Source organism: Mesocricetus auratus, unplaced genomic scaffold (assembly GCF_017639785.1).
Source record: "Mesocricetus auratus isolate SY011 unplaced genomic scaffold, BCM_Maur_2.0 Super-Scaffold_100011, whole genome shotgun sequence".
In the NCBI taxonomy this organism is placed as follows: domain Eukaryota; kingdom Metazoa; phylum Chordata; class Mammalia; order Rodentia; family Cricetidae; genus Mesocricetus; species Mesocricetus auratus.
The window spans coordinates 51,704,456-51,776,544 of NW_024429195.1; the positions used below are offsets into that span (position 1 = coordinate 51,704,456).

The 72,089-nt window shown below is 42.3% G+C and overlaps 1 protein-coding gene across 1 annotated transcript; it reads left to right on the forward strand.

The window, feature by feature from the left end:
- The first annotated feature begins 7,573 nt into the window (after positions 1–7,573).
- Positions 7,574–38,465, forward strand: Cand1 (cullin associated and neddylation dissociated 1). Its single transcript, XM_040754821.1, has 15 exons — positions 7,574–7,706; positions 16,723–16,866; positions 20,049–20,203; positions 21,498–21,621; positions 23,025–23,281; positions 23,565–23,670; positions 25,392–25,537; positions 27,683–27,975; positions 29,585–29,726; positions 29,937–31,430; positions 31,872–31,967; positions 33,430–33,599; positions 33,679–33,843; positions 35,192–35,299; positions 37,421–38,465. Exons 1-15 carry the CDS (start codon positions 7,639–7,641, stop codon positions 37,643–37,645), a joined length of 3,693 nt encoding a protein of 1,230 aa, XP_040610755.1. The 5' UTR covers positions 7,574–7,638; the 3' UTR covers positions 37,646–38,465.
- The last annotated feature ends 33,624 nt before the right edge of the window (positions 38,466–72,089 follow it).

The following is a 72,089-nucleotide window of genomic DNA, read 5'->3' on the forward strand; positions in this document are numbered from 1 at the left end:
TGACAAGAGGTCAAATCTGTTGGATTTTGGTTCTGGTGTTTCATCACAGCAACAGAAAACTCTAAGACATACAGTAAAAGCACAGCTTATATGATCAGAAGTTTTTCCTAGAATGTATATTTTTACTTAACCTGTTAGTATAAGTAGTAATTATGTACTGATATTACTTCATAATGCCCCAAACTATCTCACTATTTCTCTTTTCCTTCCTTCCTTCCTTCCTTCCTTCCTTCCTTCCTTCCTTCCTTCCTTCCTTCCTTCCTTCCTTCCTGCCTGCCTGCCTGCCTGCCTGCCTGCCTGCCTGCCTGCCTGGGCCCTCCCTCCCTCCCTCCCTCCCTCCCTCCCTCCCTTCCTTCCTTCCTTCCTTGCTTGTTCTTCTTTTAGAAAAATGGTTTTATTTTGGCTCACAGTTCAGAAATCCAGTTGGGAGAAGCTGTAAAAACAGGAGCTTGACACAACTAGTTACATTTCATCTGCAATCAGAAAGCAGCCAGAGATGGACACTCCATTTCTTTTACATTTATTTTGATTAAACTACTATTTTCCAGCCTTGCTTTAATTTTAAAAATTTCTTGTCTGCATGTTCATGATTTTTCTTTAAGTACCCATTAATACTTTTCCTCAAAAGTCAAAACTTATATTTGGTAGTAAGAACAATTTATTTTTAAACAATAGTACGAGGATCATCAACACAATATATTTAAGGAAACCCCTAGTGTTTGCTGAATTCTAGCACTTTTTTATGCTTCCTTATGCCCAAAACCATGGCAAGTTTGACACTGAATGCAATCATAATTGCATTTGCCACAAAAGTCCTGGAAAACTCTCTTATCAATTTATGTCAGAAAAATATGATGTTTCTTTTATTGCCAATACTGCTATAAAAGTCAGACACAAAACTGAAATGGGAAGCATTCCAATGAGGCACCTCAGTGACGTAAATAATCTCTGTAATTTTCACTAATATGCTGCACATGTATTTCTAACTCTAAGAGAATAATTCCTTCACAGAATAGCAATTACATTTGATTTAGAGGACCGCTAAAAATTAACCAAGTGCTGCTAGCAGTTGTTTAGTAGAGAATAGATCATAAGAAAAACTAGCTGTTGGGTTGTTTCTCATCAGTTTGAAATACATCAGGAGATTAGTCTCACATGCATTTTCTTCCTGTGGCATCTAAGTTGAAGTCGGTATTGATAAATGATCCATAACAGGAAGCATTTGTGTCTATTTGAGTGTGAAGCCGTCTGCTCCCAAACACAAATCAGAACTGCCCTTTTCCTACTCTCTTAACAAACCCCCTTGACAATCAAACAGATGCCCTCATATATTGGACATGGATAACTAGTTTAATAAATAGAACTCTTTTTTAAAAACTCAACTCACAACAAATGTAGGAATTGATTATAGCCAAATTTACTTGGTAGAAGATTAATTTTAAAATAGATTTTGAATTAGTTTTCTCCTAAGGATAGCCTATCCGTCATAATTCAGCATTCAATTTAGAGAAAAATATCAAGAAAGCAATGGTTTCCAACTGAGTTTCAAATGTTTTCATTCCATGAGAAGGTAAATAGTTACAACTGGAAACTCTGTGTCCAAGTGTGTGCGTGCAGCGCCTGGCATCTAGGTGCTTTTTATCCCTGTTTCGGACTTGGGATACATGTTTGTATACCAAACGTTCTGAAACACTCCATGGATAAGAAAATAGTTTTCTAAGCTTAAAAAAATAGCCCACGAGTGTCACCTATGTATATAAAGATCAGAGGACAACTTGCAGGAGTCTGCTCTTACCTTCCAACACCTGGGTCACAGAGACAGAACTCCCAGCCCAACTTCTTTGCCCACTGAGCCGTCTTGTCAGTTCAATTCTTTCACTTTTAACCACTGTTTTGCTAACACTGACAGCTATATTCCAAGATAAAATGTGGTTTTTGTTTGCTCGTCCAGCGTTGGAGAATGAACCCAGACCCAAGAGAATTAGTAGTATTAACATTTTATGAAATGCGTTCACTATAGTTCCATTTGGGAAATGAAACAGACCCTCCACATGGACTCTTCTCATTGTCTCCTGCCATATTAGGGATGCTTTAGTGAAAAACTTGTGGGCTTTAATTAGATGTAATGTAATTTTACTTTCCTTGTTTCTATCTGTGGTACTAGTGAACAATCAAACAGCTGGTGGGGAAGATAAGCAAATGAAATTATTTGGAAGTTGGATCATAGGTAGTTCTAGTACTTTTCTTAAAATCATTGTTGATATCAAATGTCAATATACTGTCATATCCCATACTTCCTTCACACATGTATAAAATGAAGCAAATTCTGTTGTTTTAAAAGTCCCAGTACTAGCCAGGCATGGTGGGGCACTCTTTTAATTTCAGCTGTGGGAGACAGAGGCAGGTGGGTCTCTGAGTTAGAGGCCAGCCTGGTCTATAGCAAGTTTCAGGACAGCCAGGGCTACACAGAGAAACCCTGTCTCAAAGAAGAAAACAAAACAGAAAACAAAAACAAAACAAAAGTCTCAGGGTTGAAAATATAACATGTACTTTATCTTCATATTTCTAAAACCAGTCTAGTCAAACATTTTGCCTCCCACCAACGCACTGCAGTCCTCAAAGCTTTCCCGTGGAGAGTGAATGCTAGAAGAAACAGGGGAACTACTGAGGGGCAGAAAGTGTTTGGTCTTTCTCCCCCTGCTTACTACATAAACAGCAATAATGTCCATAACATAACACACAGTACAGGAAATGAAAGTCTGGTCAAGAAGGGAAGATTCAATAGAGATTCCTGGTCAGCCCAGATGTCATCAGGGGTGATGAAAAAAATGGACATTGTGGTTGCAATGGTGATGGGGAAAACGAAACAACAAAGAAAGCATTTGTGTTGGTGAGCATTGCTGCTTCCTTATTCTTTGCTTGACCACGTTAGTGTATATTTAAGGAAAGCAGAAGAGACATACAGAGACATGGTGGGGTGGAGAGGAGCTGACTATGCAGTGCTCTGCGCTCCTTTCATGGCATGTAGCAAAGGCCCATGGGTTTGTTCAGGCGTGAACACATCTTCTGAAATAAGCCGGGCTTCAGTGTTATGACGATTCCCATCTAGGAGTGCTGTTGCCACCTGGAGGCCTACAAATGTTCTCAGACCTTTTCCACCATGGAAAGCATGCAGGGCGGTGATCTCTAAGACAATGAAAACAACTCACAACCTCAGGCCTCACAAGAACAGTGCTAACTGCAAAGATAGACTTACAGTACATGGACAAAGAATAGTTATGTTCTTTGTCTTCTCTTCTTTTGCAGTCTACCTTCAGCCCTACAGGATCTAGAAGCAGAAGGCAATGTCCGTATGACCATTGGAGTAAATCTGTATATTGGTTGGTTTTTCTGCTGCTCTAACACAATACTACAGACTGGGCAAATTATAAGCCGTACGAGTCTGTTTAGCTTGTGGTTCAGGAAGATAGGAATTCGTACACTGTGGCCTCAGCATCTGGAGAGGACTTTGTATCATAATATGGTGGAAAGGCCAGTGAAAATATGTGATACAAAAAACACATCTGTTTGTGAACTCATCTCTTTTAATCAGGATCTCACTCCCAGAATAATGGCACCAACCCATTACCCATTCGTGAAGACAGAGGACATGTGACATAATAATTTCTTAAAGATCCCATCCACGGGCTGGGGATGTAGCTCAGGGTTAGAGTGATTACTTTGCATGTCCAAGGCCATGACAGCACACAGATATGCACACACACACACACACACACACTCACACACACACACTTGCATGCACATGCACACACACACATGTACACACATACATGCAGGAATGCACACACACATAGGGTAGAGGATGGAACACAAGCACTTCTACCTTTTACAATTATTGGTGATAATAAAATTCAACAGAGTTTTGAACAGGATGTTAAATCACTGCATTTAAATTGGATGTTTTTAAAAATTTTAAATAGCTTGTTTCACATGTCAATCCCAGTTCCCTCCCTCTCCCTCCCCTCCTCCCCATCCCCCAGCCTCCCACCCTATCGCCACTTCCTTCCACATAGGGGATATCTAGAATCTAGAGTCTGTCATTTCACTGAGGGCAGGGTCCAGGCACTCCCCCTAAGAGTCCAGGCTGAGAGAGCCTCCCTCTTTGTGCTATAGACACACGAAGTCTGTTTGTATGCCAGGGATAAACACTGATCCACTGCTCAGGGCCCCATAGGTTGCCCAGGCCTCCTCACTGACTCTCACACTCAGGGGGTCTGGATCAGTCCCATGCTGGCCTCCCAGCTGTCAGTCTGGGGTCCAAGAGTCTGGGTTCCAATAAGCTGTCTCTGCTGGTTTTGCCAACCCATTCTTTGCCAATTTGCTCATCGATTTAATGCCTCCAAAAGTCTGGAAATCTATGGTCTGCTCAGGAGGTCATTAAACATCATTGAAAATATTTTGCACATGTGTTTGTAATAATGTAACAGGTAATGCTGATACATCAGCTACTCAGTTAATGAATTACACATTTCCATATTTGTCCCCCTTGTCATTCATCTTTTAAAGCTCCTCCCATCCCTATCATATTTAAACATATAAAAGGCAGTGTTAAGTTCTACTCCCCCCTTTTAAACACATACTAGAACTCTATCTTGATTCTATTCTCATGTTGAGACCCTAGTCTAAATTTTGCTATTATGTCAGAAATGTGTATGTGTATACATGTGCTTGAGTGTATGCATTTGTGTGGGGGCAGTTAGTCACAGGTGTGCACCTAAATGTGGAGGCCAGAGGTTGGCATCTGGTTTCCTAACTTAATTGTTTCTGTCTTTTTTTAAGATGTATGTATTTATGTATATAGGTGTTTTGTCTGTACATTTGCACAACGGAAGAGGACACCTGAATTCATGAGATTAGAGTTATAGACAGTTATGGACTACCATGTAGGTACTGGGAATTGAACTCAGTACGTCTGGAATAGCAGCCAGTGGTCTTAATGATTGAGCCATCTATCCAGCCCATTGATTCTTTTTTTTTTTTTTTTTTTTTTTTTTTGGTTTTACAAGACAAGGTTTCTCTGTATTGTTTTGGAGGCTGTCGGTCCAGCCTAGCCTTGAACTCACAGAGATCCACCTGCCTCTGCCTCCCGAGTGCTGGGATTAAAGGCGTGCACCACCACCGCCAGGCCAGCCCATTGATTCTTAATTCTTAAGACAAACTCTCTCACCAACCTTGTGCTGTGACAAAACTTTTCCTGGGAGCAACACACACACACACACACACACACACACACACACACACACACACACACATGTCTGACTCTAATTTAAGTTTTAACTCTCTGAAGGCAATACTCGGAAGGCCATCATTTTCCTCATGAAGAAATTGAGGCTTGGAAAGGTTAAAATGAATTGCCTAAGATACATAGTAAGTGGCAGGAAACATGGTCTATATCCCTGGTGCCTGGCTGCAAATAATGTAGTCTGCTAGGGACTGATAAAAGAGTTGCCCACCAAAAAACAAACCATTATTTGATGTCTTCCTGGATATGCATTAAAGAAAGACTATTCCAAATAACCGAGGTTTCCATTTTTCAGATTTACACAAGGAAAGTGACCTGCTTGTGTGTGTTGGGGGTTTATATTAAATCTCGTGTGAAAGTTGCTAACAGATGAAGAAAATTGGAGCTGAAATGGTAAAGTTTGATGAAAAAAGTGCCCTAGAGTGGTAGAGTTATACAAAATGAGTGTATGGCATTAATGCAAAAACAAAAACCAAAACAAAACAAAACAAAAAAACAAAACCTACACCGACAAAAGCAGCACGAGGAAATGGAGACCCGCACTGAATCCAAACCATATTAGAACTAATAGTTAAGTTTTGTAACAGTTCACTCGGTACTATTATTTGATGACCGTATTAAAAAGAAAACAAAATCAGGCAGCTTGGCTGGGATTTGAAAAATTTGGAAGCAATGAGCTATTGTTTGAGTACTGAAATAAATCTGATCCTTCCAATTCTTCACATGTCTGCTAGTTAGTTCTCCCAACAGATTTTTAGCTGTTGATCACTAACTGGCAAACTTGTGAAAACTCTCAGATACTGAACAGGCAAGGAAACGGTTGGCTGCTACTTCACCTCTGATCTCTGATGGTTGTGTTAGTCTCTCCGAGGAGACAGGAAGATGCAGTCACAGGATCACAAGTGCACAAGCCGACCACTGAATGATGTAGAACCTGAGTACAGCCTGTAACGAGTTTTGTTTTGAGACGGGGTTGTACTACACCGCCCTGACTGGCCTGGGACTCGCTTTGTAGACCATGCTGGTGTGGCATACACCCTCTCTTGCACCTGCCTCTGGAGACCAGGGATTAGAGACGTGCACCACCCCCACAGGCGGCCCCGATAGGGTATTTTACTAGAACTAAATGGAGTCAGGAAGCTGGCTCTAGGATAAATGAAGGGAGCCTGTTCCTCCACAAGTGTCCTGATGCCCTTTAGTTAGGCGACATTAGTGCTAAGAAGGCTCGACGAGGAACCTGCAAAACACCAAATGATGCAATGCGCTTGATCAAAATAGCAGCAGAACAAGAGGGCGGCGGAGATAAGGGGGTGTTCTTAGGTAAATAAACACTCAAGATAGAAACAGGGAGCGAACCGACAGAAAGGTGTTAATTAGCATAACCGTGTCGTCCGCCTGCAAATCCCAGCATTCTCTCCGACCCTGGGACCCAAAGAGCAAGCTCCAGGTCAAGCAGCCAATCCCGTCCTTCGCGTGTCACCGGTTGAATTGTGGGAATTGTGGTTTTCACGTGGCAGCCACACAGCATGGTTGCCAGGGCGCAGTGTCGGCCACGCGTACCGTCTGGAAGGCAAGCTCATTTCACAGCGCTCCCGCTGGCCTCCGGGTCGGCTGTGAGCACCGTCGCTCACGAGCCTCGCCCGCTTTAAAACGCACAAATCCCTGTCTCTTTTCCTCTTTAATGTCCTACGGAGCAAAGCACCCAAGCCATTTCAGAAGGACTCCGGCCTGCTGCGCTCACGGCCCGTCCTTCAACCGTCGCTTTAAGGTCTCGCGAGACAAGGCCCTTGCGGCGTTGTCATTCCGCTTGGAAGGCGGGCCGCGCGGAGACAGACATTGGGCGCAGCCAACGGGAGCGGCTCTTCCAGCGGCGCCTGCGCGGAGCGCTCGGGACGGCCTCGGTGAACTCCGACCCCGCCTCCCCGCAGCGCCCTGCGTCGGCCGCCCCCGCCCTCCCTGCGAAGGAGGCGGGCTTTGGCCTCTTGCCCTGGGGAGCGAGTGCGGAGGGAGTGCGAGCGAGACGGCCCGAGCGAGCGTAAGTGTCTGGCTTCCCGGCGAGGCCCAGCCGTCCGTCCCGCCGCCCATGAGCTCGTTGCTCCGCGAGCAGCTCCGTCGTTAGGCCGTCCCCGTCACTCTCTCTTCGTTCTCCCCGCTCCCTCCCCCCTGGACAGGCGCCCACCCTGTCTGGCCGGGGACCGGACATCGTGTCGAAGCGCCTTCCCCAGTCCGTGTCGCGCTGCGACCCTGGAAGCGGGCGCTGCCGCCAACGAGAGGAGGAGCCCCGGCCGCGGGCCCCAGCAGCCACCGAGCCAGCAGGCGGGATCGAGGCCGGCAACATGGCGAGCGCTTCGTACCACATTTCCAACTTGCTGGAAAAAATGACATCCAGCGACAAGGACTTTAGGTGAGACTGAAACCCGACCCTCAGCCCCACCTCGGGGAGGGGGGGACGGACGGACGGGGACAGCCGCCCGGGCCTCGCGGCGGGCCCTGCCCCACCCCTCAGTCCGGCGGGTCTCCAGCCACCCCCTCCCCCATCTTTCCTCTAGGCCGTTGTCCGCTGTGGCCACCGGGTCCCTTCTGCGCCCCGGCGTCCCGATCGCATCCTTTGTCCACCCGTAGGGACACGATGATGGCGTCCCAGGTGACGCCAGGGGCCGAAGGCACCCTCTGCGGTGGGGAAGGTGTCTTTCCCGGCCGGGAGGCGAACGGCCGGGCCTAGTCCCCGGCCCTAGTTCCCGAGACACCAGGCCGTCCTGGCGCTGGCTAGCCACACACAAGCTGCTGCTCACCAGCCACGCAGCAGCCGCCTGCTCTCCCGCGGATGGGAACGGGTGCAACGATCAACTTTTATTTGGAGGCCTCCTCTGATTGGATTATATACTTTTTTCCCCCCTCCGATAATTCTTGTTCGCGAAGGTGGAAAGGAACCCGGGGTGGGGGGGGGGGACTTGGCCTGCGGGTTTTTTCCCGCCAGCATCGCTGTCACTTCACCAGGTCAGGTGAAACCCCACGCAGGATCTCCGGGTTTCAGTCTCTCTCAGATCCCTAAGCAAAATCATGGCCAGAGGGCTGAATTGTTGAGCCTTTTGCCAAGCACATCAATCTTGGAAAGAGGGGCTGGTGAGCCGTGAAGCTTAATCATACATAGAGTTGTGTTCTGGGAGACCTGGACTTTTGGCTCTCCTTTCCGTGCACATTGAAGGAGTTGTATTTTCACGAATTAGGTTAATATGCGCCCCCCCCCCCCCCTCGGCAACACTGATTGTTAAATCCTTCCTGACTCTCAAAACAAGAAAACAGCTATTACTTTGATACGTAGGTTTTGTTCCATAATGCTTTGGGAGATAGTTTTGTGTACATCTAAAAAGAACAAATAGTCTCTTTGGTTGAACTAGCTTAGGACCTTGGGTTTTGCTGTGTGAACTGTTTTAACACCTGAAAATTTGTTCAACTCGTATCAGAAGCAATTTTCCGATCTGTGAAAGGAGGACCCTGGGGAAAATAATGCCTTTGTTCCTAGATAAAGTAATTAAAGTGGTCAGTGAAATACAGGGTCGTTTCTGTTACTCAAAACCACTAACACCTTAATTTTTTCTTTTCTACTTAGAGATCTTCTAAGTCTTAAATTTACATTAGAAAAAAATAAAAAGTAGTTTTCCCTACGAGTTCAGTGTTGGAAAGTGGGAAAAGAAAGAGCCATATGTTTGTTAGAAGCATTTTGAAGTTTAGATTTGTTTGCTTCTAGGACCCAAATCAGATTGAAGGGATTGTTTTTAGATTGTTGAGGGTTAGATTGGGTTTAATTTCTTCTGGATGTTGGCTTGTTCACAGTTGAAGTCTTGAGATTGAAATGAATGAATGAAACACACGGGTAAACTCAACTACATGAGGGTGTGTGTGGTGTGTGTGTAATTCCCTCCTCACTATGTCCAGTAGCTCTACTCCCTGTAGAAGTACTAAGTTTGACTGATTCTCTTTGCTTAAAGGCAGCAGATCACATAGTTTTGTTAATTACAAACTCCTGGATGGAGGTATTTTGAAAGACTACAATAGTGTGATACAGTGCATGCAGCTATCAGTTGAAGTAATTTCTTGTAAAAGAATGTGTGCATACTTGGATTTTTTTCTAAGAAAATACTGCTAAGAAAGAAATAATGCCTTGATGCGAAGCTACACCCATTTTCTACCTTTAGGTTGGAGTGAATCAAGACATTGACAAAACTATTGGCCACAGTTCTAGAATTTGGGGAATGTTACCGTTAGTAACAGCAACTTATTTTCTAACATTATTACATTTTTAATAACTTGAGGGAGGTGGCATTTGAGACAAGGTTTCTCTGTGTAAAACAGCCCTGGCTGTCCTGGAACTCATAGAGATCTACCTGGCTCCCAAGTGCTGGGACTAAAGGTGTGTGCTAATACTGCCCAGCTGTTAACTGTTTTTTGTTTGTTTGTTTGTTTGTTTTTACGAGACAGGGTTTATCTGTATTGTTTTGGAGGCTGTCGGTCCAGCCCGGCCTCCAACTCACAGAGATCCACCTGCCTCTGCCTCCCGAGTGCTGGGATTAAAGGTGTGTGCCACCACCGCCCAGTGGCTGTTAACTGTTTTAAGGACTTTTTTTTTTAACTAAATTTTAACTATTTACTTAACAAATGTTTGGGAGCAAGTCACTCTATATGTTAAATATTAAATGTTTTTGATGATCAATTAACACATTTGAGCTTGTCTTTTAAAGAGTTTTTTTATATTTTCTTTATATAGATGCATCATTTTTTTTTAAAGTCATGATTGCTTCTTAGAAGTTTAGTTGTTTTGGTATTTTTAAATACTTAATTGCCAGAAGATTGGAAGTCAGGCTGAGCAGCATTATGTAATGTCTGACTTGTGTAAAGGACTCTGGGCAATGCTGGAGTTCAGAGTAGCTGTGAGTTTTGGCCCTACACAGAATTGTGAGGTAAGAGATTTTGCAGGTTTTGAGGTTTTATATATATATATATATCTTGTGGGACTCTCTAGGATGAACAATGTCATGCCACAGTGTCCAAAGTTTGAACATGCTCATAAGGAAGGAAGACAGGGTTTCTGGAAGGAAGAAAGAACTACATTCTGGTGTGAAGTACAGAGGGTTAGGCCTAATTAGCAGGCCTGTGTTCTCATGTGTGAGATTCAAGGCTTCATTGCGTGCTTACAAAGTCTCCTGGATAGGACAGCTCTTTTTAGGCAGCAGTGCAGTCCATTTGGCAGAAAGGTAAACAGCCTGAGAATAAACGCATTTAAATTGTAGGCCCATTTTATTTTAAAAATCACCTATTTTAGTGTTTTGAAGATTGGTACTGGTGTTGTGGATAAAGGGAACATGAGGAGGTGAAATAGGAATTTGGAAGCTAATGACGGGACATTTGTGTGGAAGGATAGTGCCTACTTGCTTTGATTTGGGGAAAGAAGATTTTCAAAATGTTTAATTCAAGTAACCCTTTAGAAGAAAATGAAAAGACATCATTTGTTGTCGGTGTTTCTTAGAGCAGTTCTCAATATTTTTTGCCCACCCCTCCCCAAAAATCAATATAAACTAGTTACTTGGGTCCATAGACCTTCGGAGGTGTGTTCAGGAACCAAAGAGTACAAATGAACTGGTACAGTTAACAGTCAGCGGAATCTATAGATAACAGTGAAAGCTTTAGTATAGGTGAACTCTTGAGTATTCCATTTATGAATATTAATAGTAAATACTAAGTGAATTTTGATAATTTATTTACAAGCTTTGTCCACCTGATTTTATTTATCCTTATCTCTGGTAAAGTGAATAATAATAACCTCTATTATATTTCAGTAACAGATTGGGTAAGAGTTTGCCAGAAGTCAGACAGTAGAGCTGGGATTTCTCTTTCACGAATGCCTGGTTCTGTGTTAGTTCTCAGGATTTTGGCTTATGGACATTCTGAGTCAGGTTTTAAATTTCAGTTGCCTCTAAAATCAGGGGGCTGGGGAGATAGCTCATCAATTAAGAGCATTGACTGCTCTTCCAGAGGACCTAGGTTCAGTTCCCAGCAATCACATAGCAGTTTACAATTGTCTATAACTTCAGTTCTAGGGGACCCAACACCCTCACACAGACATATATGTAGGCAAAACACCAATGCTCATAAAATAAAAATAAATTAACTTTTAAAAAATGAGATTGATGAAATGTTTTGTTCTGGAAGATAGTTTAATTCCTTTAGCAGAACTTTGAGAAGTTTGGGCTCTACTGCTGATCCCCAGTAAATCTGTTTGTTGAATGGTTAGCACCTTACTGTAGAGGTGTGTAGTCACCATTAGTTGTCTGGTAGTGACAGAAGGTTAAAGCATAGAGATGTCCTGTCTATGCTGATCTTTTCTTGGTAGAGACAAGTATGAAAACACATGGCACAAAACGTGTTTAGGGGAAAGGGAGAGATGTGTGTGCCTGGTGTCCTCAGGTCAGAAAAGGACATTGGACAGGGAGCTGGAGTTAGGAATGTTTGTGAGCCACTATGAAGGTGCGGGGATTACAACTGAGTTCTAAGAGCAACAAGTACTCTTTAACCTCGGAGCAGTCTGGCTCTTCAGTGTGGGGACCCGGTCTTACTTGACTACTCATCGGACAGCTGGCTTCCATGAGAGCCTGCGGTACTTGAATTGCATTTTAGTTCCAAGGTAAAAGAAGGAAAAATCATGCAAGAAAGAAATATCTTCAAGAAACCATTGTAAAACAATTCCATGCTGCTTGATACAACGTTGAGATAATTTATGATGTTGGGAGTGGTTTGTTACAAAATGTGTTTAGTTGTTTTGAAAACTAGAAAATGTTTCCTTTAGAAACTTTAAGGTTAGTAAAAATCTAAGCCTGTAAAGAAGTCAGGAGTCTTTGGAGAGTTTGTTGCATAGCTGAAAGTGTGTTTTCACATTGACATAAAAGGAAGTGTGAGTGTCACCATCTTGATTGCCTTTTCTTGAAGAGCAGGAGAGTAAAAGGTGACTTGGGATACTTTGTATGCACTCAAAGGCGGGTGATGGTTACAGCTTGCTTGGCCTTCCTGGATTTGCAGACAGATCTGCTTGATGAAAGTTCAGTACTGGAAGGGGGTAGAAAGGAATGTCATAGAGGGAACTTATCTATATAGATTTTTCCAGGCTTATTTATAGCTCTAGTAAATGCATGAGGAAAAGGTGGTATGTGTATAAAGTCTAGATAATTGCTGGATGATGCATTTTGACCAAGTCACCTAGATTTCTGCTGTAGTTAAGAGTAAAGTTGTATTTATGTATGAAGGGGAGGTCGGGAGAGTTACTCATTTGTCATGGTGGTATAAGATGCCTGCTTAAGCATCTGATGTTAGCAGTGGCTGCTCCATAACACTGAGACAGCCTCTCACTGAGATGCACCACAGTGCTGGTTCCTCCTCCCTGACATCAGGGTGCCTGCATAATCAGCTCTCATTCAAGCCTTAAGTCTCTTCTCAACATTTGTCTTCTAGCTCTGCCCTGTACATAAGCCCTGTCTTTATTTACTCTGTGTCCCTGTGTGTAATCCATTCTGAAGAGAACTATCAATTTTATCCCTTTAATTCAAATGCAAGGAGTTGGCCCTTACTGTTTGTAGTGGCATGTTCTGGAAAATTGCCTCAAATCTGAACTAGCAGATAGTGAACCTGGAATGATTATTTTTAAGGAGATTATGAAGTTTGGTTTCTGTGAGTCCCTGATTCCTGCATTTTTATTAGTTGATAGGTTAGTAATTTCATTTTATGTCTATTTTAATTTAGACACTTTATTTAATATGGTTGATTAAACCTTGAGCTCACAGTCAATAGCACTTTAACACATGCATGAATGAAGCTTATTGAATACACTTTTTTCCAGAAAGCACATCATAGCCCTTTTGTGTATGGGAATGCTAGACAGTGCAAAAGAGTATGTGTGGGCGCCATGTTAAGCAACAAAACCATCAGCAAAAAGTACAGACATGGACCACGAAGCTCGAAATAATCCAGGAGAGGATTAGTTGTCTTGTGGTATGAAAGTTGAAACCAGGATGCAGAGCCCCACTGCAATGAAGAGTGTGTGTTGGATGACTCAAATTTGTCATCACTTTGCAGCTGTCTGCAGGTGTTTACAAAGTGGGGCAGATTCGTGCAGGGCTTACTAATTTTTTAACAAGTTAATTCACAGGTGTAAGCCTTGAGATTGACTGTTTACCCCTGCCTCTTTCTGTTAGTCATTTGGTGTGCATTATCTTTATGCTGTAGTAGTATTCCTAACCCTGTCTCCAGTTCAGCTAACTGATGGTTGACTGTAATGGCAGGCAGTTCCAATCATTTCTCTTCCCAGCTCTGTTCCGTGTGTCTGGTTTTTGGTAGCTTCACAGTGCTATTAATCTAAAGCCTAAAGTCCTGGTGTATTCTACGGATCTCTTTAATAATTCCCAGCCCTTGCTTTCCTGGCATCAGTTTTTTCCCTTTTGCAGAATAATTATGTCTGCTCATCACATCTCAGTTTTCCTTGAGAGAGAGCCTGTTCTTGTTTGCTGGGCGATTCATCAGGATGCTGTGCTTTCTTTTAAATTTTCTTAATTTTATTTTTCTGAATGGATTCCATCAATTCTGTTTGAGAGGATGTGTGTTAGCTTCTGTCTGGAAAGAAAGGCTGAAAGAAAATCAGATCCCTTGGAGCTAGAGTTAACAGTGGTGAGTTGTCTAATGTGAGTGCAGGGATCCAAACTCTGGTCCTTAGGACTCAGAATTCTTAGCCACTTAACCATCCTCCTTGATGAGACTTGGCTTTGTAGTATTTCTCTCAGTTCATAATTGTGCAAGTACTTGTTCATAAATGAAGTATTCCCCTTACTGGGTTGAAATATAAATTCTAAACCAGCAGGGACTTGGGGCTGTTTTGACTCTCCTGTGTAACCACCTGGTATGTTGGTTTCTCGGTACTTGATTAGTGAGTACTGGGACCATTTGCAGCTTCACTTCAGCCTACATTTCCATTATCTTGTGATTAAATTTCTCCAGACACTAAGCAGCTAGACAGTCCTTTAATCAGAGGTGCTCTGTGGTTCCCTCCACTAGGACAATTTCCCCTTGGAATCTCTGTTCCTGCTCTGAGACCTAAACTAGCAGGCGCTTTGCTTGACATGATGGTTTGGATTGTTTCAGTAAAAGTTGCCTTGTTTTTTTAAGACAGGAACTCCTGTAGCTTTGTCCAAACTCAAAGTCATTTAGTCTGACCTTGACCTGGTCCTTCTCCCTCAACTCTCAAGTACTGGGATTGTAGGTGTGCATGCCATGCCAGGCTGCCGTTTAGTATTAGAAATTTGTAAGAAAAGTAAAAGAAATAGTTTTAAAAGAGATGAACAAATTGAAACCTTAGGTTAAACTAATCCTTGGAAAAACTTGTAAAGATGAGGTTTGTGTGTTTATGTGTGCGTCCCATTAGATGAAACAGAATAGCAGAGAGAGAGAGGAGTGTGTGTGTGATCTCTGCCTTAGGACCTAGAATAAGTAGAGTGTACTGGGGAGTCTTCAAAATGAACTTTCAGCCTGCTTGAAGACAGTCTTCAGACTGAAAACTTCCTTCCAAGAGTATTTATTTTATACGTTTTTATATAGGACTAGGAAAGAAATTTCCAGATCTGGATTTAGCATTGCCACTGAGAGGTAATCTTGGAATTATGGTAGTTTTCATCTAGTTTTTCTGTTGTTGAAAAATGCTGTTGATAACTTTGCCGGTACTCATTTCAACCTTAAAAGTATTTAGCTGTTAATCATTGCAGTCTTGAAAGTTATAGGCTTCTTTATTACATGCTTTTGATGTCAAGGTGGGGGCTGGTTGACCCTTTGCTTGTGTTTAGCTTAGTTTTGGCTTTCTAGCTTAAGACAGTGACTAAGTAGAAGAGTAACAGACTGGACCCCTTCATGCATACGGTAGAACCCACCAGAACCGTGAATATTTTGTTACGTGTTACTGGATTGGGCAGCTAGCATTACCTAACCCCAGGACTGTAAACTAGCAATAAGACTTGATAAGAATTTATGTGCTTTCATGTAGTTTAAAACTGACATTGGTGTTAAATGGATATTGATTCCTAATTATTGAAATTATCCTTAAAATTACATTATACTACTCACTAAATTGTCTTGCCAGCCATCACCACATAGCTTATTGACCACATTGCCAGAATATCGCCATAATAGTTACAGTTATGATAATCGTGTTTTTCAGTTTAAACACAGATTTTTGCCATTTCTATGTGAAAAAGTATTTTTTTTTTCAACTGGGCCTTGTTGTAACAAAGGGGAAAGGATGGTAAGTATTATTTCATTTGGACTATTTTCATGGTTGAGCCAGGATTTGGGGAACCAACTCTTCATTTGGCTTTACAGCTCCTGGTGATTTATTTGCATGGGGTCAACCCATTTCCATGCATGTTAATTTTAAACCTTTTTTTTTTTTTGTTAACTATAAGGGGGAAGGAAATCTAATCCTTTAAATTTTCTTTTACTGAATGTTCAACCCTTTTATCAAATCTGAGATCAAATGATAGACCTGACTTTTGGTCAGTCTGTTTGGTTTAAACCTTCTTTTGTCTGTGATTTTTCTTTTCAAAGTTTCTGTATTAAATACAGTTAAAATCCAGGAAGAGAATATGGAGCCCCCACCCCTGCTGCCAAAAAAGTAATAGTCCATTAATGAGAATGGAAGAGCATTCTCTTAAGTCTTGTAAGTGTATTTGAAGTCAAGATTGGTCTAGGGATAGTTTTGGTTAGTGGCTGATGTAAGAGTACATTAGAATGTTAAAAGTGCCTCTCTGAAGGGCTGGAGAGGTGTTTCAGAGGTTGAGACACGTGTTACACTTGTAAAGGGCCTGGGTTCAATTCCCAGCACCTACATGGTGGCTCACAACATCACATGGTAACTCCAGCTCCAGGAGATCCAACAGGCATACAAGTGGTATACATACATGCATGCAAAACATGCTTACACATAAAACTATAATTCAATCTTACATTTTTTAAAAAGTACCTATCTGAAAACATTGATTTTTAAGTTACTGTTTTCTGTTAGTCTTTTCTTTGTAGCTTTTAAATTTATGATGACTTAAGTAGTTTGGGCTTCTTTTGCAAAAGGAAGCATCACTAAATAGGAGAAGTCAGTATTTTAATGCTTTAAATCCTCCCCTTCCCTCCTTCTCTTCTTCTCTGTCTTTCTCTGTCCCCTTCCAAAGTAGGGTTTCTCTGTGTAGCCTTGACTTTTCTGAAACTCACTCTGTAGACCAGACTGGTCTTGAACTCAGATCTCCCTGCTTCTGCATCCCAAGTGTTAGGATTAAAGGTATGCATCACCACTGCTTTTATTAACAATTGTTTTTATTAACAATTTTTTAAATTTTTAATAGGTTTATGGCTACAAATGATTTGATGACAGAATTGCAGAAAGATTCCATCAAATTGGATGATGACAGTGAAAGAAAAGTAGTGAAAATGATTTTGAAGTTGCTAGAAGATAAAAATGGTGAAGTACAGAACTTAGCTGTCAAATGGTAAGTTGTGTCTCGTTTGGTCACTGTTTAAAACTGATATTGAAGTCTGATGTTGTTGTCCTTTTCTAGAAAGTTTCTTTTTGAAATTTTTAGGTTACTGGTAAATGTTAAATGATTGCACGTGATTAATGCAGGGTATTTCATTACAGAATCTAATTTGTTAGTGTACACTTTCATGAAATTATTTAACTTTTGGGAAATATATGTTGAATGATTGTATGTGATTAATATGGGGTGTTTCATTAAAGAATCTAACTTGTTAGTGTAGACTTTTATGAGATTGTTTAACTTTTGAGAAGTATATGTAGAGAAATCAAACAGTGTTTTTTGTGTGACCATTGATTATTTTTGTTTGTTTTGTTTTTGGTCTGCATTTGAAAGTCCTACTCTAGTTGAGGTGAAATTTAAAAACAAGAGATTCAGAGAAAAACAAAACTTGTCTTACAAAATGACAGCTCTAAAGACTGTATGTGCATGTCGGGAATAGGCAGGGGGATCACACATTCCAGGCTAACAAGAGTTACAGAGCTCCTTTCTCAAAAAAGGGAGGGGGGGGAAGTAAAAGGCAGACAACAGCTAAAGGTGATATGCTACTGTGACTACAAGAATCTGCTTGAAGTTGCAGAATTTCAGTTGTCCTTTAGTGTGCTGCTGGTAAGCACTCCTACTAGTTAGGATCTTGTCGGTTGTATTTATTATTCCTAGAGTATAGGATTTGAGTTTTCAGCTCTCCATGTAATCCCAAGTACCCAGGAGGCAGGAGCAAGAGGGTCTCCACTCAAGGCCTACTGTGTGGCTTAGTAAGCTTTGGCTCAGATAAGGAAGTAGAATGCTAGTTGGAAGAATGGCTCAGGGGTGAGGGTTTACCCACCATGTGTTCTTTCTCAGTACCACAAACAGTAAACAAGCTAGTAAGTCAGTGTAGTTCTGGGCATTAGATCTTAGAAATGAATGGAGAAAGTAAGTAGTTTCCTCTTTGAAATTCTTTGTTATTGTATACAGCACTCAGTATTGATGGAAAGCTTTTTCCTTCTGTGATCATCTGTGTGGAAACTGTAAGGTCAGAGCTGTTTGCTTCTTCCCATATGGATGGGCAGCTGTTGCAATGCCGTGCATTGAAAAGACCTTCCTTTCCCCACTGAACTGAATTCAGAATTTACTTGATGTCTTTGAAAAAAAAATCAATCGAGTGTAAAAGTGTATGTCTTAGACTTTTGTGCTCTATCGACCCAACTGTCTGTCCTTACAACAGTATTACGCTGTTATATTGTCATTGTTCAGGATTTTCCACCCTGGTTCTGCTAAAATTTTAGACCAGATTGGGGAGTCATTATGTCTGTAGCATCCCTGCCCATTGTCATTGTTTGCTTATACCACTTCTTCTTTCTCAGATGACAGTGGTGAATGTTTAGCAGACGTGTCAATCCTCCTGAGAGCAAAACTTGCCTTTGGTGCTACGATGTATAGTAACTCTGACTTAACATGGCTGACATTGTCTAACTTGGGATTTTTTTTCCATTTCTTGAGACTTTATTGTTTCTTTAAAAGCCTCATTATTTTAGTCACTCTATTGGTTTCTGTATTTAAAATACCAGCATGGTTGGTTGCAGTAGCGAGTATGCCACATGAGGCTGGCACTCAGTCTTTCCTATGTTAGTAATACCAGTTCTCTTCGCATGCATTTTAGAAGTGGATGCTGTCAAATATGAAAGGACTGATGTTTGTTTAAACAATAAGGATGCCTTTTCAAACTCAGCAGTTGTGATAAATGCAAGATTATTGCATTAGGGAGGGAGATTGGATTCACCTGTGAATAAAAGGACAAGTGAGGATTATAATCAAAAAGCAGAAGGGGGAAATAACACAGGAGGAGACATGAGTGAGGGAATTCTTAGCTTACTGCTTGGCTTTGTTGCTTGCCCAGAAAAGATGGAAGCAAAGTCATGGCCTGTATTGAAAAGAGGGTTCTGGAGCACCTGAATAAAACTTGGCCATCTTCACCAGTGATTAGGCATGTGCATTTTTAGTTGATATAACCTAGTATGTGACTGTATCATAGCACAGAAGTCTTTATTAATGTTTTTGTAAATGTTGATGTAGTTGGATTTGGAGAAGTTGCTCTTCTTGTTTTCTCTGTGATTCCCACCCATTCCATTCCTTCAGATTACTTAAGCAATAGCTCTTGAAGTGATCCGGGAACCTCCTGAGGTGGCCCATTATCTGAGAGGTTCAGACTGTCCCTGAATGCTGTCCTTGGATTCTAGTGTTTTAATCAGAGAATATAATTTATTGTGTATGTTTGGTGTATGTGCACATTTTCGTGTGTGTGTGTGCACGCACTTGTGGAAAACATCCGTCTCTCTGGCCTCCTTCTCACTCATTTCTTTCAGTATATATCTCATTTATTTTAGTTTCTGGTCTTAACCTCTCCATTAGAAATGGTTCTTTCTTCCCCTTGTTTGTATTAACATCCTATCCCCACTAAGTCTCATGACTTTGACCCTTGTATTTGATTATGGTTGCTTACCTAAATGGAAGCTATTAAAATGGTCTTCTTTCCTAACTATCTCTCTCTTCAAAGCCTACTATCAAAAAAATCTTGCTCAGAAGTCTGCCAATAATATTGAATGTGAAAGTTTTAGGAAACTGTAAAATAGTGTCTTTTTATATTTAATAGTTAAGGGAGTTTCTTACCTCATAAACTTGATAGTGAATCCTGTAATTTAGGGCCCAGGCTTCCTTCTTGATGAATGTTCAGGTAATGGACATGCCTACAGTGTGCTCCAGTGTTTGGGCTATCCTCATGGAGGGGTTCAACCAACAGGAGTAATAGAAACACAACAGTATAAAACAGAAGATGTGCTGCGTGCTTTGGGAGCACATACTAGGACTAGTGGTTTTCATTGTGCTTTTAAAATTTAGACAGGAAATTAAAAGAAACTAGAACAGTGACAAGAAAGGGTCAAGGTTGGCAATGTAACTTTGTATGGAGCTTTTCTTATGTGTGGGTCTTTGTGCATGCAGACTCCTGGCTGTTAAAGCTTGTCGTTTATGTCTGTGTGTTTGAAGGGTTAGTTAGCATGCAGGGTGGAGTCCTCTTTAGTTACTGTTACTCTGCTGACGATCAGTGGGGTATTGGAAACCAAATCTAGATGTTAAGAGACCTTTTCTTTGTGTTGCAGCCTTGGTCCTTTAGTGAGTAAAGTTAAAGAGTACCAAGTAGAGACAATCGTAGACACCCTCTGCACCAACATGCTTTCCGATAAGGAGCAGCTTCGGGATATTTCCAGTATTGGCCTTAAAACAGTGATTGGGGAACTTCCTCCAGCTTCCAGTGGTAAGCACGAACCCTTTTTTTACTGTCTTCCTACTTGGAGATGCATCCTACCCTCCCTGTGTTACAAGGCAGAGAGGGGTGATTTGAAGCCTTATTCTTAAGCACAATTGTAATTTTTGAGTAAATGGAATTTAAATGTACCAAGTTAATTCTGCACGGGATTTCTGTTGAAGTAGGGTGTTAATAGTGCTTGCTGTGTGTTCTTCAGCTGCAGGTGAGAATTCTGCTGCGCATCCTCTGCAGTATAGGAAAAGATAACCAGATGTTGACTTCTCATTAGTTTGTAATTCCAAGTTTGATCTAGCTTTTCATCAAAGCTTGTTATGTAAAAGTTTGAACAGTTAAGACATAGCTATGAAATAGTTTTTATTAGTAACCTTAGTTACTAGTTCCTTTCATTTACTTGATAACTTAGTAATTAATGCATCTGGTAATTAACTTTTGGCCTCTGCCAGAATTATCTAGGTAATGTGACTATGCAGTTGGTTTTGACTGCAGTGCTGGTGTTGACATTATTGTTTTTTCTGCAAATGGGGGGGGGGTTATGTGCCTACCTTGTGGGAAGGTTTTAGATTGGTAATGTCATGTGAGTGTTGTTTCACTCATTTTCTGACTACATTTCAATACATTTGTCATGACCAGTGTTGCTTCATCGAGTCTAAGTCACAAAGTTGAGATTTACGATTTACAGAGATGAAGTTATCACATGAAGTTTTGACTTCTATTAGGGTAAAGATCTAAACATTTGGGGGCTCTGACTGAGACTAGATGGTAAAGCATGCCTATCATGTACAGGACCCTGGGTTCCCTCCCTCGTGCCATAAGAAAGAAAGCAATTCTCTCCATCTCAAACAGGAGCTTGTCTGCCAGAGCATGCCAGTGTTGCTTCCCTCTCATTAAGCAGTCAAAGAGTCCGTCAGTTCCCAAGGAAGCTACATGTAATTGTTATCTTACCTATCTTCATGCTGACTTCATAGTTTTCCCTCTCGTCACATTTAGTTTGTTTTAGCAAGATTTCTACACTTGTTTGCCACAAGCACTACAGGCTTCTACCAGCGTTCAGTAGCTGCCTAGCAAAATGTGAATAGTGATAGTCACATTTCCTGCATCCCTTTGACAATTACTCTATTTTTGATTCTTGGTTAGGTCTAATAAGGTATTTTTTAAACATTTTTTTTTCCTTAGCAAGGATTTCTTAAGTGTCTTAGACAGCTATAGTTTGTTGAATATTTGGTAACCAGTGCAGATGTCAGACAGATGACATGTTTGAACCTCTTACTTACTCCTCTTACAGGCTCTGCACTGGCTGCTAATGTGTGTAAGAAGATTACTGGTCGCCTTACTAGCGCAATAGCAAAGCAGGAAGATGTCTCTGTCCAGCTAGAGGCCTTGGATATTATGGCGGATATGCTGAGCAGGTAGATATACTTGCTGTTTATTTGTATTGTGTGTTATAAAACTTGGCCTAGGTTTCCATGGTTGGGGGTAAAGGAAATATAAGCTGTTCTTATGCATCACAGCTGTTTGGTGATTCTGAAAACCCTTCAGTTTGTGATTGCACATTTTTTAGCAGTTTATTTTTTATTATTGTGTTCATGCTCAGTAATCTGCTTAAGTGAGGGGATTTTTTAGTGAAAGTCACAAATCTGCAGTTAAACAATAATAACCCCAACCATCCACCGTGTTTCCACTGCATGTTTGGGGTGGGGCTTGGATTTTGTTCACTTGTTGCTTTCCTGCTTTCTGTGGCTATAGACTTAGGAATAAATGAGCCACTCCTAAGAAAGTAGACTTCAAAGGGCATTTCCATATCAGTGTGTCCTTGTTTCTAATAATTGTTACTACTTCATTATTTGCGACTGCTATTGTAGTTAATTTGGTTTAATATAAAAATAGATTATGTGTATATTAAATGTATGTAATGAGAGTTTTTTATTACTCTATCACACACACAGCACTTATACTTTTACCCTAGGAAGTAAGAAGAGAAATGGCTGAGGACCAAAGGGAGTGAAGTGGGACCATGTTCAGTGAAGCTTTTTACAGAAATAATGGAGTTTGCAGAATAGGTGGCACATGGGTGATTAAATGTGCTATGGTGCAGAATGTATACATGTAAGAATGTTGAAGCCAGGATATGGAGTGAATACAAAGGCAGTAGGGGGTCCTTTGGTAGATTGGGAGTCCTCCTGAGGTGGGAAGAAATGCATTCTTAATTGATAGGCAGTGATAACCCAGGCAGACTTTTTGTCCCGTGTGATTTGCTTACTGGCACCGTTGGCACATGATGATATGAATAATGTTGGCTAATTTAGCTGTGCATGCTGGGGGATTGGGAAACACAATTTTGAGGGCAAATGAACCAATAAAACTGAGCTTGAGGTGGACAAAGAAAAGAACGGAAGAGGGAAAGAGACATCAAGATTTTTGGTGTTGTGAGTAATCAAAAAAAAAACAAATAAGACTCAGTAGATTAAATACTTTGAAATCCTAGAAGGAGGGAAGTGACAAGATCATTGTGACTTGTCTTGTTTGGTGTTTTGCCAGTAATTGGTAATCCAGCCTATAGTAGGTAATACAGGTCTCACTTCTAGGAGTTACTTGGGAAAACCTACCTCCATATATGTTTAGCTTGGAGTTTTCATTTGCATTGATAGGGACAGTGAAAATTCAGCTTTTCTTTTATTCTGACTTCCAATTTGTCTCAACTTAATTTGTACCCTAGATATATACATTGAGTTCAGAGTCTATATATATTCATAGTGCTCTGGAATGTTGAATTTATTGTTTTCTTTCTGTTTTTCTCTTTCCTTTTTTTAAGGCAAGGAGGACTTCTTGTAAATTTCCATCCTTCGATTCTGACCTGTCTACTCCCACAGCTGACCAGTCCTAGACTTGCAGTGAGGAAAAGAACTATTATTGCTCTTGGCCATCTAGTCATGAGCTGTGGGAATATAGTTTTTGTAGACCTTATTGAACATCTGTTGTCAGAGTTGTCCAAAAATGACTCCATGTCAACAACAAGGACCTACATCCAATGTATTGCTGCTATTAGTAGGCAAGCTGGCCATAGAATAGGTAAGACATGTAAGGATTTCAAAGTTGTCTCTTTTTTCCACCGTGTGTGTGTTGTTTGTATGTGATGCATGTAGGACTGACTCAATGAGTGTGTGAGGTCAGAGCAACCCTGCAGTCAGCTCTCACCTTCTACCTGAACCTGGGTTTTGGGGATCTAGCCCAGGCCTCCAGCTCTGTGCAGCAGGCACCTTTACCCTCTGAGCCCTCTCACTGACTGCCCCCCTAAAATTGGGTTTAATTTTGTTTTTAAGTATGTGGTTAAGAAGCAATGTGCTTTTCCTAGGTGAATACCTGGAGAAGATAATTCCTTTGGTGGTAAAATTTTGTAATGTAGACGACGATGAATTAAGAGAATACTGCATTCAAGCTTTTGAATCGTTTGTGAGAAGGTATACTTTTAAGATCTGTGTGTTTTTAAATTTTTTTCCTTAAAATTGCAGTAGTTATTAAGATTAGTTAAATACACTTGGGAGGCAGAGGCAGGTGGATCTCTGTGAGTTCGAGGCCAGCCTGGTCTACAAGAGCTAGTTCCAGGACAGCCTCCAAAGCCACAGAGAAACCCTGTCTCAAAAAACCAAAAAAAAAAAAAAAAAAAAAGATTAGTTAAATAAAGAGAGGATTTCAGATGTATTTTATCTAAGTAGTAATTGATTGCTAATCGAATATTTGTAGCAAATGTGATGTTACTATTATAAAATCTAGTAGCTTCATTTACTTTGAAAATGTTTATCGTTAGAATTTAGGACACTCATACAAGGGGAATGTCGCATCATACATATAGTGTGTCTTCAGAATAACGGGTTTTTCCAAAGAGAAGCATAGTAGAATGTATTTCTTTTAAACCTTTATGTTTGAGACCTGTCATACCTGATTTGCCAATGTAATGGTTCTCAATTTGGAAACTTAGGCACTAATTTTCTTTTTAAAATCTTAGTAAAAATTGTGTGAAAGCAGTATTATCCGAATGTTTGCCTTTGATTAATACAGTTGTTTGGATGGTGTCTTGATCCTAGCTAGTTTTGGTCTAGACTTTGCCCTTTTAACTCATTGTTTATGGAGCACCATTATAGTTGTGCCAATTTAAAAATATTATTAATGTGTATGGGTATTTGGGCTGTGTGGATGGCTGCACCATGTGTGTATCTGGTACTCATGGAAGACAGAAGAAAGTGTCAGATCCCCTGGAACTGGAATTACAGGCAGGTGTGAGCCTCCATGTTGATGCTGGGGATTGAATCCAGGTTCTCTGTAAGAGCAGCCAGGGGTCTTTTTATTTTTTATTTATTTTTTAAGTTTTTTAATTTAAATTAGAAACAAGCTTGCTTCGTATGTCAATCCCAGCTCCCTCTTCCCCCGCCCCCTCACCAGCTCCTCCCCCGCCCCCAATCCCCACTCCAGGGAGAGTGGGGCCTTCCATGGGAGATCTCCAGAGTCTGTCATTTTGTTCAGGGCAGGGTCTAGGCCTTCCCCCAAGAGTCCAGGCTGAGAGAGCATCCCTCGTTGTGGGATGTGCACCCAAAGTCCATTTGTATGCCAGGGATAAATACTGATCTACTTCCCAAAGCCCCATAGATTGCCTAGGCCTCCTCACTGAGACCCACATTCAGGGTGTCTGAATCAGTCTCACTCTGGCCTCTCAGCCATCAGTCTGGGATCCAAGCAGCCAGGGGTTTTGACCACTAACTAAGCTGTCTCAAGGTTCCATGCCAAATTGTGAAAATTGGAAATGTTGAGGTTCATTTTATTAAGAACTACAAATTGTCCCTTTCCTTTTGGCTCTAGGCATATGTGTATTTTGGTTGATATTAGCATACAGTGAGAAGACCATGCTAAATGCATGTTGACTAACAAGTTTACAAGTGCTAATTAATGACTTAAGAATCTCTGTACTGTTCCCACTTGAGCCATGTAGTTAACATTTATATATGATATTTGTGGGGACACACATCCTAAAACTAGGTATCATTTGAAAGGTAAATCTTTTCAGACATGAAGCTCATGGGACAAAAATTTCAGCGGTCACAAACCACTTTGCTCTTACTGCTAATAACTGAAGCAGGGAGGAAATTGTATTTGTGTGTTTTAAAGCAGCTCTTGTCTTTGTATTTAGATGCCCTAAGGAAGTTTATCCTCATGTTTCTACCATTATAAACATTTGTCTAAAATATCTTACCTATGATCCAAATTACAATTATGATGATGAAGATGAAGATGAGAATGCTATGGATGCTGATGGTGGAGATGATGATGATCAAGGTATTTCAAATTATATAGAAAGAATCTGTTACTTCATAAAGCCAGGGTTAGAGAGGGGAAGATGATTCTTAACTGCAAATTGTACCATAGTTTTGTTCCTTAGAACTTTGCTTTTTTTTCCTTGTGGGGCTCAAGCCTAGAGTCTTAAATACCACATGGATAACAACTGCATTCTTTATATCCCCAATCCAATGTTTATACTTTTTTTTTTTTACAAAGCATTTGTGCAAGATAAGCCATTGTTTTTGGAAAAATGAATCTAAATATATACATATTTGGGGTAGTTTGGTTTGTATTGAAAAATCCTAAATATTGTTTGAGACCCAGTTTAATATGCATGAATAATATAAACATTTCTGTGGCTTATGTGATTAAAGTCAGGCTGATTTGTGGTAGTGCTTTAAGGGCATAGCAGTTGCTGTTTTTTTTTTTTTTGTAAGATTATAATAGAAATATCTAAATAGATTACCATGTACATAGATTAGTGGGTTTTCTCTTATTTTTATAGTAATTTTTAGTTTGATTGTGTGAACTTATGCAATAACTCTATTCTTATAAAATCTGTGACTTGGCTATCTAAAAAACAAGTACACCCTCCCCAACTCCATCTACTCCTCCAGCGGGTACTGCCCCATTTCTTCTCTACAGATGAATGCTGTTAAGTTCATTTCTTCCTCTTCTGTCATGAATGCAGTTCCAGGGATGGACAAAATTGTAAATGACTGAAAACATTTATTACTTGTTCTCTTAGTTAGCATCCAGGGACCAGGATATCACACTGTCTGTCTTCTGTTGAGGTTCTTAATCATCTCTGACCACTAGAAGGAATGTACCTGGGATAAATCTTTGTACTTATTTGTAACACTCTTAATTTTCCTTTGGATCTCACCTAGTCTTCTTAGTTTAGTACCACTATTAATTAGCTCAGCTCTATACCTTTCCTGCAAATCCGGGTTCATACATGACTGTTGAATTGATGTTACTGGTTGCTTAACTAAAATATCTTATTCCTGCCCTTTCTCCAGCCCCTGCTCCTTCTTTCCCATCTTAAAATAACTTCTCCATTCCTCACACCCCAAAGCCTTCCCTCACTATGCATAACTTTATATCCCTTTAGCATTTTTATTTTAGCACAATCGTTTTCTTGCATATTGTAACTGATTATCATCCACCTGTCAGAGTGCAATCTTCCTGAAGACTAGAAAATTTAACCTTGATTGCTTTGCTTTCAGTGTAGTGTATAGAGTAATGCTTGTCCCATAGTGGTCGCTTGGTAAATGTGTTATATTAATGAAGAGAAACCTTAGGAGTGAAAGAAATGTTCCAGTTTTTGAGTTGGTGTTTATCATGCTAAATAGCTCAAGTCCTTCAGCTGCTTTAAAATTAGATGAGCTAAATATAAGAAATATTACTTAACCATGGTGTTGTCATTTCAGTAATTAAGGCATTTGTTAATTTTCTATTAAATATGTATTACTAGGATGCAGATTTCATGATGTGTTGACAGAAGAAAGAATTTGGTTTATTTTCTGTTACATAGATTAACTCTTATGTTGGTGCTACCTTGTAATTTTTAAATAGGTATTGTTAAATGAATTTGATGCCTTCTATTTTAGCGGTATTTCGTTCAGTTTTCTTATGAGGGATATATGTCCAGTCTCTTGAGACAGATTGATCAGAAATTAAAAACATGTCTTTGTTCTGATAGCACATAAGAGGTTCAGTGAAAAGCTATGTATGAAGCCTGTAGTAGGATTCTTCTTGCTGAAAATTATTTCCATCCTTTTTACTACATCTATAGACAAATCTGTTTCATAGTTCATCTTATAAATGCCCTTTGATTGATTTTTTTCCCCTCACATTGAGAAGTTCATGAGTTTCTAAGCACTCACTGTATTGATGAAAAGGTTGTAAGCCAGTTTGTCATCTGCATAACAAGACAGTGCTTAGCCGATTAAAACATGCATGGTTATAATGAGTTGTTTATCTGTTTTGCAGTCTACTCTTTTTTAAGCCACCTATTGCTGTAGACAGTAAAGCTACATTAACTAATTGCCTTGGTTGAAATACCAGTTCACTTTCTGTGTTAAATTGTGTGCTTTCTCTACCATTAATAGCCTGTTCAACATTAAAACTTCCCTTTAGGGAGTGATGATGAATACAGTGATGATGATGACATGAGTTGGAAAGTGAGACGCGCAGCTGCTAAGTGCCTGGATGCCGTAGTTAGCACAAGGCATGAAATGCTTCCAGAATTCTACAAGACCGTCTCTCCTGCCCTGATATCCAGATTTAAAGAGCGTGAAGAGAACGTAAAGGCAGATGTTTTTCATGCGTACCTTTCTCTTTTGAAGCAAACTCGTCCTGTGCAGAGTTGGCTGTGTGACCCTGATGCAATGGAACAGGGAGAAACACCCTTCACAATGCTGCAGAGCCAGGTCAGTGTGCGCGTGTGTGTGCTCTAAGGTCACTGACAGATGCTGCTCTGCAAGTTGTTCCTCAGGAAAGATGGGAGCGCTGCAGTTGTCTAGAGAAGCGCGAAGTCCATGGGAGCTCAGTAAACCATTGGTTGTGATTTAAATACACCTTAACATTCAGGAAATTATCTGTGATGTTAATGAAGAAATCAAAGCTGTCACTCATAATTTATGTGACCTTAGACAAGTTAGTCATTTTTATTAAGCCTTGCTTTAAATCCTTTGTAGTAGGGTTTACTTAGATATAGCTACCCAGCGTTGTGGTGAATGAAATCACCAGTGTAGTTTTAGTGTCTGGTTTACTACATGGTAATTTTTTTCCTAAGACCCTGAACATTAAGTCACCATCACTCCCATTTACTGAATATTTGTTCATACTGGGCATTTTCTAGCTATGTGTAATTCCTGTAGCGGCTGTAGGCATTTTTGTGTGTTTTTGCTCTTTTTCCTTTCCTTGAGATGGTCTCATGCTATAGCCCAAGCTGACCTGCCCCCAAGTGCTGAGATTACAGGCGTGGTCTGCCATGCCTTGTGTTTCCATCTGTGTTTCATAGATCACAAAGCGCTTGTTGAAAGAGTAAACCAGGAGAGAACAAATACCATGTCTGCGGCTCCCTTCTTCCCCCAAGACAGGGTCTCACTGCATAGCCCTGCCTCTCCTGGAACTCCCTCTGTAAACCAGGTTGGCCTCAAAGAGATCCCTCCATCTTCCTCTGCCTCCCAAGTGCTGGGATTAAGGGTATATGCTACCAACATCTGGCTGGCTGCCCTGTTTTTAAGTAATGCAAATACCTTTCAATCTGCACTTGTTAATAAAGGTGAATATGGAGATACTATGAAATTATGAAAGAGGATGGTATAAAATATATGGAGGATGGATGGGTAGATGGACAGATGGGATGGATGGATGAATGCAGTAAGCATAGAGAAATTGTATAGTAGAACCATGAGGAAGTCTGAGAATCTCTATTGTCTATTTCTCAGATTGTTTTTATTTATGAGACCTGTCTGTTAGGGAGAGGGTGTTTTAATATCTTTCTACCTTGTTATTGTGTGAGGTTCTGGAAATACCTGCCTGTAGCCTTGAATGTATGACTTGTCAGAAAAGAATACATTGAAGTTAAGTAAACATTCAGATGTCTCTGAATTTTACTCCTGATGCTTGTACCTTTGAGGTACGATGTCTTTTATGATAATAGCAAACTAAAAAAGGAAAAGGACACCAATTTGATGGGTATTTTTCTGTAATTTCCTTTCTTGTATTTTTCTATTAATTATAAATTAGTTTTGGTTGGAAATGATTCTAGTTACTGAAGACTTGTTAGGAAGCTTTTCTCTGGTTTCTTGATGCTATTGAGCAAATATAATTACAATACAGTGTGTACAGTGCATGACTACATTTAAACTTGGTTCCTATATAATAGTGCCTGTCTTAGCAGTATTGGAGAGCTGAATTGGAAATGTGATAAAAAAAAAAAAAAGACAGATTCTTTTGCTTATTTCCTGTAAGTCATGTTAAGTATATGAAGTACCTTTAGATCAGCTAGCTAATGAATATATGATATTCCAGGTTCCCAACATCGTTAAAGCTCTGCACAAGCAGATGAAAGAAAAGAGTGTGAAGACCCGACAGTGTTGCTTTAACATGTTAACTGAACTGGTAAATGTATTACCTGGGGCACTCACACAACACATTCCTGTACTTGTACCAGGTATGTAGTGACAATTTGTACCTACAACTTTTCAATCTTAAGTTATCCCCCGTAAATAAAGGGATTTAATATTTTCTATAGATTGTAAAGCATCTGCCATTTTAGAGATTATATAATGCAGATGGAAATTTTAACAATTTTTCAGGGGTTGGTTTTTAATTATTTCTGGAAACTGCATAGAATGATTAGATGTTTTTGTTGGCTTTTCAGGAATCATTTTCTCGTTGAATGATAAATCCAGCTCATCAAATTTGAAGATTGATGCGTTGTCATGCCTATACGTAATCCTCTGTAACCACTCGCCTCAAGTTTTCCATCCTCACGTTCAGGCTTTGGTCCCTGCGGTGGTGGCCTGTGTTGGAGACCCATTTTACAAGATCACATCAGAAGCACTTCTCGTCACTCAGCAGCTGGTCAGAGTTATCCGCCCCTTAGACCAGCCTTCCTCATTTGACGCGGCTCCTTACATCAAAGACCTGTTCACCTGTACAATCAAGCGGTTAAAAGCAGCTGATATTGATCAGGAAGTCAAGGAAAGGGCTATTTCCTGTATGGGACAAATTATTTGCAACCTTGGAGACAATTTGGGTCCTGACCTATCAAACACACTTCAGATTTTCTTGGAGAGACTCAAGAATGAAATTACCCGGTTAACTACAGTAAAGGCATTGACGCTGATTGCTGGGTCACCATTGAAGATAGATTTGAGGCCTGTCCTGGGAGAAGGACTTCCTATCCTTGCTTCATTTCTCAGGAAAAACCAGAGAGCTTTGAAACTGGGTACCCTCTCTGCCCTAGACATTCTAATTAAAAACTACAGTGATAGCTTGACGGCTGCCATGATTGATGCAGTCCTAGATGAGCTCCCTCCTCTTATCAGCGAAAGTGATATGCATGTTTCGCAGATGGCTATCAGCTTTCTTACTACCCTGGCAAAAGTCTATCCCTCTTCCCTTTCGAAAATAAGTGGTTCTATTCTCAATGAACTGATTGGACTTGTGAGATCACCTCTACTGCAGGGAGGAGCTCTTAGTGCCATGCTAGATTTTTTCCAAGCACTGGTTGTCACTGGAACAAACAATCTAGGCTACATGGATTTGCTGCGCATGCTGACTGGTCCAGTTTACTCTCAGAGCACAGCTCTTACTCATAAGCAGTCTTATTATTCCATTGCCAAATGTGTAGCCGCCCTTACCCGGGCGTGCCCTAAAGAGGGACCTGCTGTAGTAGGTCAGTTTATTCAAGATGTCAAGAACTCGAGGTCTACGGATTCCATTCGTCTCTTAGCACTCCTTTCTCTTGGAGAAGTTGGACATCATATTGACTTAAGTGGGCAGTTGGAATTAAAATCTGTAATATTAGAGGCTTTCTCATCTCCTAGTGAAGAAGTTAAATCAGCTGCATCTTACGCACTAGGCAGCATTAGTGTAGGCAACCTTCCTGAGTATCTGCCGTTTGTATTGCAAGAAATAACCAGTCAGCCCAAGAGGCAGTATCTTCTGCTTCATTCCTTGAAGGAGATCATCAGCTCTGCATCAGTGGCAGGCCTTAAGCCGTATGTTGAGAACATCTGGACCTTGCTGCTGAAGCACTGTGAGTGTGCAGAGGAAGGCACCAGAAACGTTGTTGCTGAATGTCTGGGGAAGCTCACGCTTATAGATCCCGAAACTCTCCTTCCACGGCTCAAAGGGTATTTGATATCAGGTTGGTATCTAGGTTGACTTGGTTGCCAATTGAAGAATCCTTTTTATTTTAACATGTTAAAACCACATGTGTGCTGAAAGCGTGTTGTATGTTTGGTGTGTGTTCTAATGTGAAATGATATTCAAAGGGACTTGTTTCTGAAAAGGATAGAGCCTGATTGGATAATTCTCAAGTAGTGTGATCTAGTTATAGTTCTTTGTGCTGACTACATTTTTGTTATAATTTTGAATTAAAATATACAGAAAACAGCTCTTGAATTTAATATGAAGACCTTAGTAATACTTATGGTAAGAAATCTCTTAGTTTAGTGTCCTGAGAGCTAGAAGACGGCCTCTGGGGGCAATGTTCAGTTTTACAAAGTTATTGTGACATAGTTTTAAATGTCATTCATAAACATTAATGGAGTGCATACCCATAGACTTGCAATTTGTTTTTGGTTAGGGTCATCGTATGCCCGAAGCTCAGTGGTTACAGCTGTGAAGTTTACGATTTCTGATCATCCTCAGCCTATTGATCCACTATTAAAGAACTGCATAGGTGAGTGGAGACAACTAATACCGGTTAGCTACTTTGGGAAGTACAGTTTTCTGACGGTACTCTTACTGTAATAACTAAGGCCATCACTATGAAAATTTTTATTGCTGGGGAAGTAAAACTCACCAAGGTGACTTATTATAAAGATCTTTCATAATACATGGTTTTACAAGTTTAGCAGCTATATTTATTTATTTATTTATTTTTGGTTTTTCGAGACAGGGTTTCTCTGTGGCTTTGGAGGCTGTCCTGGAACTCGCTCTGTAGACCAGGCTGGCCTCGAACTCACAGAGATCCGCCTGCCTCTGCCTCCCGAGTGCTGGGATTAAAGGCGTGTGCCACCACCGCCCGGCAGCAGCTATATTTATATAGGCATTTCTTTACCAGAAAAAACTACCAGATGATTTTACTCATACTGAAGCTGCTAACTATAGCAGCATATCTTGGTAGTTAGGCTCCTCGACCATCATATTTTGATGATGACCTAAAATAACCTTAATGAATAAAGCAAATAAAGATAAGACTTGGGGGAAGTGCTTGCTAGAAGGTTCCAGTGTCTCAGCGTTAATTTAATATAGTACCTATAGTCTATGATTTTATTAGTTTGCTCTACTTGAAATTGATAATCCAGTTTAGTGTCACTGACTATTTCCCTATTCTGAAAGATTGTTGGTGACAGAGCTGGGATCATACAGAGGAAGTAACCAGCTGACAGACACTGTTCACCAGTGTGCACACCTTTCTTTCCTCAGTGACCCTGAAAGCGTTATCTTCATCTGTTGTTTGACTAAAAGCACCTGCCCAAAGCTTCGCAGTTAAGATGGGAACTTATCTGAAACACAACATGTGTGCTCTTAAAGCAGTTTTACATTTTAATTTCTTTTTGCACATTTTCATAATAGACTTTAAAATCTTTTTAAGTAGCTGGGTATTTGGCATTTGTCGTGTCAGGTTTTAGATTCCTCTTGTCACACTCTTGCGCTCTTACTAATTCCTGTGTTTCTTAGTGGAGACACAGATAGCTTTAGGAAGTGCAGTCCTCTTTTCTTTGAATTGTATTTCTCCTGTGTCTATAAAAAGAGCTTAGTTTCTTGCTGCTTAGTGAAGTGTAAGGAATGTTAACGTGTTATGTTTGCTGGCCACTGGCTCCATTGCTTCTGTTCGACTCATCTGTTTATAACGTAATTTATTAAAAAATAGTGACTGAGGAACTTTAGGTACTGCTCTATGTATCCTCTGTGTTTTAGGTGCCAATAGAGAGTTATCAATGAAAAATAAACACTTCATCAATGATGGTTTGATTCCATACTGCTGGAATAAACTTAATGGCTAACTTCACTGGTTCTCTGTGACCTTCACTGAAGAAGTAGCAGTGAGATCCACAATAACTAAGGCAGTTTAGAAACACTGCGTGAATTGTGTTCTAAACTTACACATGGATGTTGTTTCTCTTACAATTTTTCAGGTGATTTTCTAAAAACGTTGGAAGACCCAGATTTGAATGTAAGAAGAGTGGCCTTGGTCACATTCAATTCTGCAGCCCACAACAAGCCATCTCTGATAAGGGATCTTCTGGACTCTGTGCTTCCGCATCTTTACAATGAGACAAAAGTCAGAAAGGAGCTTATAAGAGAGGTGAGTGAGTGACATCACATTAGTTACCTGCACTTGTCTTCAATTTTCGCCTGCTTGCATGTTCTTCTTGTTTTAACAGGTAGAAATGGGTCCATTTAAACACACGGTTGACGATGGTCTGGACATTAGAAAAGCAGCTTTTGAATGTATGTACACACTTCTAGATAGCTGTCTTGATAGACTGGATATCTTTGAATTTCTAAATCATGTTGAAGATGGTTTGAAGGACCATTATGATATTAAGGTAAGATATTTGTGTCTACAGACTTTGATGTAACAACTTTTATACATGTACTTGGGTATATAGGTATTAAAAATTAAGCCATCTACCGAGAGTTTTAGTAAGCATCTTATAAACTGCATGTGCAGAAGTTGTAGAAAGACATTGTGACATCAATTTATTTACAAGAAAAAAAAATCCAAAACCTTTTTTTTTTTTTTTCTGAAGTAAACCTCAAATGTTTAAGACTTACACTTTGGCCTCATGAATAGTGCTTACCTGTCTTTTCTGCCTCAGAATCCAGACTCATTTTACTGCTGAAAGTACAACTGACATTTCAGGCCTGTCCTAATGAGAGACTAGTGACAGCTTTCTTGCCTTCCCTGTGTTGTCTTGATGTATTTTCTTGGACTGTATTTCAGGTTGGGCTGAATGTTGACTTTGTTTACCTTTTTTTGCAATACAAGATAGCACTGTGTTAATAGCCGGGACCTGCAAGAGCTGCCTTTTCAGACACAGCAGATGCAGAACCTTGCTTCTTAGGTGTAGACCATGAATTTTGTTTCTGTGTCTCATTTTTCTGTTTATTCTGTTAGTCGTTTCTCTTTCAATGTGTCATAAAGTGAATGATTTAAAAAATCAAGTAGCTGGGCAGTGGGCGTGCATGCCTTTAATCCCAGCACTCGGGAGGCAGAGACAGGCGTGTTTGAGGCCAGCCTGGTCTACAAGAGCTAGTTCCAGGACAACCTCCATAGCCACCTGGGGGAAGGGGGAGACGACAAAAAATCAAGTAAATGACTTATATCCTTTTCATGATACTCTATAGTGAGGGCTTTTGGCCTGGCAGAGCAGTTGGCTGCTGACAAGTTAACTGAGCCATCATACCAGAATTCCAGCTTTTATGTTGCAGTTGTAGGCAATTATTGTCGAAAGGAGAAAGAATATTTTAATATAGATTTTTCAGGTTTTGTGTGGACTCATATGAGTAACCATCTGCCCTCCCAAACTCTGCTGAGAAAGTAGAAATTTCTACAAAGTTTTGCTTCCAGTTGAGCATGTTCCTAATTCAGTGAAATTTTAGTTACATCACATGTGAACATTGTCAGAAATACTGAATTTGCTGCCTTCCAGCAGGTGAAATAGCATTCTCTAAAGATGGGGCTGAGAAATGAGTATTGTAAATGCATCTACCTGGGTGATTCTGATGTGCGGTTCCTAGTGGTCACCTCAGATAAGGTTTGCAGTGGATCTGATTCTGGATGGTAGATTAAAGTACCATGATTGCATACTCATCATTTTTCTATTAAAAAATGTGTGTCACATTGTGGATTTTTGTCATTAGAAATATTGTATCTTTTTTTATTCCTTATAGATGCTAACATTTTTAATGTTGGTGCGACTGTCTACCCTTTGTCCAAGCGCAGTACTACAAAGGCTGGATCGACTTGTTGAGCCACTACGTGCTACATGTACAACTAAGGTAATTGTTGCAAGGCATCAACTTAGGCTGTGTTTGGAATAGGAATTTGGGGTATGGAAAAGGACTCTGTTATTTCAGGTAAAATGTTAAAATTGTGACCATAAATTTTTAAAATGGGCATTTCACATGGTGGGGACATGTTTATTCTGAGATAGAATCTTACACTTTAGTTAGGCTGGCTTTCAACTCCAGTTTGTCTTAGTCTTCTAAATGCTGAGATTACAGGCATATGCCACCATGCCTAGGCAATGGATTTTTGTTACATTTTGTTTTATGAAATTAATTTAAAAACAAAGCTGAATGGTGGTGGTGTACACCTCTAATCCCAACACTCGGGAGGCATAGGCAGAGGGATCTCTGTGAGTTTGAGGCCAGCCTGGTCTACAGAGAGTTCCAGGACACTCTGGGATACACAGAGAAACTCTGTTTCAGAAAAAAAGCGTGTCTTTTCCTGATACATTACGAATTCCAGGTTCCTGGCTTTTCCTTGACTTTTGACATTTAATTAGTTCTCTTTCTGTTTCACGGACACTTTGAGGAGCCTTGGTGCTTGTTTCTTCATAGGTCTGGTAGAATTCAGAAGTGCATCTCTTCTGTTTTGGCGTTATCTTTCTTGGGAATTTCTTAGTATTTCAATCCCATTGCATTTTAGTTTGCTTCTATTGATGTGATAAAGACCATGCTGAAATGTGAGGGTTTACTTTATGTTACAGCTAATAGACCACCGTGAAGGGAATTTAGGGTAGGAACTGAGAGGCCATGGAGGAGTGCTACATACTGGTTTGCCGTTCCTGGCTTGCTCAGGTTACTTCCTTATTTACTCCAGTACCCCTGCCTAGGGACAGCACTGCCGGTAGTGGGCTGGGCCCTTCAGTTCTGTCAGTTAAGAAAATTTCCCCTTCACACATACACACCTGTAGTACAATCTGATGAGGACAGTTGCTCAGTTGACAGTCTCTGTTCTCAACTCCTGCTTGTATCAGGTTGACCAAAACCTAACCACTACACTTTCTGCACGTGTTCTTTGTTCAGTTTGTTTGTTGTGGTTTTTAGAGACAGGGTTTCTCTGTGTAGCCCTGGCTGTCCTGGAACTCACAGAGATCTGCCTGCCTCTGCCTCCTGAGTGCTGGGATTAAAGGTGTGTGCCGCCATTGCCTAGCAGATCCCTTCCTTTTCTTCTGTACAGAGATCAGCTCCGTATGATTAAAAAAAAAAAAAATCCTAAGGTAAACTTTGAAACCATGAGTGGAAACACAATACTTCAATATATTGACATGGACAGTGATTGGGGATGGGGTGGGTAATGGGGCTCTTAAAATAAAAAAATGACAGGATTAAAAGGCTTCATTGTGCATGGCAGAGAAAATATCGGAGTGAAGAGACAGCATGTAGACCAGGAGAAAACCTACACAGCTCTTCCTGTGATGAGGGCTTGGTACCCAGAATAGAAACAAAATGACAAAGCAGATAATTTAGTATGTAGATGAGGAAGGGACTGGACAGAACTTTTTAGATGAAGTTATATAGTGATCAGTAAGTAATGAAAGAGCATCATTAAGGAAATACAAATGAAAACTACTGACATTTCCATATCACATTTTCTAGGAAACATGCTAGTGAGGATGCAGGGAAAGGGAATCCTGGTAATGCTGAGAGGGACATAATCAGTCACAGTAGCATGAGCTACCATAACATGCAGTACAAATACATGCATACCATGTTTATTGTATGTTCACAGTAGCCAACTATGGAATCAGTCTAGGTGCTCAAGAGATGAGGCGGTTTTTAAGTGTAATACATAGTATGTATATGCACATATACGTACAAGTAAGCATGCAATTAAGTATTTGGTTTCTTGATATGATAGGGTCTAAGTTCCTCTGTCTGTTTCTATGAAATAGGGCTGGATTTTTCAATTTTTTTATAATAGTCCCTTACTAGGGACTATTGTCCCTTACTAGGACAGAGCTAGTACCTCAAAAAGAGGGTTGATGGACATTGTACTTAAAGTGCTCTCTGCTTGACCTGTAAGGGTGTGGCTTTACATTACTTACCAGGAGCTCCTATCTGCATAAGTTTTTTTAGTGTTACAATGTAACCTGATTTTACTTTGTATTGCAGGTAAAGGCAAACTCCGTAAAGCAGGAGTTTGAAAAACAAGATGAGTTAAAGCGATCCGCCATGAGGGCAGTGGCAGCATTACTAACCATTCCAGAGGCAGAGAAGAGCCCACTCATGAGTGAATTCCAATCCCAGATCAGCTCTAATCCAGAGTTGGCGGCCATCTTTGAGAGTATCCAAAAGGATTCTTCATCCACTAATTTGGAATCAATGGATACTAGTTAAATGTGTGTTCCACATGGGGACCATTACATTTGACCGCACAATGCACTGAGTCCACAAGGTGACCATAGACACAGGAGAGAAGTGTCTAGAGGCTTCGGGATGTTCCACTTTTGTTTTCCTCCATGGAGAGTTTGTTCAGCTTTCTTCCATTGTTGTTTTTATAGCATTTACTTCAGAAATCTGTATTTCCATAATCCAGAGGTTGTAAAACCACTAATGTTTTTAGTGGTTAGGGCAACATTTGAAATGGAAACTAAAGTTAGAGTTTATGGAATGTGGAAATAGGGTCCAGTATCTGTTTGCCCTGTAATGTGTAGGATTAAAATGTTAAAACTTTGTGACCATGGATTTCTCGTTTTATAAATTCTCTCATTTAAAATCAATTCTGCAACACAAAAACCATGTTTCTTCTTGTATGACCTCTTCTTTCCGCAAGAGAATCTGATTTTTAACTGGCAGATAAGAATATCCATGTAAGACATTATATATATATTTCAGAGAGATTGGCATCTTAGCAAAGATAATAAATTATCACTCTTAAGTATAAGGCTTAACAATATCCCCTTGTGCACACTGATTTTGCATGAACAGGTTTACAAATATGTATTGTCTGTAACAGCATGTGCAGATTATTCACAACACCCGTTAAAATAAGCATTGATGTGATTTTCTGATACTTTTGAGCAGAAAACATCTGGGGAGAGAGGAGTGAATGTTGGAACTAGTTTTCTAACGGCCAGTGTGAATTTACAGATGTATTCAAAATCAAGTCACAGCAATTTGCAACTTTTCTCTATTATAAATTATCTTACACACTTAAGTCCTTAGTATTTTGTTTTTTGTGTTTTTTTGTTTTGTTTTTTGGTTCCACATTTGTGTGTGTGTTTTCACCAAGCAGTTCTCAAAGCTAAACTGTTTCATTCCTGTTCTGCCTTTGTTACTGAAGGATTAAAAACCTCACCTGTGCTTTCAAGTTTGGTTTTTAGGAAATTCTGAAGCTGCCCATCACTCATTTTGTTAGCAGAGGCTTTCTTGTAGTTGAGTTACAGTCCCACCTCCCCAGCCCGTCTCTTGTCAAGCTAACCTCTGTGTTGTCTTTGGTAAGTGTGGGCTGCTTGCTGGGGGAGCAGAGCTTTTGCAGTTCTGTCGTAGCTGAAGTTTTAACATTCCATGAGCTCATTTCACACTGTAGCCTCCTCCATCAGGTTGCTGTGTTCCTGTGAACAGTGAGAGTTACTCTGAATAAAGACATCTCTTGATGCTGTGCAATGCAGTTTACATGCATTGAAGGGGGCCATGCTAGTCACCAGTTTGAAACTGCAAGCTTAGACGTAAACCTGGATTAAAATACCTTGCCAGTTATCGGATGCATGTGCTGTGACAGTGGGACCCACAGTTGTTCCAGGTGGTAACACTGGCAAGTAGAGAACAGCTTGACTGAGTGCCAGGTGCTGCCCAAGACATGGCACTGGTGAGGACTCCGGTTATGATATTGTTGGTGCCATGTCAAAATACCGCAGCTAACAATCTTATACCATAATGTGTATACAACCAATAAGAGTTTAGTAGATTGTGTACTATGCATTAGTATGGTGTAGCCAAATCTTAACTAATGGTTTCACGATGACTTACATCAGGTTCTACGACTGAACAGAATTTTGGCAGTCGTGTTCTGTGACACGCTCAGTTAATTACCTAAAGTTAAACCCATATACTTTCTGTGGGTTTTTCCTTGGTTTGACTTGAATTCAAGGTACATGCTGTTTTGTTTTTCTGTCTTGAGTCTTGCAAATGAGTCCATTTTCCTACATTGATAAATTCTTTTCTGAAGAAAATACTTCTTTAATGGTTACAGTATGGCACTACCTATACATACAGAGCCCAGGAATCATATGTATATACATACACCTATTATACACAGGCCATCAGAGGAATGCTCAGGGTTTAAGTGCTGAGCCACACTAGGGTGGTGGTGATGTGGTCCAGATCTGAAATGGAAGTAGCAAGGAATGGAGTCCAGATGCTAGAAAGGTAGGACCGCTGCCTGGCTGTTCTCTACCCAGAAGGTTCCTAGAAGTCAGTAGTGTGAGGGCAGGTCTTTAGTTTTTTTTATGAATACATTGAAGTTAGTTTAGATATATCTGGAATTTTTTAAAAGAAAGCTCAGTATGTGTTTGGGTTTAGACTGTCTTATAAAATTTAGGAAGGAAATCTAACTTCAGAGTTATTTATAAGGTTAGGATTGAATGCTACTATTTAATCATATATTTTATTAGTGATATCTAAAAACTGCTTAGCTACTAGCAGTTAGAATTCTTAAAAGATTGGAATATGATGGCTTTGTTAAATGTTTGTATATTTACATAAATTAATCATAATTAAGCAACCAAAAGAGTCCTTTTTAATCTACGCATTCCTTTCGTAAACAAATAACACAGGGACTTCTATAGGATGTTTTAATATTTTTGTATCTAGTTCAGCCCCAGATATGAAGTCATGATTAAAGTTCAAAAGGTATATAAAATCAAAAGTTCAAAAAGTATATAAAACCCTCTGCTGCTGAAAAATTAATTTCATTGTTAAAATGTCTTCAGAACCACATTCAATTACGTGATGACGTGTATAGTCATGCTTTGTAATTGGAGTAATACTTTCATATTAAATTTGAGATTCTTCAGGAGGCTGAGGGCCATGAGTTCAAGGCTAGCTTGGGCTACATAATGAGACCTTTTCTCAAGTGTGTGTTTGTTTCCCTAATTAAATTTTAGCTTTTCTTCAATTTGGTTTTCGCTTTTAAGTTACTGTCTTTAATCTCTGTGGAGTGGAAAATTGACATTTGGTTGAAAAATGGGATGCAATACAAGTATGCCAGCAGCAATCCAGAGCTCATGGATAAAGCTGTTTTCTTAGGAAAAACACAAAGTGAAATTACATATTTTTCCCTTTTCAGTACAAGAGTAACTTGTTTTCCTAGTAATACCAATAAAAATTTTGGGAAGGCCTATATTGTGGCTTAGACATCCAGGTTTCAGTAATGTGGTTTTGTTCTTTCTGTGTTGGAAAATTTGTAACATTCCAAAAAGCATTTTGTTTTCTTGGGGCATTTTAACAACCAACTCTGAAAATGCCGAAGAGGTGATGTACTAGACCTACAGTATCAGTCGAATTCTGAAAGATCTTATTGAGTAGATGATGAAAGTTCTATTTTGGAGCCCTTAAGGCCTTTAATTCTAGTGTTAGATCTCTGGGGTGGTTTTGGAATGTTTGCTTTGCTGGGGTCTTCAGAAGATAGTGGGAAGAAAACTTGAAACAAAATCCTTTACCAATGGAGTGTTGGGATTATCGTATTTAGCCATTTGGTAACAGTTGGTGCTCTTTGGGTGACTTGTGGAGCATTTGTTCACACACATGGATAAAAAGCTGTAGAGTTGTACTCTGTATGATACCATGACAGCCCTGTGTTTACTAGTTTGTAATAAGCTACTCGGTTCTTAGATTTTTTTTTTCACGTTTAAACAAAAACTGCAACTGCTTGCTTAGGTGAGGGCAGCCAAATGTGTATGTACCTGTATTCCTAGTGTAAGACATGTATTTGCTTGCAATCATTGCCATATGTAAACTAAGCAAGGCTTTCCTAAGAGATGTGGAAATAAACTCCTGGTTCCTTATTCTAGAAATAAAATCCATGTTTTCCTTCAGAATTTATACTGCAGTAGACAAAAATGTTACTTTAGATTTGGAGTTTTAGTTGTTGACACGGTTAAAGAGTTTGTACTTACTGAGTGTGAGTGTATTACAAGATAGCTCCATGCTGGCCGCTGCCTTCTGGGGGCCAGCGCTGCACTAACACTCCTTCAGGGACACTGCTCCAAGTCCTCAGATGAGGGGACACTGACTCCATTGCTGCCTCAGTTGAGATCCATTCTTTTTTAGAAAGAATTTTCTCTTTTCTAGCCACTAGACCCAGCAGCAGTTAAATAGGTGTTTCTTTGAAAAAGGTGAACATCTCATGTTTACTAGGTAAGAGTTCTTCCTGGGTATCAAGTTTTTTCATCTTACTGTATAGTTGTTGCTTATACTCAACCGATTGTGCTAATTAGCATGATTCAATGAAAACAGCTTTGTCACACACAACATGGTGCCCAACGGTTTAAATTGATGTTCTTCAGTAAGTCCTGGGATCTGCTTTCTCTGGCTATAAAATGGCATGTTTAATAGAAATGTGATGATAGAAAAAGGGTCACCATTGTAACATGGTGTCTGAAACAGTTGAAATTGGTGTGCATCATGCAAGCTTCAATGACCAAAAGGATCTGGTACACTTCAGTTCTTAATAAGACCCAAGAAATACCTTCAAAAAACCTTTTTCAGGAGTTTGCCTGTTAATTGGCTTCCTAGTCAATCTGAGTAACTTTGTTTGTGCCACATCATGACTTTTTCATGCTTCCAAAGCGTATTTGACAATAGCTATGTAAGTCTAGTCAACTATAGCAAGTTTTTGCTGTTTTTCTAGAATTAGCCCAGGATCACCAGAAAGTGATTTAGTGAGAATCTTGACACTCCTGTGGGGTTTCTGAAGACTGAAGATGGTAGGGCAAAATGGCTCAACTGACACAAATTATCTTTGAAATAAGACCATTGAGTGAGTTTTGAAACTCAGTTTGCTTGGGAGAAATAGTATAAGCAGTGGTGATAATTGCTTTTGTTTACACAGTAACAAAAAATGAGGTTGATTCATCAGGAATTTGACTACAGAATGGTGACTGGGTTTGGTAACCTTGAACACTTTTTTTTCATAGAGATTTTCCGTGTTGAAATCTTACATTTAGGGCTGCCAGATAGCTCACAAGTGCTGAAGGCACTTACTCCTCAAAGCCCAAGGAGTTTGATCCTTGGGTTGATGGGTTCACGGGGTGGAAAGAGAAACAGTTCCTGCAAGTTGTCTTCTGGTCTCCACACCCATACCATGGCATGTGTTCTTAGACACCCCCCCCATAAAGTAACAAATTTTAAAAAATAAAATCTACACTTCACACAAAACACTTTGTTCTCCAGCATGAGATCTCTCCAAAATAGTAACCCAGAAGTTAGATAAGCATACAAGGCTGCCCAGATTCCTGAAAAATGTGTGGCCGTGGCTCTTAAACAGACAACATATCCACACTGAGAATCAAAAGGGAGCTGGAAAGCTGGGCGTTGGTGGCGCACGCCTTTAATCCCAGCAATCGGGAGGCAGAGGCAGGCGGATCTCTGTGAGTTCGAGGCCAACCTGGTCTACAGAGCGAGTTCCAGGACAGCCTCCAAAGCCACAGAGAAACCCTGTCTCGAAAAACCAAAAAAAAAAAAAAAAAAAAAAAAAAAAGAGGGAGCTGGAGAGAGATTAGGCATGTAATGTACATAACATATGTGCACACAACATACATGAACATTAAAGAAAAGGGCCTGTTGCAAAAGAAAGCCCCATTGTGTAGCTCCTATGGACCATCATCAGGTGAAAGGCTCGGGCATGTAAAGCTTCTATTAGCATGGTAGTGAGGAAAGTCAAGTTTGGTGTGGTTTAGGGCAGACAGCCTCTATTCTGGTGATGGGGATACACTGCATGTAACAGGACATCACTGACAAGTATACAGGCATGTCTGCAAGGCCAGTTAAGGAACAGAGTGTGGCTAGTCTAAATGGAGTAGTGAGAGTCGGGATGGGCAGAGATTGAAGACCTTGAATTGGCAGGGATACTAGCAAATTAGGAAAAAGATTCGAAACTGGGTCAATGATGTGATGGGCTTTCCATATGAAAGATGAACTGTCACTTAGAAGATGGGAAGAATGCAAGGCGTTACTGGTGAGGCGGGACACGGCTGGAGTAATGTAGGGAGTGGTTAAACTAATAGTTCCGGGTTTAGAACCAGAGTGCTTTATTCTGTGAACATTGTAGGCAGTGTGGAAGGGAGGGATCTGTTCCCATCCCACTTGGGACTCAGGGTAACCAAAATGCTATTTGGAGACATTCTGGTCTCTGCAGTAGAGGGAAGTGAGAAGTGAATCATCAGATTCTGGACTTAACTTGAAATGACACACTACATCTGATCACATTTTAGTAGGTGAGCAAACCATGCTGACATCCAACAGTTCATTCGAAACATCGGCGAAAACAGCTTGCAGTTGAGTGCAAGAGAAGGGGTTTTGACCATATTGAAATGTTCTCATTAGACATGAAACATTAAGCCTTGCTTCAGCACCACTACCATCCCTGGCATATAAAACAGGAGTGTGGGTTACATAGAGTATTTCCTATCTACTGTGGGTTACTGTGCCTCCCAACTGTGGTGATTTGAATGAGAATGGTGGCTCATAATTTGTATGCTTGGTTCACAGTTGGTGAACTGCTTGCAAGGACTGGGAGGTATGGCCTTGGAGGAAGAGGTGTGTCCCTGGTAGTGGGGCTTTGAGATTTCAAGGCCAGGCCCAGTGTCTGTCTGTCTGTCTGCCTGCCTAACTGTGGGTCAGGATGTAAAGCTCTCAGCCACTGCTCAGTGTCATGCATGCCACCATGTTCCCTGCCTTGATGATAATTGACTAAGCCTCTGAAACTGCAAGCAAGCTCCAAATTAAATGTTTCTTTAAGAGTTGTGGTCATGGCTACTCTTCACAGCAATAGAACAGTGAATGAGACACCAGGACAATTGCCCTACATGCCTCACCAAAGATAAGAGGGAGGAAAGAACCACCCCACAGGCAAACCACAGCTTTAGGAGTTTCTGTTCTGACATGCATTGATCTCAGCAAAGTGTACATTCCCTTATGACTTGGGGGTTAAGGAATACATACTCTATTACCTCAGTTTTTTTTTCCTTTGTGGTTACATTAATATTGTAGCTTTTGTCAATAAACTGCTCTTAAGAGTGGCATATTCTGTCTTCAGTCATGAGGATGGATTGAAGATCTGAATCAAGGATGTGCTGTTATGGACCTTCCCATGCCTTGAGGATGCGAACATTCTACAGGAGAGATGTAGGTAAAGAATAATGAAAGGAACATCACTAGTGGGGCATCTGGACAATAAGATGGTCTGGATGGCATGTGTAATCCCCAGTTCACAAGTGGACTCATACTTCATTTCTCAAGACTATTATGTAGCCAGGTTTCCAAACTCCCTTAAAATGTTGGGAGAGATAGAACTGGGACATCTTTGTAGGCTTACACAGTTCTAACAGACTAAACAATATAGTAATTCTAGTAGTATGTACTGTGAGCAAGTAAAAAAAAAACGTGGTGGTTTGATAAAAATGATCCTCATGTGTTTGAGTGCATGACCCATAGGAAGTGGCACTATTAGGAAGTGTGGCTTTGTTGGAGTGGGCGTGGCCTTGTTGAAGTGTGTCAATGCGGAGGTGGGCTTTGAGGTCTCATATGCTCATGCCACACCCAGTGTCTCAGTTCACTTCCTGTTACCTACACAAGATGTAGGATTCTCAGCTCCATCGCCATGTCTGCCTCACACTACTGTGTCCTATCATGATGATAATGGACTGAATCTATGAATAAGTCCCAATTAAATGTTTTCCTTTATAAGAGTTGCCTCAGTCGTGGTGTCTCTTCACAGCAATAGAAACCCTAACTAAGACAGAGTGAAACACTGAAGAATTGCTTTGAAAACTGGTTAGTTTTGAATTCCTTAGAAATAGGCGAAACCTGCCTCATTTTATTACTTCTGAGTGAGGGTGTATTAAATATGTTAATAGCTAGCTGCAGACATAGGATTAATTGCCCAGCCAGCCTGTGAGATTAATTATAAGTTCAGTGCTGTCATTACATTCTGACTGCTTCTCTGGTCAGTAGCCACTGCCTCCGAACTGGTGCTGGCTGGGGTTTTGACTCCTGTTAGAGAGGTTTTGAAATTCTAAGTGAAGTTTTTCTATCACTGCCTCCTTGAGATTCTCTTCTTCCAATTGATTTTGATGAGGTTCTTATGGGTAGGCCTTTTAGATTTATGAGAACAAAAGCTATTGGTTTTGTTGTTTATATGTGCAAGGCAAAGATATTGAAAATAATTAAGATGGAAAAAACTTTACATGGAAAAATAACCATTTAAAATAATTTGTTCACTTCACAAAATGCCTTGAGCCCTTTCTATGAGCCCAGTACTCTTACAGAGTGGGAACTTAACAACAGCATATTCACAAGGTGCTCATCTGAACAAGGAGGCGATGATACAAATGTATCAAGTGGTAACAAGTGCTAAGAAGAATAAAGTGGAGGAAGAATGGGATGCTATTTTTTTTTGCTTTGTATATGCCTGCTGAGCAATACTTATATGTTCACATATGTGTGGGTACATATATGTGTATGGGGGCCACAAGTTGACTTAAGTGTTTTCTCCTCGTGCTCTCCATCTTTTATTGAGATAGGGTCTTTCACTAACCAGGAGTTCTCAATTTTGCTAGACTAGCTGGCAATGAGCCCTGAGTATCCACTGTTCTCTGCTTTCCCCAAGCTGTGGGGTTATAGATACACATGGCTATGCTCAGATTCTTACATGAGTGTTCTGAATCCCAACTTGGGTCCTCATACTTGCAAGGCAAGTACTTCTACATCATCAAGTCATCCTCTTAGAGTAATGGTTCTCAACCTTCTAACTCTGCCACCCTTTAATACAGTTCCTCATGTTATTTTCATTGCTTTTTTTTTTTTTTTGGTCTTTCCAGACAGGGTTTCCCTGTGTAGCTTTGGAGGCTGTCCTGGAACTAGCTCTGTAGACCAGGCTGGCCTCGAACTCAGAGAGATCCGTCTGCCTCTGCCTCCCGATTGCTGGGATTAAAGGTGTGCGCCACCAACGCCCAGCTTTTCATTGCTATTTCATAACTGAATTTGGTACTGTTATGAGTCATAATATAAATATCTGATATTCAAGATATCTCATATGCCACCCCTGTGAAATGGCTGTTTGACCACCAAAGGGGTCTTGCCCACAGGTTGAGAACCACTGTCCTAGACCATAGAGTGCTACTTTAAAGAGCTAAGCCTTCGGTGATAAGGTGACAAATGATGAAGAAATTGAAAGCAGTTGGAATTTTCAAGGATGCATTTTGTTTGTTTGTTTGTTTGTTTGTTTTCAAGACAGGGTTTCTCTGTGGCTTTGGAGGCTGTCCTGGAACTCGCTTGGTAGTCCAGGCTGGTCTTGAACTCACAGAGATCAGCCTGCCTATGCCTCCCGAGTGCTGGGATGAAAGGCGTGTGCCACCACCGCCCGGCATGCAGAGAATTTTATTCAGAGGGTGGAGAAGCAGCAAGAGCACAGAAAGGCTCTGGGGTAACAATGAGCAAGGGTGTTCAAAGAACAGCAAGGAAGCCTGTGAGGGAAGTGCAGGAAAAGAGGGAAGAGCGGAGATCGTGTGGGCGAAGGGTTGGGCAGGAAGACAGTGTGCTCAGGAGAGCACTGTAAATGGAGAGTCGTTGGAGAATGGATGTGGTCCCCTTTCACAAGTGGGTAGCTCGGGAAAACTCAGCTGGTTTCATACAATTCTGAGGCTCTGACAGTCAAAGTGAGTGATGCAAGGCATGCTAGTGTGCAAGGTCTTCCATAGCAACGCACAGAGTGTGGCTTACACCTCAGATGTCTGTCACCTTACACTTGTGGCGACTAAAATCTAAGGTTAAAGTGTGTGTGTGTGTGTGTGTGTGTGTGTGTGTGTGTGTGTGTGTGTGAGAGAGAGAGAGAGAGAGAGAGAGAGAGAGAGAGAGAGAGAGAGAGAGAGAGAGAGATCTGAATTTGTACCTTTCCCTAATTTCTCTTAGTTTAATATCTGGTAGTTAAAAAGAATATATACCCCCAAAGGGAGTGACACTATTAGAAGGTACAGACTTGTTGGAGTAGATGTGGTCTTGTTGGAGGAAGTGTGTCCTTGTGGAGGCGGGCTTTGAGGTCTTATATATGCTCAAGCCATGCCCAGTGTCTCAGTCTACTTCCTGTAGACTGAATATCAACATGTAGCAGCTCCTTCTCCATCACCGTGTCTGCCTGCACACCACCATGCTCCCCGCCATGATAATGGATTAAGACTCTGAAACTGTAAGCAACCACCTCAGTTATAGACAGCAGCAAGAAAAGTAGGGAAACACAGGAAATGGAGGCCAAGAGTGAGGTGGAAGTGGATCACCAGGGATGTGGGCTAGGAAGGTGCTGGAATACTGTGAGCAGAGGAGTCACCTCAAAGAAAAGTCTCTGGGTGTGTCCGTGACATATTTTCTACACTACATTAATTGAGGCAAAAAGAGCCACCCACACTATGAGTACCCCCTTCCCTGTGCTCGGGCCTTAAATTGCACTGAAGAGAGAAGGCTAGGTGAGTGCAGGCAATTCCTCACATAGACAGCTGACAGTGGACCCCTGGATCAACCAGCCTTAGAGGGGAATAGACTGCTGGGACAGAGCTAGAGATCATTCTTGCAAAGAACATGGTTCCATCCTCTCCATATATGAGAATTTCTGTGAGGTCAAATTTCAAATTGATGCACTGATCTTGGCAGATGAAATTTCAAGATAATAGTGTTCAAGTTATGCAGTGACTGTTTCTCATGGCTCTTATTAAGACATATATCGACAGAGAAGAAAAAGGCATTTTTAGAATGTGAAGTTTAGGAGCTGGAGAGATGGTTCAGCAGTTAAGAGACATTGTGACTCTTGCAGAGGACCCGAGTTCAGTTCCCAGGACCTATATGGTGGCTTACAACCAACTGTTAACTACACTCTCAAAAGAGTCAGTGCTTTCTTCTGACCTCTGCAGGCACTAAGCACCTATGTGTTACCCAGACATGCATGCAGGCAAAACACCCATACACATAAAATACCATTTAAAAAATGTCTAACCTGAAATGTTCAAATTTTCTAACTCCCCCCCCAACAAAAAATTTTTAAAACTGGAGTTTGAGTGTTGCAAACTGTTGGCCCATGGCTGTGACGTGGCTGTTGAACACGTGGACTTAGAACAGTTCCCTTGATAAAGTGAAGTTTGATAAGGAAAGGTGTGTGAACACCTTTAAAGTTGAAGACAATGGGAGAGGGACCCTGAGGACGAGAAAGACCCCATCAATATAGGATCTAAGGTGAAAATGTACATTGCCATGGCCGGCATAGTCATAGGTATCCAGGGACCTGAAAGGGGGTAAGGATAGATAGAAACAAAAGCTCTGGGTCATTTCAGGAATGAACAGTTTTATTTTTCCATGTTGTTGTTTATATATTGTTTACCTAGCTACTAAAAACAGCCTTGCAAGCAGAGCCTAAGCAAACAGTCTCTTTCACTCATCTGAGTTCTTCCTCCTGCATCTCTCTGCCCTTGTGGCCCTGTTTTGCCTCAGAACATTCCTTTTAAACCTTAGGCCTTATCTTGTCTCAGGCCAGAATACGAATTTTCAAACACAACCCCACCCCCAACATGACCACAGTCTTCTGGTCACACCTGGGTCAGGGTTTCTGCTTAGGATAAGAACTGCAGACCATGGGGACCTTGACAACAAACTTGAAAACAGAAGACCGAACAGAGAATGCCGTTGAAGAGGTTTCCTGCTCCAAAACAGCCTTCATCCCAGAAAGTGAACCTCACATGCAGTCACATGCTATCCCTGTTATAGGTATGGAAGGTACAGGAGTGATGGAGGTCATGGAGGCTGGTGCTAAGATTTCAGAAAACTTTTGAAGTTGGATAGTGTTTGGCAGGGTCAGAATCCTCGCAGAGAGACCCTGAGAAGTCACCTCCTGGAGCTGTGAGGGCAAAGCCTAAGTTTCCATGGAGACCTGGATGTTGGAAATGCAAGGATCTTGAGAGAGTCACCCTGGAAAGCTATAGGCCTATGATGCAGGAGCCATCTCTTCCAGACTGATGTCTTTAGAGCTGTGTTGGGAACCAGCAGAACAGCTCCGGGTCTGACCCTGAGTGGGATAGTGTGGATCAGGGAAGTCCTAGCTACTCAGCCGCAGGGTCTTTCATGGCTGGTTGCTTTCCAGCTCATAGGAGCTTGGTCCTTGTGGCTTAAATCCTGGTCCCTTTCAGGACTCTTTTCCTTTCTCTGCAGAGGTAGCTTAAGAGGCTCCTGCCCTCAGCTCTCGGGGCTCTTATATCCTCATGGCCTTGGATGTAACAGGGACCTACTGTGGCCCCAACTTGGCTTTAGCTTTAATTCAGCCATCATTTCCCTCTAGGACAGTGGTTCTCAATCTTCCTAATTCTGCAACCCTTTAACACAGTTCCCCATGTCCTGGTGACGCCCAACCACAAAATTATTTTCGTTGCTACTTCATAACTGTAATCTTGCTACTGTTACGAATCAACATGGAAATATTTTTGGAGATAGAGGCTTGCTGAATGGTCGCGACCCATAGGTTGAGAACTGCTGCTCTGGTTGAGTTTTATTTAGCGGTGCTACCTAGTTGTTCAGTCTGGCCCAGTCTCAGCTACTTCCTGCTTTTGAGGAATTATGGGAATGTGTCGGAAGAAGCTGATGGGGGGGCTTAGCAGGTGACATTGTTTTCCGTTTTGTGGTTTTTAGATTGAATATAAGGGCTCCTGCAGGTAACCATTGCCCTCTGGAGAGCGCTTTGAGACATGGGGAACTACTGTTCAATCTGGGCTAACCTCAAATCTTTCTGGGGTTTGATTGCAAATTTCTTGTCCTGTTCCCTCCTTTTCTCCAGCAATAGTTCTGGAGACTGGTGTGGAGGCTCTTTTCAGGGATGGCTTATGCACATTGAGCCCAGGCTCCCCAGACTCTCTTCCTACTCAGTAGCCAGGTTCTCATTTTAGGGGGGTGGATGCCGCGTCCGCTGCGCAGCCTGTGTCCGAGAACATGCGGAGGGTGTCAGGGATTGACAACACAGAGACTTGTTCAACGATGTAAAGAAAACTTTAAGCAGGCCCCAAAAAGGCTCAAGAAAACTTCCCAAGAAAGGCTCCCTCCAGAGAAGCTTCTGCTCTCTCCTCTCCCCTGGCTGGTTCTGCTCTGACACCAAAAACTGATCTGGGAGTGTCAGAAGAGGCGGTTAGTCTGTGGACAAGGTGGAGGTCAGGGTGGTTCCCATGGGCAAGCCCTTTCCAGAAACCTATTGCCCTGGGCTTTGTATTGTTTTTAGTAAACATTGTCTTATAGCTACCTACTCCCAGGCGGATGGGGAAGTGGGTCTCTGCTCAAGGTCTGGTGTCCCCACAGGTGGATAGCGGTACAGGCGCTTTCATAGCATCAAATCTTAGGGATTATTATTTAGAACCAGGGTTTCAGGTCCGACAGCATTTTGTGTATTCCAGTGTTCACAACTAGAACCCAACAAAGCAAAGCAGCACCCCCTTCTGCAAGGAAAAATCTCCAAATGAAAGCAACAACAAAACCTTGCGACCTTATACTCCCTTTCAAAATAAAACAGAAGGTCAACTTCCTGACTCACACAAGGCAAGTTGAAAGCCATGGCCTTTGCCCCTAAGCACAGTAAGTGCAGCTGTGGTTGGGTGCTGGTTTGGGGGCAGATGCATGGGAGTCGTGCTAGACCCAGCTCTGAGTCCTGGGCTTACAGAATCCACCTCCTCCGTTACTTGGTTGAAGCTATGGTAGCTCATAGCATGTGATGGGCAATGCTCGGGGTCTTGTAGGATCAAAGAGGAAAGGATGGCAGCTGACCTCGAAAGGCAACTGGGCTGAGGCTGAAGGGCAAAAAAGTGATCCCCAGTTCTTTGCTACAGAATCAAGAGCATCGGTGACCTGTGGAGACCGGGAGAGCCTGGCTCATTTCGGGTAATTTGCAAGGCTGAAGCCAGGTGGCTGCTGGAGCAGGAACTTATGTCAGGAGAGATGTCACACATAGGTCTGACATGTGTGAGTCAGCAGTGGGGTGTGAACACAGCCAGGTGTTTTTAATCCTCCTTGGCTCTGGGAAGCCAACCTCCAACTCACAGAGGGTCAGCTGGGAAGCTTCAGAGCTTGGGATGCTGAAACAGGGTGGTAGGTTTTGCTAAGCATCATGGGCAGTGTTCTTGCCCGGAGGTTTAGCTCCCTTGGCCACCTGCTTTGGAAAAGGAGCTCAGTGTAGTAGTTGTCACTGAACTGAGTATTGCTCTGTAGACAAGGCTGACCCCGAACTCACAGAAATCTGCCTGCCCCTGCTTCCAGAGTGCTGGGATTAAAGTCATGTGCCACCACCATCTGACTGTCGCCATGCTTTTTCTATTCAATCCCTGCCAATGCCTGGAAGCTGAATTCAGACTTTCTGACTTCCTGGGGACTCAGAAGTGGGGTAGAGGTAGTGTTGGGGTACCCCGATTTGAGGAGGGGTCCCCAAGCTGGATTCGTCACCCCAAGAATCAAGAGTCCACGCGCCAATTGATGCAACACGCAAGAGGCTTTAATTAGGCATCTGCAGATGGGCCTCTCGGTCAGCTTTTAGACCGATTGGCCCCGAGGTTCAGTTACAATCAGCTTTTAAAGACAAAAACCACAAGCTTTTGGGAGGGGTCCCTATCTCGTGACGGAGGAAGGGGGTACGTGACTCCTGTCCCAGGGAAGTAGATGTCTTCCTGACCTTCATGCTGTAAATTCCTCAAACCTTGGCATGAGTTAATTATCTCTCCCTAAGTATATAGTGTTATCTCCTTGTTTCCCACTAGTCTTGTTTGCCCATCTCTGACGCCCTGGTCAGTTCTTCACAGATGGCAGCCCATAATTGGCCTTTTGTGGATTTACAGCCCTTCTGCAATTAAGGTTGCTAAACCATACATTCCATTCTGTGGTATGGCCGGTTCCTGGGATGGGGTCCTTTGTTCACTTCCCAAGTTCTCTAGGGGGGTGCCCTCCCTGTTTAAGCTTATATTTTATTTCTATAAATTCGGGGTCTTTCACTATAAATTCGGGGTCTTTCAGTAGGAGATAGGAACCGAGTCTTTTTCATGTTTTTCGTTTTTTTGTTTGTGTGTTTTTGTTTTTGTTTTGTTTTTTTGGTTTTTCGAGACAGGGTTTCTCTGTGGCTTTGGAGGCTGTCCTGGAACTCACTCTATAGACCAGGCTGGCCTCGAACTCACAGAGATCCGCCTGCCTCTGCCTCCCGAGTGCTGGGATTAAAGGCGTGTGCCACCACCGCCTGGCCATGTTTCTCATTTTTAAAAGTCACTTTCATTTACTTATTTATTTTGAGGAGGTCAGAGGACACTTGTGGGGTCTCTCTTCTCACCATACGGATTCTGGGAATTAAAGTCAGGTCATTTGGTAGAAAACACCTTTTCCTCTGAGAAAACTCTCTGCTTTTGCAAGGCTAAGCCTTCATGAGAAGTTGAATACACTAAAAATAAAAAGGCCAGGAGACGTTAGCATCTTTTATATCGTCTACAAAAGGGAGCCACTTTCTAGCTCTGAACTCTCACCTTTGCATGCTGAATAAGCATAATTAGTATTCGGAAAGGAACCTTCAGTCCCAGCCTCCTTGAGACACTTGTGGAAGCTATAAAAGCGAAATCAAGAGGGTGGGGCAAGAGGGGATGAAACACTTGGAGAGAACAGGTTTCCCAGTGTCCCTGCGATGATGCTTTTCAGTCGACCATGGATGTGAATGACTGCGGTGTGGGAACCGGAAACCGGTGGACAGAGACACTACCCATTCTTCAGTTTTAGGACCACCCCCCCACGCTTATCACATGAGAGGAATTTGCTCCAAATTCTTTAAAATATTACACTAGGTCCTTTTTTTGTTACATAAATCAAACCTTCAGGAACAGACAGGCAGGATTTTGTGTACAAAAAGCCCACACTCTAAATCATTCGGTTTTGTTTGTGTCAAATGTATGAGTAACTTGAGGCTAGGTCGGTCAGTAAGCAGGAGTTTAATCTGGCAAAATTATTAGCCTTGTCACTACTGTCTTAAAATTCCTTGAACTCTTTTGCCAAGTCCTGAGACTTAAAATGCAAGGAGGAGGGCAATTATTCGAGAGATAGCCTGGAAATTATTCTTTTTACTCTCTCTCTCTCTCTCTGAATTCCTGCGGTGCTATTGCAGGATCTCACCGTCTCTTCACTGAGGAGAACTCTGAGCTCGGGATCTCAGTTCCAAGGGCTCCTTACTCAGGTTTGATGTTATCGCTGGCTCTCAAACATCTGACGCTGGCATACATGACGCTGGCATGCTGCCTGTTTACCTGGTAGCTCCCTTGTTTGCCTAACGTCATGCTAATTTACCTGGATTGGGAGACGTAGTGACTATCGGATTGTCTTTGTCTTTCCTGAGAATTTAGGGCAATTATGTTAATTTGAAGCCTGGAATCCTAGCACCGCACCCCACCCCCTCTTGCAGTCTCAGTTCTTTCTTCCAGAAGGTGGCGCTAGAACATCAGAAAATCCCAAGTATGCACTGTGTTTTGACCCTCAAGAACTCCCACTGAGGAAGGCCTTCCTGCCCTGTTGGACTGCTCTACAGGACCTGAACGTGAAGCTTTTTCTCTGCAGTGTCTGACATCTACGTCGTATGTGAAGAGAGCTCATTTTGAGCTCATTTGTCCCTCCTTTTTCCTTTCAGCTTCTCGAGGTTGGGTGTAGGAGACATTGACCAGATTGACCTCTGGCTGCAAGGTGATTCATTTTACTAACGTCTGCAGATGATGCTTTTGAACTTAGAATTAGGACTTTTCATCTGTAGACAGAGTTTTTGTCCCACCTGACCCCACAACCGTTTAGCCCCAAATAAACACAGAGTCTTATATTAAATATAAACTGTTTGGTCAATGGCTCAGGCTTCTTACTGGCTAGCTCTCTCTTAATTATTAACTTATAACTATTAACCTATGAATTTCTACATGACCTTATCTTATCAGAAAACGCTGGCGTCCTATCTTCCCAGTAGCTACATGGAGTCTCTCTCTGAGTCCTCTCTCTGCCTTCCCCTCCCCAGAATTCTCCTTGTCTGGTAGCCCCGCCTATACTGCTATACTAGCCAATCAGTGTTTCATTCATCGATCAATAAGAGAAACATTTATACAGAAGAACATCCCCTATCATCTGAACTACTGTGGCAACTATATGCTTTAGGGGATAGTGGGATACTACGGGGCTTTTAGAGACTACTTTTAATTTTCAGTATTTATTTCTTTATAGTCAGGGTCTCACTGTGTGGCCCAGGTTGGTCTATAACTCGTGGTACCCTTGTCTCTGCCCCCCCTTAAGGGCTGAGATTACAGGAATTTGCTTCCATAACCAGTATGTATTTTTAGTATTAATTGATTCATGGTCATTGTAAGTATTTCTGGAGTGTCTGGTGGCTTTGCAGTATGTATTCTTTTTATTTTACATGCATTGGTATTTTGCCTGCATGTTTGTATGCCTGTGTGAGGGTGTTAGATCCACTGGAACTGGAGTTAGAGAAAGCTGTGAGCTGCCATGTGGGTGCTGGGAATTGAATCCAGGTAACTCGGGAAGAACAGCAAGTGCTCTTAACCACTGAGCCATGCCCAGGTGCTTTGCAGTATGGGTATGCATGTGTGCAATATGTCATACTCAGGTCAGGGCAAACGGCTTACCTATCACCTTAGACACCTATTCTTTTCTTTGTGTTGGGAACATTCAGAGTCCTTTCTCCTAACTGCTTTAAGATGTTGCCTCAATCCTTGTCAGCCATGGTGGTTGAGAGAATGCTTGGAGTGATTTTTCCTCACCAACTACTCCTGGATGCTTTCTCTATCTGGAGGCTAATGTCCAAAAACTCTGTGTTTGCTGTTCTGCATGGTGTTTTCCACGTTGCTGCCTGGCAGTTCTCCCCCCTAGGCCAAGTGTAGGTAAAAGAAACAAGAGGGCCTTGGCTTGGAAACAATTTCTCGCACCTTGATGGGTGTGGACCCTTGGGGTCTTGTTTACCTGACAACTGCTTTCTAGTCTCTTAATGGGGGAGAAAGGCAGTCTTCAAAGGTTCATCACAGCTGCCTGTTTAGAATTAGCTGCCTCTCAGAAGGATTGCAATAAAATGTCTGTTTTTGTTTCTTATTGCATTGAAGCTTTTATTATAATAAAAAGCTAGTGATTTAGTAAGAACAATTCCAAGCAAAATTGGAATGGGTATACACAGGGATCAAACAGAAGGTTGAGTAAAAAAAGAAAACCCAGATACATGTAACACTCCCCCCCCCACACACAGACACACATACACCACCACACTATGGCATTCCACAGTTACAGCATTCTATAATTGTAATTGCTTGATTCTAGGTCAGTCTGTTGCTAGGTTCTTTCCCTGACATAAACCTGGGGGAAGGAGAGATGGCTCCTGCAGTCCATTCCCACACCTATATATGTGGTGTCCGTGATCTCAGTTATGGGGGACTCAACATCCTATTCCCACCTCCTTGGGTACCAGGGATGTATATGTAAGCAAAACACGTGCATACAGTACATAAGTCTACAAAAATTCTTTAACATCAATTTCTTTAAAGTACATCTAGATGACCAATACATGCACATTTAATTCACTCCTAATATAAACATTATTAAGCTTGCACTTTACGGAAGGTCCTGTATTAGTATTAGGGCTGCCAGACCTCCTGAGTTCAGGTGTGCCAATACAGAGCAACAGGCTTGCCATCCCAAGGTGCTGTGTCTACTTCAAGAACACAGATGAGGAACAAGCACTGGCGTTTTCAATACCTTTAGCTGTGTGTGTGTGTGTGTGTGTGTGTGTGTGTGTGTGTGTGCGTGTAAATGCGAGGTCAGAGGATGACTTTCAGGAGTCAGTTCTCTTCCACTATTATAAGGTTCCTGGTAATGAATTTAGGCTCTCAGACTTGGTGGGAAGCGCCCTGCTTTTCAACTCTCGAGTCACTGTGTGACTTTGGGCAACATATTTAAGCTCTCAAAACCTTAGTTTTCTCATGAGAAAGCACATTGGCTGGTAAGCTTGCTCTAGAGATTCAGTGAAGAATTTAGGTAATGCATTCAGCACTGCCCATAGGCCAGATTCTCCAAGTTGGAGCTACTGTAACTATTTCTGTTTATTTTCCTTGGGCTGAATTCCCTCTGTTGCCAAGCACTGGGCAACTTTTGCTCACTTGTTTTTCCTCCTGTTCTGTGGCTCTGGAGAGGAATCCAGTGTCTTCTGTTTCCCTGTCACTTTATTCCCAGGAAGCACCTTTCCAGTCACATCGTGTGAAGACTAAAGTTGTATTTTAACTTATAATCACCAAGCTTAAAAGATCTGTGAAACAAAAACACCTCTTGCCCAAGGACAAATAACTTCATAGTATGCTGGAGACTGTTGGAAGATGACAAGCCACTGTTTTCCCTTCTGTAGACAAGGTTGATTGCCCCAGCTGCACAGGATGTGCTTGATCACACATAGGTGGGCGGAACTTAGGCAGGAAGTACGTCAGGACGTATGCTCCCTGCTCTAGACTCTTCAGACACCTCTAGCTGTTCTTTCCCTCACATCTACAATAAAAACCTTCTCCTCAACCACACCTAGGAGCTGTCATGCCCTTATTTTCATTGTTTCCAAAACTCTTCACTTCTAGATGCTAGTGAACAGAAATAGTCACTGGTGTTTCTTTGAACCTGGTCAATAATGGGAATTTGCATGACACAGATGGACGTACAGAAAAAGGGTATATACAAACCCGAGTAAGTAGCACAAGGAAAGTACCGAGTTAGCAGAGCAAGAGCTATAACTTGGAGTTTCCAGAAGAGAAGAACAACCAAGCACATGTGCAGAGAGATGCAAAGACTCTTTTTTTTTTTTTTTTTTTTTTGGTTTTTACAAGACAGGGTTTCTCTGTATGGTTTTGGAGGCTATCGGTCCAGCCTGGCCTCGAACTCACAGAGATCCGCCTGCCTCTGCCTCCCGAGTGCTGGGATTAAAGGCGTGCGCCACCACCGCCTGGCAATGCAAAGACACTTTTAAGGTGAAAAGAAAACAACTTTATTTTACAAATTGACATATTTCAAGGGCAGAGCAGGGTTTCTGGGAGTGTCTGGGTCTATCTAGCATGTTAGAGGGCACAAGGGTTCAGAGCTAGCTTGTAAACATACTTCCCCCAAACCACACCTGAAGGCATTTCCCCCAGGCTATCAGATTGTCCAACTGTATTGGGAGGAGACAGATGAACTCCCAGGGGAGGTCTGTCCTTGATGACCTTCTGCACAGACAAAGGAAGCATTATGAGGAGTAAAAACTGGAAACTTAATTTAGACAGAGGATCTGCAAGCTGGCTGCTGATGTATGCTCCCCCGTTCTGGAGGTGAAAATCTCTGAGGTGAAGGTGTATACAGGCTGACTCTTGGTGAGGGCAGTGAGAGTGAGCAGATCCCCTCCATCCTAAGTTTGGGGTCTGTGACAGTCTTGGTACTCCTTGGCTTCTGTTGCATCAGCCCAGTTTCCACCTGCATCTTCTCAGGATGGCCTCTCCTTGCCTCCTCATCTCCAGCTTTTAGAAAGGCACCAATCCTGCTGGAGTAGGTGCCCACCCACCATATCCCAGCGTAACCTCATCTTCATATTATTGAATATGCAATGAAGTCATTTTCAAATGAAAGCCACATGCAAGATCAGTCTTCAACATACGAATTTTGGGAGGATGCACTCCAACCTCTAACTTGGAGGGAAAAAGGATCTCTCCAGGGTAGGAAAGGAGGAGGACAATTTAGGACTAAAGGTTTCTCTTGGTGCTTTCTCATTTAACGTCCATTCAGGAATGTGACCCTGTTTTGTTGTCTGTTCTACAGCTTGTGAATTGATCATCTGTCCTCACCTCTCTCTCTCTCCATCCACTGAACCTTGTAAGTCAATCCATTACATCTCAACTGCTTCTTGTACCAAACCCTACAGGTTAGTGAGTGCACCAAGGTGTGTCAGGACAGTGTACACCTGCAGTACCTCTTCCAAAGCATCTCTTTCATGTTTCTGAGTTACAGTTGCATCCTCTACAACAGACTTGTTAGTGTAAGCAAAGTGTTCTCCCAAGTTCTGTGAGCTGTTACCAACAAATGATTGAACCTTGGCGGGGGACTGAGTCAAGGCCAGCTGATGGGCATGTCCTTCTGTATACATGTTTCTCTTATTGGTTGAAGGATAAAACACTGATTGGTCAGTAGCCAGGCAGAAAGTATAGGCTGGGCTACCAGACCAGGAGGAGCCTGGGGAGAGGACGCAGAGAGGAGCTGCCAGGGAACTGGAGCCTTCTCTGGTAAGATAAGGCCATGTAGAAATACATAGATAAATAGTTATGGGTTACATGCCCGATTACGGGTAAGCCACAGTCTCATGGTGTGGGAACACCAAACCTTGAGCAGAGACCCACTTCCCCTTCTGCCTGGGAGTAGGCAGCTGTAAGACAATGTTTACTAAAAACATGTTTACTAAAAACAATACAATGCCCGGGGCAATAAGTTCCTGGAAAAGGCCTTCCCACGGAAACTGCCCTGACCTCGACCTTGTCCAAAGACTAACCACCTCTTCTGCCATGCCCAGATCAGTTTTTGGTGTCAGAGCTGAACCAGCCAGGGTGGAGGAGAGAGCAGAAGCTTCTCTGGTGGGAGCTTTTCTTAGGAAGTTTTCTTGAACCTTTTTGGGGCCTGCTTAAAGTTTTCTTTACATCGTTGAACAAGTCTCTGTGTTGTCAATCCCCGACACCCTCCGCATGTTCTCGGACACAGGCCTCGCAGCAGACGTGACAATTGGAGGTCCTACCGAGATCATGAAAGCGAGGTAAGTGGACGGGGTTAAGAAACTATGGGGAATAGTTCTGGGAAGCTAGAATCATTGCAGTATCAACTAAAAAAGTTACTTAAAGAACATGGGACTGCAGTCAAGTCTAAAACCCTAGAAGGCTTTCTAAAATCGATCGAACGAGCCAGTCCATGGTTCATTACTGGGGGAAATTTAAATATTCCAGATTGGGAGGAGGTTCGCCGTGATCTTCATAGACTTTTACGAAAAGAGGGATCTGAGTCCTTGCCCCCTATGACATTCTCCTTATGGAGATTAGTGAGGGGAGCACTTTTGACAGATAAGGTTCGTCACAGCCAGGTAGTTCAGGACACAAAAGAGGCTTTTTTAGAATTACAAGAGACTGAGACTCAAGCCTCCTTGAGTTCAGGGGCAGAGAGTGATGATGAATCATCTGAAGGGACCCTGACTGAAACTAGAGGCTCCATTGTTAGTGAGGATGAAGGGGAGTCTCTTAGTAACAACAAAAAAACGGGTAGAGATCTCCGGGCACGACCCAAAAAGAAGGACTCCGGTCAGAATCAGTTATATCCTGCTCTATCAGACCTAGAAAATGGAAGTAGCTCAGACTCAGACTTGTCACAGTCTGAAAAGGAACGGTTACTTGCTGAGATCGCGGCCCTTAAAAAAGAACTAAAAAAGATTCGAATTAAGGAAAGACAGGACAGGGAGAGAAACCCTTCTCTATACTCTGAAAAAAGGGACTCCTCCTATGATGTTACCCAGTCCTTCTCGGACCTGGAGGGAAGACCCAGAGGAGGGGTCCAATGCTGCCCCGTGGTGGCCCCAGTAATGGAAGTTCCAGATCCGAACAATTCTGGACAGGTCATTCGGCGTCATAATCCTTTAAATTTTAAGGATATAAAACAACTTAAAGAGGCAACTTAAAATTATGGAGCACAGGCTCCCTTTACACTTTCCTTAATGGAATCTTTTGCGTCTCTTAATTTGACACCTGGCGATTGGCAGCAGCTTTGCAGAGCAGCTCTGTCGGGGGGAGATTATTTGATTTGGAGAGGTGAGTTTCAGGAAAGATGCAGCCAGACAGCCCAAAGAAATGCACAGGCCGGACAGCCCCAGAGAAATGTGGAGATGCTTACCGGGAGTGGTCAATACGCCACCATTCAGCAACAAATGCAATATGACATCGCAGTCTATGCCCAAGTGGCAGCAGCGGCCCAAGGTGCTTGGAAAGCATTGCCTTCCAAGGAAGGAGGGGATCATCTGTCCAAAGTCCTTCAAGGACCTTCCGAACCTTTTCAAGACTTCGTAGACCGTCTCAGTCAGGTAGCAGAAAGAATATTTGGGGGCATTGGGCCTGCCATGCCAGTCATCAAGCAGATGGCATTTGAAAATGCAAATAAATATTGTAAGGAAGCCCTTCGCCCCTATCGCAATAAAAGTCTAAATGACTATATCCGGATCTGTAGGGACATTGATGGGAACTTCATCCAGGGCCAAGTGTTAGCTGCTGCTATTCGGCCCCAAGTGGGGAAAGAAAGACCTACTCTGGGAGGGAGAAAAACATGTTTCAGCTGCGGCAGGGAGGGACACTTCCGTAGAGAGTGCCCTCAAAATAGTACTACGGGTCTCAAGAGACCTGGTTTATGCCCCCGTTGTTGAAGGGGATATCATTGGGCCAATAACTGCTACTCTAAAACTGACCGGGAGGGAAATTTCCTTCCTGCTAATAATAATCAGGGAAACGGGAGGAGGGCCCCGCCCCAGGGCCCCAAAACCAATGTGTACGGGGCAATGACCCCTGCTCTGGGCAGTGGCAGGACTCATTTTCTCCCCCAGAGCAACCCCTTCATATCTCAGACCTCCTTAGAGCCACCTCAGGGAGTGCAGGATTGGACCTCGCTCCCTCTGCCTGGGCAATCCTAACACCAGAAATGGGGATCCAGGCCCTCCCTACTGGGGTGCATGGGCCATTGCCCCCAGGCACGGTCGGACTACTCTTGGGACGGTCCAGTACTATTCTTCGAGGCATCCAGGTACACCCCGGTGTTATAGACCAGGATAGTGAGGGGGAGATTAAAATAATGACATCAGTGGGCAGTGGGGTTGTTGCCATCCCTGCAGGAGAACGGATTGCTCAGATACTCCTCCTCCCTACAGCTCCTTGTGAGGCTAGAAAAATTAAAGAGAAAAGGGGCAACCAAGGTTTTGGAAGTACCGGCCTGGCAGCATTTTGGGTAGCCACTATGGAGAACCGCCCCCAGCTTACATTAAAGATAGAAGGCAAGTCCTTTAGGGGCGTCTTAGATTCTGGAGCAGATTTTTCTGTCCTCTCAGATAAATTCTGGCCCCCCCGCCTGGCCGAAAGAGGAAGGGACAGTGACCCTCCAGGGAATAGGACAGGCTGTGCCCCAAAAAAAGCCTCAGAATCCTAAAGTGGCAAGACTCTGAGGGCCACACAGGGCTTTTCCAGCCATATGTTTTGCCTGGCCTCCCTATTAACCTCTGGGGACGGGACCTCATGCAAGAAATGGGAGTGGTCCTCACCACTCAGGCACCCAAGTCCAAAAGCAGGGGCCCCCAGATGACACAAGGGAGGGGCTGGAGCCTGGGGAAGGAACTAGATAAACTAGAACAGGGAGAGGTTTGCCCGGTGGCATCCCTCCCTTTGGAGACAAGGGCCCCAGGGGATAGGAAGGGTTTTGGTCATTTTTGATGAGGGTCACTGTTGCGCCGCCAGCCCCCATACCCATCACATGGCTATCAGATGATCCGGTATGGGTGGAACAGTGGCCCTTACCAGCGGAGAAACTAAGGGCGGCTCACCAGCTAGTTCAAGAACAACTGGAGGCAGGTCATTTGGTTCCTTCCACATCCCCTTGGAATACCCCTATATTTGTAATAAAAAAAATCTTCAGGGAAATGGAGGTTACTACAAGACTTGAGGGCCGTGAATGCGACCATGCAGCCTATGGGGGCTCTGCAGCCTGGCTTGCCCGTGCCTGTGGCCATTCCTAAAGACTGGCATTTGATTGTCATTGATTTGAAGGATTGCTTCTTTTCTATTCCCTTGCATTCTCAAGATAGTCCTCGGTTTGCATTTAGCCTTCCTGCGATTAACTTTAGGGAGCCTGCCCTTCGCTTCCAATGGGTGGTGCTCCCCCAAGGGATGGCTAATAGTCCAACTATATGCCAGATTTATGTAGCTGCCTGTTTAGATCCCCTCAGACGTAAGTTCCCTGATCTTTACATTATCCACTACATGGATGATATTCTTTTGGCCGCGGCCGAAGAAAGACAATGTTACATAGCCTTTGCAGAGATACAGGAGCTTCTGGAGGCCTGAGGATTTATTTTGGCTCCTGAAAAGATCCAAAAGAGACCCCCTTATACTTATTTGGGTCATCAAATTCAACAAACTGGCCTCCGGCCACAAAGACTCCAGATCGATTGTTCAAATTTAAAAACACTTCATGATTGGCAGAGATTTTTGGGAGAGGTGCAAAGGTTTCACCCTTCTCTTTCTATTAAAACAGGGGCTCTTAAAGCGCTTTATGATATTCTTCCTGGGGATCCTGCTCCAACTTCCCCTAGACAGATTACCCCAGAGGCCAGAGAAGCCCTACAATTGTTGTTAAGAAGTATAGAGCAAGCCCACCTTCGGCGTATAGATTATGGGCAGCCCCTTGTTCTGGTTGTACTTTCATCTAGCTTTTCGCCCACTGCCATGTTTTGGCAGACTGGTCCTATTTATTGGATACATTTGTCAGCCTCCCCTAAGAAGGTAGTGACCCCTTACTATGATCTCATTTTACAATTGTTGTGGAAGGCACACAAGTTTAGCATTCAAACCTTTGGAAAGAGTCCTGATAAAATTATCCTTCCTTATGGTAAGGAGGAGGTGGAACATCTACAGATCTTCCATGATGGGTGGACCCTGTTTATTACATCTACAGGCGCTCAGTTTGATAACCAATATCCCAACAGCCCCTTGATGTCTTTCTTCAAACAACACCCTGTGATCTTTCCCAAGATTTTAAAGGAGAACCCTCTAGTTGGAGCTCGCTCAGTCTTTACAGACGGCTCCTCCAAGGGTTTCGCGGTGGTGGTTTCTTCTCAGGTGCAGAAGAGGGTACCCATAGGGCAGATGTCAGCACAAGCCGCCGAGTTGTTTGCTTGCTTGATGGCTTTCCAAATGTTTGAGGGAGAGCCCTTTAATTTATATACTGATAGTGTTTATGTTGCCAACATTGTTAGACCTTTAGAAACGTCTCCATATGTTCTTCCAACCTCCCAGGTTCGTTCCTTATTAGTTCAGCTCCAACATCTTATTTGGCAGCGCATCCACCCTGCTTATGTGGGATTTATTCGTGCACATACTAACCTTCCAGTACCCCTTGCCCAGGGCAATGAAATTGCTGACTCCTTGACCCGCCCTAGGGTCTTATTTACTCAGGAGCAGCTGGCCCACCAGCTCCATGAGAGGTATCATCTAAATGCCCGCTCCATTAAATTTCACACTGGGTGCCCCTTATCCATAGCTACACAGATTACCTCTCAGTGCCCTGATTGTGCCCCTTATCATAATTCTCCCAATGAGGGGGTAAATCCCCGGGGCCTCAGGGCCAACCATCTCTGGCAAATGGATGTCACTCACCTGCCACAGGCAGGGAAATTAAAATACATGCATGTCTCGGTGGATACATATTCTAAACTGATTTTTGCCTCTCTCCACTCAGGAGAGAAAATTAAAGATGTTATTTCTCATTGCCTGCAGGCCTTTGCCTACATGGGTGTTCCCGATGCCCTAAAAACGGACAATGGCCCTGCCTATGCCAGCAATCGCTTTGCTGCCTTTTGCAGGGAACATCACATTGTCCATTCTTTTGGTATTCCTCACAACCCCACGGGACAGGCTATTGTGGAGCGCACCCATGCCACTCTCAAACAGTATTTTAAGAAAATAAAAAAGGGGGAGTATGTTACCTCCCCCAATATTCAGTTATCCACCATACTTTACATTTTAAATTTTTTGACCATAGACCGTAATAATTTGTCTGCTATGGAGAAACATTGGAACAAACCCTCCCAGTCCTTGGGATGGGTCAGATGGAAGGATTTGATCACAGGAAAATGGCAGCCACCCACTCCCCTACTAGCTAGGGTCCGAGGGGCTGTTTGTGTTTTCCCTCCAGGAAGTGAGAAGCCTATTTGGGTCCCCGAACGGTGCATCAGGCATGTCGACCCCAATACTACTCCGGATACTAGGAATGCTCACCATGATAAAGATGATCCAACCATTGCTGAACACTCAGGTAAGGGAAATATGGGCGTTGGTGAGGATTCCCCCCCATGTTGATGCCAGTTAGTCATTCCAGCTCCCTGTTCATCAAATTTTATAACACCAATAATACATTGGGAGCGGCTACCGCCAATGAGATTAAAAAGTCAGAAACTAGACATTCTGAGTTTCCCCCTCCTAAACCTGATACCAGGGTCAGGAAGTAGGGGAATCCAAGAGATTGCCAGCGGCATACGCCTTTAATCCCAGTGGCATACGCCTTTAATCCCAACACGCCTTTATGAGGGAACATCCTGGGTTGAAAGTTGGATTGAAAATGGGTGAATAGCCCGGCGTTGGCGGCACACGCCTTTAATCCCAGTACTCGGGAGACACAGGCAGGCAGATCTCTTGAGTTCAAGGCCAGCCTGGTTTACAGAGCAAGTTCCAAGACAGCCTCCAAATAATACAGAGAAAAAAAAATTGGTAACAAGCTGGACGGTGGTGGCACACGCCTTTAATCCTAGCACTTGGGAGGCAGAGGCAGGCGTATCTCTGTGAGTTCGAGGCCAGACTGGACTGACAGCCTCAAACAATACAGAGAAACCCTGACTTAAAAAAAAATGGGTGAAAAAAAATTTGTAACAGTAAAGAGGTACTGGTATTAAGTAAAGAAAAAGAAAAAGGATATGGAATGGAAAATTTTGTTTACATTTAAGTTCTATTTTGTGAGTCATCTCTAAAAACTTTTGGCCAAAAGCCTGGCCTCTCCACCTTGCATCTACAGAATTACAAGGAGTAGGTATGGCTGTACCCCATGACTATAGCTCAAATGGAGGAATGATAAAGAACATACAGGACTTTTTAACCCTTTTAGTTCAAGGATTGGCTGGAGTTGTTCTTTTACATAGATTTCAATTAAGGGAGCTTCATTGCAACAGACTAATCATGACCTAGGGAAAAAGAATGACTGAAAGATGCATGTATGTTCTGAATGTATGGTGTGGCCACACCGGTACGTATGAAATGTGATTGTGAATGCGTGAGTGTGAACTGCTTATATGATTAAAAGGATACTTAAATCCCTTCAAAAATAGTTAAGAAGCTACCTAGATTGCTTTAAATATAGCCAAAAGGAACATCCAGCCAGTCTGTTAATGTTTTAACAAAAAAATTTAAGATGCAAATGAGGCCTTGTCAGCTAGTGAGAGCTCTACAGGTTAGATTGGGAAAGACTGCTCACAGACTTCAAATAATTTTCAAAAGTTATTTGGACACAGTTTACAATCTTTGAGTGATTTTCAGAAGTTTTTGGGAAATATTCAAAGGATATGTCCTTTTTAATGGACATCTACAAATAATCTAAGTAGTAAGCCCAATCTACCTAGATAGTTAACCAAGAAGGGTAGACAAATCCTTCTACTGTTATGGTCCAGTTTCAACAGTTCAAAAAAATTTTTTTAGAAAATAAAAAAGGGGGAATAATGTCCCCAGTCCCCATATGACTCATCAAATAATACACTCCTCATTTAAAAATTTTATAATGTGAATGCCAGTGAGCTTCAGACAGATTCTGGCATGATGGAACTTGAGCAACCATTGCTCAGGTCAAATGGAGACATTCATGCACTAGACAGTGGAGAAGACCCTAATTTGGGGTCGAGGGCATGTTTGTGTTTTCTTGTAGGAATAAAAGCTTTGGCATGGAGCAGAGAAAAACTGGACCTGAGACCATGGGAGCCTACCTAAGCCAGTTTGAGTGAGATCTCCTAAATCAGTGTTCCTGACCCTTGCTGTCATCGAATCTAGAGCCCAAGAAAGAAAGAAAACAGTCAGTTCGAGATTTCCAGTTTCTCAACAGATCTGCTGCATCAACCTTCCGGACCCATGAGTTTTCATCGTGAAGCCAATAGAGAAAAAAGGACCCATTTAAAACATTTGGACATTGGTATGGACTGTGATGAGGGGCAAAAGCCTCTTTTCAGTAATTGAACAGGACATGGTCACTTGAAATATCAGACTTGATGGTTCCTGTTTCTGGAATCAGTGTATTTTTCTAGAGAGATGCAACTTGTCCTAATGCGACAAAAAGGAGACTTTGACTCAAGTCCCATAATCAGCTGACGTTAAATCAACAAACTGCATCACCACAGGAACAAATTGGTGCTCTGTGGATAGTGCAACAAGCCTATTGTTCATATTTTTCATAATGCTACATGTGTAACATCAATGATTGTACCTAATGTATCTGTGCAAGTGCACTTTCTAAATGCTTTCCTGAGCAGATCTTGAAACGATTGTAAATGTAAATCACATGCGGGTTACCCTTGTAACAGAATGTAAATCACGTGCATGTTACCCTTGTAACAGATGAAGGCTGGTAGAATGTTATGGCCCAGATCTGGTGATGGGTACGGTGATGGAGAGGCGCTATGTCAATGGGGGTCCTGGAAATGGTGGCAGTGGCGGTAGGCATTCTGGCTTTATGCTGAGCTCAAACGAGCCTTGTTCCAGAGGCAAGAGATCCATAACCAAGTATTGCTTAGCTTAGCCCATGGCAATCCCAATAGCCATGAAGGTTGGTTACAGATGATTTAAAGTTGGGGTGCTCTGTTGACAGGCAACCTGTGGGGAAGACCCCTCCCGCCTAAGACAGGGGTTCAAGGTCCCCCAAGGATGGGAAAGGGAGGGTGACCCTACTTGACCTAAGCCAGGAGTGCCTCATTTAAAAATAAAAAGGGGTGAATTGTGGGAACACCAGACCTTGAGCAGAGACCCACTTCCCCTTCTGCCTGGGAGTAGGCAGCTGTAAGACAATGTTTACTAAAAACATGTTTACTAAAAACAATACAATGCCCGGGGCAATAAGTTCCTGGAAAAGGCCTTCCCACGGAAACTGCCCTGACCTCGACCTTGTCCAAAGACTAACCACCTCTTCTGCCACGCCCAGATCAGTTTTTGGTGTCAGAGCTGAACCAGCCAGGGTGGAGGAGAGAGCAGAAGCTTCTCTGGTGGGAACTTTTCTTAGGAAGTTTTCTTGAACCTTTTTGGGGCCTACTTAAAGTTTTCTTTACATTGTTGAACAAGTCTCTGTGTTGTCAATCCCCGACACCCTCCGCCCGTTCTCGGACACAGGCTGCGCAGCAGACGCGACATCATGGCAATACACAGTTTCATAGAAATGGGTTAATAATTAATAAAGAGTTAGCCAGTAAGAAGCCTAAGCCATTGGCCAAACAGTTTATATTTAATATAATCCTCTGTGTGTTTATTTGGGGCTAAATAGCTGTAGGATCAGTTGAAACAGAAATTCTGTCCACAGTCAGCTGGTTAGAAGTACAGGGGCCCTGAACTCATAATTGTCATCCAAAATGAGGACAGCCTCTTGGGACGTGATGCTAACCTAGATAGATAGCATCAGGAATGAATAGATATAGGTGTCCTATTTAGGAATGAGTAAGTACTCAGATGGAAATGTGTTGCTGGGAAAATGGGGAGAGAGTTGGATGGGGGAAAGGATCACATTTCAGTGACCCTGTGTGTGAAATTCTCAAGACTCAAGAAAAGTTGAAAAATAAAGAAACTGAGTTGCAGGATTCTCAAAAGCTGGGAGGGGAGATGGGAGGACAACCTTTTGCATAATTTGTCATCAGATGTGCCCTGTGAGTAGAAACAGAGCGTAGTGGCTAGAAGAGACTCACCTACCTTGAGTACACTGCTAAGGACTAGGCAAGACTATTGCAGAGGGCAAAGGAATGCTTCTTTGTACCCTTTAATATTCTTTGTTTAGTTTATGACTTAAATTTTCTAGGGATAACAAGAGAGGGCCCACAAGATGGCTCAGGGTTCTTGCTAAGGAAGCCTGATGGACTGAGTTTGATTACAGGAATCCATAGTGGAAGGGGAGACCAGACTCCTGAAGGTTGTCCTCTGACCCCCATACATAATGTGGCACATGCGCATAAATCTCTGATCCACTGTTGAGTGTCTACCACATAAGGAGGTTAGATCCACGGTGATGCAATCCACACCATAATTCCGGGGCAAAGCTTACATGTTGACATTTCTTGTAGAGAATGTGAAGGAATGAATTTAGACTGGATTATGGCGTTGTGGTGGTTTGAAAGAAAGTGGACCCCATAAACTCAGGGAGGTGTGACCTTGTTGGAGTAGGTGTGGCCTTGTTGGAGGAGGTGTGGCCTACTTGGAGGAAGTGTGTCATTGAGGGTGGGTTTTGAACTTTCAAATGCTCAAGCCAGGCCTAGTGTCACTCTTTCTTCTTGCTGCCTGATGATCCAGATGTGGAACTTAGGCTCCTTCTCCAACACTTGCCTGCCTGTGTGCTGCCTTGCTCCCTGCCGTGATGCTGATGGACTAAACCTCTGAACTGTAAGCCGGCCCCAATTAAATGTTTTCCTTTATAACAGTTGCTGTTATATATATATAACAGTTGCTGTGGCCATGGTGTCCCTTCATAGCAATGAATCCATAACTAGGACAGGAGGGTTTGGATGCCACAGTAAGAGGGCCATTTATGCAACATAAATTGGGGACCCTGGGAATTTAAGCAGAACTTAACCCTGCATGAACAGTGCTGTGCATTGGAGGTGTTTCTCTGTTGATGCTACGTGATGGATTCTCAGGGATATCTGTGGTGGGGCTCCTTAGGAAGCACATACACGCAAATTTTATAAAGACTGATAGGGTCAGGCAGTTGCAGGGTGGGAGATGGAGGTTAGTGGCAGAGCACTTGCCTAGCACGTGTGAAGCTTTGGCTTCTGTCATCCAAACACTAAGTAGTCTGGCACTCACATTGAAAAAAATCGAGTAGCTGGGTGGTGGTGCACACACCTTTAGTCCCAGCTCTTTGGAGGGAGAGGCAGGCAAATCTCTATGAGGCTAGCCTGGTCTCTGGTCTTCAGAGCAAGTTCCAGGACAATAAGGACTTCACAGAGAAATCCTGTCTTGAAGCAATACCCCCTCTCCCCCAAAAAGAAAAAAATAAAGTGGCTGTGGTGGCATTTGCATGCAGCCTAGCCTTTTAGGAAGCTGAGGCTGGATGATTTGAGACCAAACTGGGCAACATGCCAAGAAGCATACCATTTGATAAAAAAAAATAAACAGGTTTGGAGTCTTGAACTTGTTATTAGGCTGTAAGATTGAGACCTTCTTTGTGAATAAGATTTAATACTCTTAGAAAGGAAAGTGAGGGAGCTGTTTGCCCCTTTCACCATAGGAAGACAGCAGAGGGCTGTCTCTGAGGACATTTACACATGCACACGTGCACACACACACACAGAGGCACATGCACACTCACACACAAATACAAAAGCAGTGAGCGTAAATGCAAAGTTTGACCTAATTATTGAGTTACATAACAGCAACAAAGTAGCCAGAACAGTGGACAAGTGGGCGTGGTCTCCTAGAGGCTCCTGGTTTGATGGATACCATACAAGGCTTTGTGCACTTGGGGAGGTCAGTTCATCCTCGTGGAAGGACGGGTCTAGTTCTAATTATGTCTCTTGACACTGTGTTTCTGAATTTTAAATTTGCTTTTTGTGTCTCGAAAAGAGCTAATATTATGACATAATAATTATTATAAAACCACTAAGTAGCCAAGTAGCTGGGCATTGGTGGTACACGGCTTTAATCCCAGCACTCTGGAGGCAGAGGCAGGTGGATCTCTCTGAGTTCAAGGCCAGCCTGGTCCACAGAGAGAATTCCAGGACAGGCTCCAAAACAATACAGAGAAACCCTGTCTCGGAAAAACCAATAAAATAAAATAAAACCTAGAAAACAAACAAACAAAAAAACCCACACAAAGTAATTTCTGATGCAGAGATAATTAAAGGTAATCTGATGCTAGATCATTAGCCAAGCCTGTCTTCCTTAATAAGGTCAGGACAATTTAAAAAATGCCAATGACATGCCCATAGGGCATGAAAGATTGTAGAGCCTATAGCAGATATACAGACACTCTCCTGTTTAAAAAGATGCTGGAGGATAGTTTGCTAAAATATTGAAGAATACATACAACTTGCATATATATTCTGACATAGATATACAAACATATGCATAATGTGGTGATTTGAGTAAGAACGGCCCCCACATGCTCATATATTTCAATTCTTAGTCACCAGGAAGTAGAACTCTTGGATAGGTTTAGAAGGGTTAGGAGGTGTGTCCTTGTTGGAAGAAGTGTGTCACTGGGGGCGGGCTCTGAGGTTTCAAAAGCCACACCTGCCTCAGTGCTCTCTCTCTCTCCCTCCCTCTCTCTCTCTGTCTCTCTGTCTCTCTCCCTCTCTCCCCCCCTCTCTCTCTCTCTCTCTGTGTGTGCGTGCGTTGTGTGTGTGTGTGTGTGTGTGTGTGTGTGTGTCTGTGAGTGTGTAGCTCTCAGCTATTGCTCCAGCTCCCACCTGCGTGCTGCCGTGCTCCCTGCCATGAAGATAATGGACTAAACCTCTGAAAGTGAAAGCAAACCCCCAATTAAATGATTTCCTTTTATAAGAGTTGCAACAGAGCTTGACTAAGACACATGCACACACACAAATGTATTTAATGAAGCTGCATCCACTAAGTGGAATATGAAAGGCCATATTGGGTCTGGCAGAGATCACTGCTTTCATGTAACTGAAGTGATTTATTTTTTCCACAGCTTTAGCTTGGCTGATCACAGTATGAATAATCTCCTCTCTGCTAATTGGGGAGCATACTTCTGAAAGAGCAATAGATCATCTTAATTAGAAGTAAGGTTTAGGATGTTAAGAGAGTGGTAATCTGGGCCAAGTTTGTTTAGCATGGGAAGCAGAAACCTACCCTGGTCTGCTGCTCCTGGTTAGGACTGCTTGCTCACCGGGTTGATTTGCCTGCAGGCAGTGAGAGCTTCAGTCAGCCTGAGCTATAACGAAGAAAGACATGAGTGGTCATATTGCTCTTCCTGTTCTCACTGGCTGATACAGTCTATTACTGACCTTACAGGTGGCCAGAGCCCTCAGGATCCCCTGAGTTTGTCAAACCCCATGATGTGGGGTCACCACAGACAGAAGACACCAAGCACCAATCTCCTTCTTTTCCTTACTCCCCTCCTTCTTTCCTCACCTCCTGTCTTCTTCCATTCTGTTCTATTTAACCCCTTCCACTTGCAAGGCGCTTCTCTTATCCCTGTTGGTGATTAAGCCCAGACAGGCACCCCCCTCTTCTGGTTTGTTTGTGTCTTTGAGACAGGGTTTCTCTGTGTAACTGCCACCTTGGCTGTCCTGGAACTTGCTTTGTAAACCAGACTGGCCTTTAACTCACGGAGATCCACCTGCCTCTGCCTCTCAAGTGCTGGGATTAAAGTAGTGTGCCACCACCACCTGGCAAACCCATACTCTCAAGTGAGTGCTGCCCAGGTGTCATAGCACTGAAGACTCTAGAGAAATGCAAATCACATACTGAGTGAGGATAGAGGTGACTATTTATTGTGGGAAGGCACT

Coding starts and splice junctions, on each gene's coding strand:
- Cand1 (XM_040754821.1), top strand. CDS start 7,639: ATGGCGAGCGCTTCGTACCACATTTCCAACTTGCTGGAAAAAATGACA. Junction 33,600..33,678: donor GAAAGGAGCTTATAAGAGAG/GTGAGTGAGTGA, acceptor TTGTTTTAACAG/GTAGAAATGGGTCCATTTAA. Junction 33,844..35,191: donor AGGACCATTATGATATTAAG/GTAAGATATTTG, acceptor TATTCCTTATAG/ATGCTAACATTTTTAATGTT.